The sequence below is a fragment of the Bufo gargarizans genome, chromosome 2, assembly GCF_014858855.1.
Source record: "Bufo gargarizans isolate SCDJY-AF-19 chromosome 2, ASM1485885v1, whole genome shotgun sequence".
NCBI classification, from domain to species: domain Eukaryota; kingdom Metazoa; phylum Chordata; class Amphibia; order Anura; family Bufonidae; genus Bufo; species Bufo gargarizans.
Window position 1 is genome coordinate 51,981,307 of NC_058081.1, and position 72,089 is coordinate 52,053,395.

General features: G+C 43.3%; 3 protein-coding genes and 1 pseudogene across 4 annotated transcripts in view; 2 read left to right on the plus strand and 2 right to left on the minus strand.

The window, feature by feature from the left end:
* Window positions 1–15,368: 15,368 nt before the first annotated feature.
* On the minus strand, window positions 15,369–34,159 carry LOC122925602 (platelet glycoprotein Ib alpha chain-like). Its single transcript, XM_044276958.1, has 3 exons — window positions 34,003–34,159; window positions 31,437–31,846; window positions 15,369–16,847 (listed from the first exon to the last, which is right to left on the minus strand). The coding sequence occupies exons 1-3, from the start codon at window positions 34,157–34,159 to the stop codon at window positions 15,501–15,503; spliced, it is 1,914 nt and encodes a 637-aa protein (XP_044132893.1). The 3' UTR covers window positions 15,369–15,500.
* A 5,163-nt stretch (window positions 34,160–39,322) lies between these two features.
* LOC122929358 lies at window positions 39,323–53,612 on the plus strand (annotated as a pseudogene).
* An 812-nt stretch (window positions 53,613–54,424) lies between these two features.
* On the plus strand, window positions 54,425–70,103 carry LOC122929359 (acetylcholine receptor subunit epsilon-like). Of its 2 annotated transcripts, none has more exons than XM_044282900.1 (12): window positions 54,425–54,575; window positions 58,155–58,291; window positions 60,511–60,555; window positions 61,016–61,125; window positions 61,336–61,491; window positions 62,568–62,668; window positions 62,887–63,087; window positions 65,546–65,660; window positions 66,025–66,139; window positions 66,335–66,593; window positions 67,935–68,068; window positions 69,877–70,103. In XM_044282900.1, exons 1-12 carry the CDS (start codon window positions 54,527–54,529, stop codon window positions 70,057–70,059), a joined length of 1,605 nt encoding a protein of 534 aa, XP_044138835.1. In that variant the 5' UTR covers window positions 54,425–54,526; the 3' UTR covers window positions 70,060–70,103. The 2 variants fall into 2 exon arrangements, with proteins under 2 accessions (XP_044138835.1, XP_044138836.1); XM_044282901.1 differs by having other exon boundaries at window positions 66,335–66,542.
* Window positions 70,096–72,089, minus strand: part of LOC122925603 (eukaryotic translation initiation factor 4E type 2-like) — a 3,170-nt gene continuing 1,176 nt past the window's right edge. Inside the window, exons 2-6 of the mRNA XM_044276959.1 lie at window positions 71,664–71,815; window positions 71,483–71,587; window positions 71,250–71,402; window positions 70,995–71,131; window positions 70,096–70,451 (exon numbers count right to left, since the gene is read on the minus strand). Coding sequence (XP_044132894.1) covers window positions 70,412–70,451; window positions 70,995–71,131; window positions 71,250–71,402; window positions 71,483–71,587; window positions 71,664–71,815 — 587 coding nt within the window. The 3' untranslated portion in view covers window positions 70,096–70,411. The remainder of the gene's footprint in view (window positions 70,452–70,994; window positions 71,132–71,249; window positions 71,403–71,482; window positions 71,588–71,663; window positions 71,816–72,089) is intronic.

Here is a 72,089-nt window from a genome sequence, read left to right on the forward strand (position 1 = left end):
CTCCGAGGGAAAGTCCCAGAACCCAAAATGGTAAACTCTGGGACCCACCATCGGAGACGGAACCCCCACCTTATAGGAAGCCGAAAATCTCCAGATCCGAATTCAGACCTGCCGGTAAAAGGCAGCCAAACTCATAGATAAGTTTAGATTCGGCTCTGGACATCCTCTTTATATAGTCCCCACCTCTCCAGTGTTTGTTGACTTTCTCTAACGCTGTAAAGAATAATTTAGACGGGTCCCTATTATGTACCTCATCATAATGTTTCGAAACAGAATGTTTTGCATAACCCTTTTTGATGTTGGCAATGTGTTCACTGATTCTAATCTTTAGTGTTCTTTTGGTTCTACCAATATACTGGCGTTTACACGGACACTGTAGTAGATATATAACTCCAGATGTGTTGCATGTGAGACAATCATTTATCTCCCATGTAAATGTATTGTGTGTCGAGTGTACAGTATCTGTCTTTCTTTCCTGAAGGCTCATTTTACATCCTATACACCTCCCACATTTGAAGAACCCCTTTAGATTTAGAAAAGAACCCATAATGGATGTAGATTTTTTCTCTTTTACTGATGGGGCAATTTTAAGTTTTAAATTCGTGGCCTTTGTATATACTATTACCGGTGTATTTGGTAACTGTGGGCCAATCACCCTATCACTCAATATGTGATGCCAATATTTTGTTATGATACTCTTGATCTTCTTGTAATTACTACTAAACGGTAGAATCATCTTGATGTCAATCTTGGGATCCCCAGATGTTACTGTAGGCCCTTTTATTTCAAAAAATGACTTTCTTTCAAGAGTTCTCACTTTCATCAGAGATTCATCCAAGATAGAGGTTGGATATTTCTTCTCTAAAAATTGGAGTCTCATTTTAACGGCTTCTTCCTCAAAACTAGCTTCTTCTGTGCAATTCCTTTTGAGCCTTCGAAATTGACCTAGAGGAACATTCAGTAGCCACCGTGGTAGGTGGCAACTGCTAAAGAGGATGAAGCCGTTCTTGGCCGTTGGTTTTTGGTATGTACTACACACATAACGATCATCCACTTTCTTAATTAACAGGTCTAGAAACTCCGTTTCTTCCTTAATGCTTGGTGTGAACACCAGATTACGATCATTGTTATTAATGGTTTCCAAAAATTCAGATAATCCAGTCTCTCCCTTCTTCCAGATAAAAATTATATCATCAATGTAGCGCCGCCATAGGACCAGATCCACCCCAAGTCTGGGCTCAATGTTGGTGTGTTCCCATTCTGCCAAGAATAAATTAGCATAACTTGGGGCGAATCTGGTCCCCATGGCGGTGCCACATTTCTGCAAGAAGTATTCCCCCTCAAAATAAAAATAATTGTGCTCCAAAATATATTGGATACCTTCCAATATGAGTTGGATTTGGGGATCCTTAAATGTACCATTTTTAATCAGTTGTTGCTCAATTGCATCCAACCCCTGCTGGTGGTCGATGACCGTATACAGGGATTGGATATCCAGGGTCCCCATTAACCAACCAGGCTCAATATTCAATCCTTCCAAAATTTGTATGACCTGAGTTGTATCCTTCAGGTAGGATTTTATGTTCTTCACTAGTGGTTGGAGCTGAGTGTCTATATATTTAGACAAATTGGAGGTAATAGATCCTATTCCGGACACTATGGGGCGTCCCGGGGGATTAATTAAGCTTTTGTGTACCTTGGGCAGACAGTAGAAGGTGGGTAGCCTTCCCTCTGTGCCCAAGATAAACTCCGACTCTTGTTTAAGGAGAACACCCTGTTCCAAGCCTTTGTTCTCCTTAAACAAGAGTCGGAGTTTATCTTGGGCACAGAGGGAAGGCTACCCACCTTCTACTGTCTGCCCAAGGTACACAAAAGCTTAATTAATCCCCCGGGACGCCCCATAGTGTCCGGAATAGGATCTATTACCTCCAATTTGTCTAAATATATAGACACTCAGCTCCAACCACTAGTGAAGAACATAAAATCCTACCTGAAGGATACAACTCAGGTCATACAAATTTTGGAAGGATTGAATATTGAGCCTGGTTGGTTAATGGGGACCCTGGATATCCAATCCCTGTATACGGTCATCGACCACCAGCAGGGGTTGGATGCAATTGAGCAACAACTGATTAAAAATGGTACATTTAAGGATCCCCAAATCCAACTCATATTGGAAGGTATCCAATATATTTTGGAGCACAATTATTTTTATTTTGAGGGGGAATACTTCTTGCAGAAATGTGGCACCGCCATGGGGACCAGATTCGCCCCAAGTTATGCTAATTTATTCTTGGCAGAATGGGAACACACCAACATTGAGCCCAGACTTGGGGTGGATCTGGTCCTATGGCGGCGCTACATTGATGATATAATTTTTATCTGGAAGAAGGGAGAGACTGGATTATCTGAATTTTTGGAAACCATTAATAACAATGATCGTAATCTGGTGTTCACACCAAGCATTAAGGAAGAAACGGAGTTTCTAGACCTGTTAATTAAGAAAGTGGATGATCGTTATGTGTGTAGTACATACCAAAAACCAACGGCCAAGAACGGCTTCATCCTCTTTAGCAGTTGCCACCTACCACGGTGGCTACTGAATGTTCCTCTAGGTCAATTTCGAAGGCTCAAAAGGAATTGCACAGAAGAAGCTAGTTTTGAGGAAGAAGCCGTTAAAATGAGACTCCAATTTTTAGAGAAGAAATATCCAACCTCTATCTTGGATGAATCTCTGATGAAAGTGAGAACTCTTGAAAGAAAGTCATTTTTTGAAATAAAAGGGCCTACAGTAACATCTGGGGATCCCAAGATTGACATCAAGATGATTCTACCGTTTAGTAGTAATTACAAGAAGATCAAGAGTATCATAACAAAATATTGGCATCACATATTGAGTGATAGGGTGATTGGCCCACAGTTACCAAATACACCGGTAATAGTATATACAAAGGCCACGAATTTAAAACTTAAAATTGCCCCATCAGTAAAAGAGAAAAAATCTACATCCATTATGGGTTCTTTTCTAAATCTAAAGGGGTTCTTCAAATGTGGGAGGTGTATAGGATGTAAAATGAGCCTTCAGGAAAGAAAGACAGATACTGTACACTCGACACACAATACATTTACATGGGAGATAAATGATTGTCTCACATGCAACACATCTGGAGTTATATATCTACTACAGTGTCCGTGTAAACGCCAGTATATTGGTAGAACCAAAAGAACACTAAAGATTAGAATCAGTGAACACATTGCCAACATCAAAAAGGGTTATGCAAAACATTCTGTTTCGAAACATTATGATGAGGTACATAATAGGGACCCGTCTAAATTATTCTTTACAGCGTTAGAGAAAGTCAACAAACACTGGAGAGGTGGGGACTATATAAAGAGGATGTCCAGAGCCGAATCTAAACTTATCTATGAGTTTGGCTGCCTTTTACCGGCAGGTCTGAATTCGGATCTGGAGATTTTCGGCTTCCTATAAGGTGGGGGTTCCGTCTCCGATGGTGGGTCCCAGAGTTTACCATTTTGGGTTCTGGGACTTTCCCTCGGAGTTGGGGCTCCCACATTAAACACGTCCGGTTTGATCTTCCCATGCTGCTATCAGTTTCTCCATGAAAACGCATACATATGATCTTGTACTATGGAGTTCCCAGCTTAGTATATATGGATGAATCTGTATGATTAGGGACTTATTTATATTTTTAGTGTTTTAGGTATATTAATGTTACCAATGGTTTTATTTTATTTCATATTTTCTTATTTCATAATTTTTATTGATAATATTATGTTATTCTGATTTTTGAATGGGGTATATATCAATTTTAACATGTTTGTAACTGGATTGGTGATAAAACGCAATGAGGTTATGAAAAACCGCAACATTACCGGATTGAAACCGCAATGGAATACATTTGTTCCAAATCCGGATTTTTGTGAGTACCGAGTGGACTATAAAGGGTGGAGTGGGAGGTCTTGCGCTCTTACCACTGAGGAAGGGGTGTAGAACGCCCCGAAACACGTCTGGTGACTGGAAGAAGCGCCCACCCAATCTACTGGATTCTGATAAAATATATTGCATGGCCATGCGATAAGGAATCCTACTAATACTCCACTAAGACATAGGAGCTGAATACAGGTCTGCATAATCGCCTACCATCCATACCAGCCAAATTCTGTGTTCCCGCGATACTGTGACGTCAGCGGCTTGAGATCTGTGACGTGAGACGCCGAAGCGGCCGGTACACTTGCTGCTTGTGGCAGGACGGCCAAGCGGAGAACAGCTGGTAAAACTTTGGACTAAGGTAGGAACCTGAATTGGGCATACAATACCTATAGCCCCTTGCGGACATACTGTACCAGTTGTGGAGAGTCTGTTTATGTGAGAGACATTTTCATACACGTGGACACTTTAATCCGGAGCCACACGAATCTAAATTGGGACATTGCATTTACGGTCTGCGGTTTCATTGCCACCATTTAATCCCAGTTGGTGGCAATTGTGAATTCAATATATAAGGCTTGTGCAACTATCACCCGCCAGTGTGATTTTGTGTTGGTACCACCTATTATATTATTGTATGTTATTTTATGTGATTTTATCGTATTTGAGTGGTGTTATTAATTAAGAATTAAATAATATTTATTCCCCATGGTCCAGATAGTGTGAGTGCTCACTCCTTTCTCTTTTATCATATTGTTTGTCAATTTTTGGGTTCGGGCACCCAATTTGTGAGTTTGCAGCACCCGCCCGTAATTATCTAAGTGTGAGCCAACCACCAATTCATTCTATTTTTAGGCATCAGAATAACTCCCTGGATCAGCGACCCCTCTCTAGTAGCTATAGCCTGTAATATTATTACGCTCCAGAAATACATCCAGGCCCCTCTTGAATTCCGTTATTGTACTCACCATCACCACCTCCTCAGGCAGAGAGCTCCATAGTCTCACTGCTCTTACCGTAAAGAATCCTCTTCTATGTTTGTGTACAAACCTTCTTTCCTCCAGACGCAGAGGATGTCCCCTCGTCACAGTCACCGTCCTGGGGATAAATAGATGATGGGAGTGATCTCTGTACTGACCCCTGATATATTTATACATAGTAATTAGATCTCCCCTCAGTCGTCTTTTTTCTAAAGTGAATAACCCTAATGCTGATAATCTTTCAGGGTACTGTAGTTGCCCCATTCCAGTTATTACTTTAGTTGCCCTCCTCTGTACCCTCTCCAGCTCTGCTATGTCTGCCTTGTTCACAGGAGCCCAGAACTGTACACAGTACTCCATGTGTGGTCTGACTAATGATGTGTAAAGTGGTAGGACTATGTTCTCATCACGGGAATCTATGCCCCTTCTGATGCAACCCATTATCTTATTGTCCTTGGCAGCAGCTGCCTGACACTGGTTTTTGCAGCTTAGTTTGCTGTTTATTAAAATTCCTAGATCCTTTTCCATGTCAGTGTTACCCAGTGTTTTACCATTTAGTATGTACTGGTGACTTGCATTATTCCTTCCCATGTGCATAACTTTACATTTGTCAGTGTTAAACCTCATCTGCCACTTATCTGCCCAAGCCTCCAGTCTATCCAGATCCCTCTGTAGTAGTATATTGTCCTCTGTAGTATATATATACAGTATATTGTCCTCTGTAGTATATATACAGTATACTGTCTTCTGTAGTATATACAGGTCCTTCTCAAAAGATTAGCATATTGTGATAAAGTTCATTATTTTCTGTAATGTACTGATAAACATTAGACTTTCATATATTTTAGATTCATTACACACAACTGAAGTAGTTCAAGCCTTTTATTGTTTTAATATTGATGATTTTGGCCACAGCTCATGAAAACCCAAATTTCCTATCTCAAAAAATTAGCATATTTCATCCGACCAATAAAAGAAAAGTGTTTTTAATACAAAAAAAGTCAACCTTCAAATAATTATGTTCAGTTCTGCACTCAATACTTGGTCGGGAATCCTTTTGCAGAAATGACTGCTTCAATGCGGCGTGGCATGGAGGCAATCAGCCTGTGGCACTGCTGAGGTGTTATGGAGGCCCAGGATGCTTCACTGCGGCGTGGCATGGAGGCAATCAGCCTGTGGCACTGCTGAGGTGTTATGGAGGCCCAGGATGCTTCAGTGCAGCGTGGCATGGAGGCAATCAGCCTGTGGCACTGCTGAGGTGTTATGGAGGCCCAGGATGCTTCACTGCGGCGTGGCATGGAGGCAATCAGCCTGTGGCACTGCTGAGGTGTTATGGAGGCCCAGGATGCTTCAGTGCAGCGTGGCATGGAGGCAATCAGCCTGTGGCACTGCTGAGGTGTTATGGAGGCCCAGGATGCTTCGATAGCGGCGTGGCATGGAGGCAATCAGCCTGTGGCACTGCTGAGGTGTTATGGATGCCCAGGATGCTTCAGTGCAGCGTGGCATGGGGGCAATCAGCCTGTGGCACTGCTGAGGTGTTATGGAGGACCAGGATGCTTCGATAGCGGCCTTAAGCTCATCCAGAGTGTTGGGTCTTGCGTCTCTCAACTTTCTCTTCCCAATATCCCACAGATTCTCTATGGGGTTCAGGTCAGGAGAGTTGGCAGGCCAATTGAGCCCAGTAATACCATGGTCAGTAAACCATTTACCAGTGGTGTTGGCGTTGTGAGCAGGTGCCAGGTCGTGCTGAAAAATGAAATCTTCATATCCATAAAGCTTTTCAGCAGATGGAAGCATGAAGTGCTCCAAAATCTTCTGATAGCGGCTGCATTGACCCTGCTCTTGATAAAACACAGTGGACCAACACCAGCAGCTGACATGGCACCCAGACCATCACTGACTGTGGGGACTTGACACTGGACTTCAGGCATTTTGGCATTTCCCTCTCCCCAGTCTTCCTCCAGACTCTGGCACCTTGATTTCCGAATGACATGCAACAGTCCAGTGCTGCTTCTCTGTAGCCCAGGTCAGGCGCTTCTGCCGCTGTTTCTGGGGAATGCGGCACCTGTAGCCCATTTCCTGCACACGCCTGTACACGGTGGCTCTGGATGTTTCTACTCCAGACTCAGTCCACTGCTTCCGCAGGTCCCCCAAGGTCTGGAATCGGTCCTTCTCCACACTCTTCCTCAGGGTCCGGTCACCTCTTCTCGTTGTGCAGCGTTTTCTGCCACACTTTTTCCTTCCCACAGACTTCCCACTGAGGTGCCTTGATACAGCACTCTGGGAACAGCCTATTAGTTCAGAAATTTCTTTCTGTGTCTTACCCTCTTGCTTGAGGGGTCAATGATGGCCTTCTGGACAGCAGTCAGGTCGGCAGTCTTACCCATGATTGCGGTTTTGAGTAATGAACCAGGCTGGGAGTTTTTAAAAGCCTCAGGAATCTTTTGCAGGTGTTTAGAGTTAATTAGTTGATTCAGATGATTAGGTTAATAGCTCGTTTAGAGAACCTTTTCATGATATGCTAATTTTTTGAGATAGGAATTTTGGGTTTTCATGAGCTGTATGCCAAAATCATCAATATTAAAACAATAAAAGGCTTGAACTACTTCAGTTGGTGTGTAATGAATCTAAAATATATGAAAGTCTAATGTTTATCAGTACATTACAGAAAATAATGAACTTTATCACAATATGCTAATTTTTTTAGAAGGACCTGTATACAGTATACTGTCCTCTGTAGTGTGTATATACAGTATACTGTCCTCTGTAGTATATACACAGTATACTGTCCTCTGTAGTGTATATACAGTATACTGTCCTCTGTAGTATATATACAATATACTGTCCTCTTCAGTGTTAATTACTTTACACAGTTTAGTGTCATCTGCGAAAATTGATACTTTACTATGCAAACCTTCTACAAGATCATTAATAAATATATTGAAGAGAATAGGGCCCAATACTGACCCCTGAGGCACTCCACTAGTGACAGTGACCCAATCTGAGTGTGTACCGTTAATAACCACCCTCTGTTTTCTATCACTGAGACAGTTACTTCCCCACATACAGACGTTTTCTCCCAGTCCGAGCATTCTCATTTTATATACTAACCTTTTATGTGGTCCAGTGTCAAATGCTTTGGAGAAGTCCAGATACACGACATCCATTGATTCGCCGCTGTCAAGTCTAGAACTTATCTCCTCATAGAAACTGATTAAATTAGTTTGGCATGCCCGATCCCTCACGAAGCCATGCTGATATGGCGTTATTTGCTTATTTCCGTTGAGATGCTCTAACGTAGCATCTCTCAGAAAACCTTCAAACAGTTTACCCACAACAGGTGTTATACTTACCGGCCTATAGTTTACAGGCTCTGTTTTTGGAGTTCATTACACAGTGTATAGTCTTTTATAGTATCCGCCGCACGTATTTCAGGGAAAAAGTGTAAGTGCAACAGAGTTAGCTTTATTTAAGGTATAAATAGGCGGAGTTATTAACAGACGACTCGCGCCTATTTATGAATGTTAGTGGGAGTAGTAGTGCCTTCTGGGAGTAGTAGTACTTTTCCTACCTCTGTAAAAAAAAATATGCTTTCCCACCTCTGTAAATCTGGGAGTAGTAAATAAAAATAAAAATTCTAATTCACATGCCTGTCTCCAATTAATAACCACATTTTTGAGTTTCTGGTAGATCATTTCAGGTTCTTGGAAGATGGATCATCTCGGATAGGAGATGCTTTTCATACTTAATCAGATGTTGTCAAGAAAGAACCACTCCCTCCAGCAATGTTAGTGCAGGAGACAGAGCTGAAGACACTTGCTGAGGTTTGTAAGATGGCTGAGGGTAAGACTGCGAACATCCAGGTATGCCTTCGATATCCCTCATTATTATGGTCTAATCTGGTGAAGCAGAGGTTTTGTTTGATCCATGGGTAAGCCCATCAATAATGAATGCTGAGTGTATGAAAGATGTTTGACGCCCTGATGCTGCCTGAGAAGGTAGAGGCTAAACTATTACCTGAAGTCTACGCTAAGTGGAAGTCTGTGTGATACAGGATGGCTTAGGGCCAGTGGACTTCCAAAAAGTTTGCCTTTTTCAGATACAGGCTACAGAGGCTGAAAGGAAACATCAGAGGATAAAGGTAGAAGTGATGATAGGACTCTGGAGAGTTGGTAAGAAACTCTTCCTTCAGAGGGCACTCTACCTAAAGAGGATGGATTTAGAACATGGGCAAATCAAGTGAGAGAAGGTGTGATTGGGTTCTGTGGTGGATGGCTCCTGGGTTCAACAACGCTGCCACTAGGTTAGTTGAAGGTGAATGCTGTAATATTGATGGGAGAACTATGGGAGTTCCAGGCAGGCATATGCCAAGGTCATCTTACTGTCACCGCCAGACATCTGAGAAGCTCTGACAGACGTTCTTCAGAACCTCCTGCTTGAGGTTCTTTTGTTTTGCTTTCATTTTGTCATCTCGTTTCCCTCTCTCAGCTGTCATCTAGTTGCACTGATTGCATCCCTTTAAATCCCCTCCCATACTGCATCACTTTGCGGTTTATACAACTTCCTGGAGTGTGTGCATGCTGGATGCTACAACTGATGCTTCTACAGATAAGTCTGTTCATTTATTTGTGTTTTCCTGTTTGCTTGATCCTAGGTGACCCTGACTCCCTCCGTATTAAGTGTAGGGAGCCGGTGGTCGTGTCCCCTCACTATTATAGGGTGTTCAGGTGTCATACAGTCGATGAACGAGGGTATGCAATTTTCTACCATTGAGATTTTTGCATAGGCTGAGCAGTAAGGGAGAGAGCTAGGACTGTTACAGGGCTTACCCTCTGGTTCCTTAGTTTTGCATCAAGTCAGTCGGATCTTCATTTGTGTCTTCTAGTTTTCTGTAACACCATCCGTGACACCCATTTCAGAGACTGCGGATTGACTACATTCAGAACAAAGGTGGAACAGTGTGAATATGTCTGTATTGATCTCTTTCCAGGATATTCGGAGATTTGGCCTGTAGCAAAGGCTACAGCTAAAAGATACTGACTAAGGTGAGAGTACCTACCCCTGGGGTTTTTCTCCATCCGGTATACATCTAACCGGAAGATAGGCCTAAGTCCTTATGAAGTACTCTTTGGGAATGCCCCTAGATTAGGTCTCTATTTCCCCAATAGCTCCAGATGCAGCATAGTAGTTTTCCAAAATTACGTTGTCTGGTGCACAAGTTAATTGTCTAATGTGTATTTCCAAGTTTTAGTTGTTTCTTAGAATCCAGACTGTATAGAAGCAATTCATTCAGGAGATTGGGTACTGGTGAAACGAGAGACGTGTGGAAAGTCCTAGAGCTACGGTTCGAAGATCTACATCAAGTTCTGATAACCACCGCCACTGCTGTCGAATTGGAAGGAGAAACTGATCGTATTGCAATCAAGTGCCAGGACTATAAGAGCCATAATGTTGTTTCATGTCGTATTGTTTGTTCCATATTGTACAATCACAGTCAAATCAAATTCCAACAGTGTTATATTATCAAGATGAGTCAGGGACAACTAAGTTGACTTTTGCAGTATAGTGGACTGTAAGACAGATGACAGGTAGGACACTTGGGTTTGGTCTGATAAGTACATCTGTGTGACTGGAACTGACCCAGTCTATGGTAATTGTGTTTAGATATGACCATACCAACTGTGGATATTGGAGATTAACAGAATGGAGCACTAGTCTGAAGTGTTGGGAATATAAACCAGTGGAAACTACCTCTAGAGTCAGTAAAGGTGAAGGTTTGTCCCAAAGGATGACTGTCCTGAAGGGAACACCACCAAACAGTTGTAAACATGATGAGTGTAATCCTCTGTTCCTGTCCATTAGAAATCCTATCCAACAGGATTCGGGGATATATGTGTTAGGATCCTGTGTAAGTGACAAACATCCCCTAGGCGAATTTAGAATGTTGGTAAGAGAGAAACCTCAAAGTTCAGTTGCATCTGTGGCTCCTACATCCTTACCTATAGTTGGCATTAAATATTTGGCCAATTTAAAAATAATATGACAAACTGGCCTCAGAGACAGGATTATATACAGGAAAGCCCTTTGGTGTTCTTACATAATTCAGCTGAAGAAGACAAGTAGTTGCTGACAGTTGGTTCATCAACCAAAATTATCAAAACGCAGATATCTGGTGACTGTGTGGAGATTTGAAACTCCGACCCAGGATGCAGGTGGAATGAAGTGGCCAATGTACCCTGATCAAGTCCTGATGCCATTTGTTCTATTCTTACCTCCTGAGTGAGATCAAATCAGTAGACCAAAACAATGTCCGGTCAAGACAAAGAAGGTCGCTCCCTACATCCTTTGACTCACGTGTATACATGGATGCCATAGGAGTCTGTAGTAGAGTTTCTGACAAATTTAAAGCAAAAAGTCAGATAGTTGCAGGATTTGAGTCATTAACTCCCATGATTAATAAAAAAATGTGATTGGATTAACATCTCTATTGTCATCAACAGAGATTTGTGAATTACACCTGTGATGCTGCGAAGGGAATGGTGGAACAACGGAGCTCTTTTCCAGTGACAGGACTGTGACTGTGACGAGGGGACATCCTCTGCGTCTGGAGGAAAGAAGGTTTGTACACAAACATAGAAGAGGATTCTTTACGGTAAGAGCAGTGAGACTATGGAGCTCTCTGCCTGAGGAGGTGGTGATGGTGAGGACAATAAAGGAGTTCAAGAGGGGCCTGGATGTATTTCTGGAGCGTAATAATATTACAGGCTATAGCTACTAGAGAGGGGTCGTTGATCCAGGGAGTTATTCTGATGCCTGATTGGAGTCGGGAAGGAATTTTTCCCCTAAAGTGAGGAAAATTGGCTTCTACCTCACAGTTTTTTTTTGCCTTCCTCTGGATCACCTTGCAGGATAACAGCCGAACTGGACGGACAGAGGGCTTTTTTCGGCCTTATGTACTATGTACTATGTTACTATGAATAGTCACCTCTATAGCTGGTTCTTGAATATAAGAGCTGTGTATCTGTACAATAGTGACCTCAGGAGCCAGTTCTTTACTGTAAAAGATATGTGTCTGTGGAATAGTCGCCTCAATAGCTGGTTCTTTACTGTAAGAGCTGTGTATCTGTGGAATAGTGACCTCAGGAGATGGTTCTTTAATGTAAGAGCTGTTTATCTGGGGAATATTCACTTCAGGAGCAGGTTCTTTACTCTAAGAGCTGTGTATCTGTGGAATATTCCCCTCAGTAGCTAGTTCTTTACTGTAAGAGCTGTGTATCTGTGGAATAGTGACCGCAATAGCTAGTTCTTTACTGTAAGAGCTGTGTATCTGTGGAATATTCCCCTCAGTAGCTGGTTCTTTACTGTAAGAGCTGTGTATCTGTGGAATATTCCCCTCAGTAGCTGGTTCTTTACTGTAAGAGCTGTGTATCTGTGGAATATTCCCCTCAGTAGCTAGTTCTTTACTGTAAGAGCTGTGTATCTGTGGAATATTCCCCTCAGTAGCTGGTTCTTTACTGTAAGAGCTGTGTATCTGTGGAATAGTGACCTCAGGAGATGGTTCTTTACTGTAAGAGCTGTGTATCTGTGGAATATTCCCCTCAGTAGCTGGTTCTTTACTGTAAGAGCTGTGTATCTGTGGAATAGTGACCTCAGGAGCTGTTTTTTTACTGTAGGAGCTGTGTATCAGTGGAATAGTCACCTCAATGGATGTGTTTCAACTATAAGAGCTGTGTATCTATGGAATGGTTACTTTAGTAGCTGGTTATTGTCACCACCAGTTCTGTGAGAAGATCTGGCAGACGTCCTTCTCTATCTCTTGCATGATGTTCTTTGTTTTGGTTTCACTTTGTCATCTCCTTTCCTTCCCCAGCTGTCACCTATTTAGACTAATCGTCTCCCTTTATATTCCCTCCCATACTGCCTCACTTTGCAGTTTATACTACTTCCTGGATAAAGTGTTTACTGCTGGAGGTTGCTGCTGCTGTTTACTCAGATAAGTCTTTTCATGTATTGTGTTTCCTTGCTGGCTTGATTCTAGGTGACCCTGACTCCGTCCGTATTTAGTGCAGGGAGCCGGTGGTCGTATCACCTCACTATTATAGGGTTTTCAGGTGTCACACAGCCTTAGGTACGTGGGCATGCAATCGTCTACCATTGAGACCCTTGCAAGGGCATAGCAGTCAGGGAGAGCTTTTAGGGTTTTATAGGGCTCATCTATATGCTCCTTAGTTTGGGATCAAGCCAATCGGACGTTTATTCATAAGTTCCAGCTATCTGCAACACCATCCATGACAGTTATTTACTGTAAGAGATGTGTGTCTGTGGAATAGTCACTTCAGGAGCTAGTTCTTTACTGTAAGAGCTCTAAATCTGTAGACATCATCTCAATAGCTGGTTCTTTATTGCAAGAGCAGTGTATCTATGAAATAGTCATGTCAGGAGCTGGCTCTTTACTGTAAGAGCTGTGTATCTGTGGAATAGTCACTTCAATAGCTGGTTCTTTACTGTAAGAGCTGTGTATCTGGGAAATAGTCAACTCAGGAGCTGGTTCTTTACTGTAAGAGCTGTGTATCTGTGGAATAGTGACCTCAATAGCTGGTCTGTTACTATAAGAGCTGTGTATCTGTGGAATAGTTACTTCAATAGCTGGTTCTTTAATGTAAGAGCTGTGTATTTGGGGAATAGTCACCTCCGGAACTGGTTCTTTACTGTAAAAGCTGTGTATCTGTGGAATAGTGACCTCAGGAGCTGGTTGTTTACTGCAAGAGCTGTGTATCTGTTTAATTTTGAGTTTAATAGCTGGTTCTTTACTGTAAGAGCTGTGTATATGGGAAATATTCACCTCAGGAGCTGGTTCTTTACTGTAAGAGCTGTGTATCTGTGGAATAATAACCAAAATAGCTGATTATTTACTGTAAAAGCTGTGTATCTGTGAAATATTCACTTCAGAAGCTGGTTCTTTACTGTAAGAGTATTGTATCTGTGGAGTAGTGACCTCAATAGCTGGTTCTTTACTGTAAGAGCGGTGTATCTGTGGAATAGTGAACTCAGGAACTGGTTCTTTACCGTCAGAGCTGTGTATCAATGGAATAGTCACCCCAATGGCTGTGTTTTTACTATAAGAGCTGTGTATGTGTTGAATGGTCACTTCAATAGCTGGTTATTTACTGTAAGAGCTGTTTATCTGGGAAATGGCCACCTCAGTAGCTGGTTCTTTACTGTAAGAGCTGTGTATTTGTGGAATAGTGACCTTGATAGCTGGTTCTTTACTGTAAGAGCTGTTTATCTGGGAAATGGCCACCTCAGTAGCTGGTTCTTTACTGTAAGAGCTGTGTATTTGTGGAATAGTGACCTCGATAGCTGGTTCTTTACTGTAAGAGCTGTGTATCTGGGAAATATTCACCTCGGGAGCTGGTTCTTTACTGTAAGAGCTGTGTATCTGTGGAATAGTCACCTCATTAGGTGGTTCTTTACTGTACGAGCTGTGTATCTGTCAAATAGTTACTTCAGGTGCTAGTCACAGTAATGATTTCTTTGAACAAAATAGCAGTAATGCTTATGTAAATGTGCAGAATTCTTGTTTGAATGTTGAATTTAGACGGATTGGCTCATGACTTGTGTCTTTCTCTGGATCAATAGTTGCAAAATTTAGGCCTCATGCACACGACTGTATTTTGCGGTCGTCTGCATGTTGCATTTTTCACTGGCCCAAAAGTAGAAATGCCTATTGTTGTCCGCAAAATGGACAAGAATAGAACATATTCTATAATTTGTGGGACAGATACATGGATACAGACAGCAAACGGATGACATCTGTGTCCAGTCCGCATTTTTCGCGGTCCCATAGAAATAAATGGGTCCGTGTACAAACCATAAAAAATGGGACTCGGGCACGGAACAAAAATACGGTGGTGTGCCTTACCAATACCAATTCTCTCCACCCCGATCTCTCTCATCTTGGTGAACAGTTTTCTATTCTAACCGTGGGGATGAAGCAGAGTATTGTCTCCCTCTCCCAGCAGGAAATTGCAGCAGGAGGTCAAGCACCTCAGGTTTTGGACCAGCCGTGGTCTGATCATGATCTGCTGTTTCCTAGTATGATCGCTTGATACCGGATTGATTAATTTTCTGGATTATCGGTATTTGGCTATAATGGAACTAATAGACAAAGAAGTCTACCCCGTTCACCATCTGCATAGTTCATAGAACAGCCTGGTGTAAGAGATGGTAGGGTGCAAGAATTTGGAAACCCTCCAGGAGATAACTTTATCATAGGGAGGTGTTTTCTGTGCCCTTTAACATCTTATACTATCCAGGCTGTATTGTACATGATGAGACAGATACTATATGCCTAGCTGTATACTGAAAAGTAATAGCACCCCCTAGTGGACACATTATCAGGAATTATGACATTGAAGTGAAAACAACTTTTGTCACTTGTGTTACTTTTTATTCAATATAGTCGAAAATTGTCACCTGGGGGTCAAACAAACAAAACCAGGGCTGTAACCTATCAAATTGAGAGTCATCCATATCGCTGTTAATCATCACATCACCCACCCTCTTTTATATTACAGAATAGCTGAGGTGTATCTTATCTCCTGTTGTTGAGGGTCAGACTCTAGAACCAACATCTTAGTGACACCGGCCAAAGACTGGTCTCTGAAGTGGGATTCAATGGCACCATTGTTCACGAGTAAGATATCTTCATCGCTCATGGGAACCCTAATACTGTATCGGATGAGCCTTATTCCTGGAGGCCATTGGTGGAAGTCCTGATTACAGCAGTAGATCCACAGCAAACACATCGTTGTGATGATGATCCCCACTAGGAGGAGGAAAATACACAAACCATAGATAATCACATGGAGAAGACAACAGTGCTTAAGGATTACCATCACCAACCAATCCATGCCAAAAGCTGCCGGCCGTAAACTTCTGGCTGGAAGCATTGTGTTGATTGGGATTTCGGTGGGTTCCTCGGTAGTACTCACTGTAGACACTTTCACACTCTCTTCACTTGTGGGCTCTTTGCTCGTGCTTGCAATATCGGTGGTAATCTCAACCTTGGTAGTGACCATCATCAATGTTATTGGGTAAGGTGTTGAGGTTGACTTTACTCTGGTTTTTGGGCTTGACTTAAAATACCTGGTTGTGCTTGTGGATATGAAGGTGATTGGATTTGTAGTTGGTGTTGTGGTTCTTAACGTGGTGGTTTCTTTTGTAGTTGGTGTTGTGGTTCTTAATGTGGTGGTTGCTTCTGTAGTTGGTGTTGTGGTTCTTAATGTGGTGGCTGCTTCTGTTGTTGGTATTGTGGTTCTTAACGTGGTGGTTTCTTTTGTAGTTGGTTTTGTGGTTCTTAATGTGGTGGTTGCTTCTGTAACTGGCAATGAATCAATACCAACTTCAGTAGGTGTTGATGTTGGCCACCATTTTGTAACTCTTAGCTCTGTTGTTGGCTTATCGCTAAGCAAATGCTTGGTGGTTAGCAATGGTGTGTTTGTCCATATGGTGACAGAACTCTGTGTATATATAGGAACTGAGTTGATGTCCACATCTCCTTTCACATTACAATGGTTCATGTCGTAATCGATCAGTGGGGGCCCATGAGAGCAGATCACGCTTTTTGGATTCATTGTTGGACCAGCTTTGGAGGCTTTGTAGACTATGTCTTCATTATCCTTCAACCAAATCTTAAAGTAATTAAGTGCACAGTTACAATTCCAGGGATTATTATCCAGATACACGTATTCCAGTCCCACATCCGTAAAGAAGTCATTAGGAATATGTGTAAGACGGTTCCACGATAAGTAAAGCTTTCCTAGATTCTCAAGTCCAGCTAGAAGACGATCAGGAAGAAGCAACAACTGATTGTATGACAAATCCAGATGCTTAAGTGACTGCAAACCTTCAAATACCTGCAGAACAGTAGAGACGTAAAAGTGAATAATTCAATCTAAACATATTCCTGTACATATGAGGCAGTATTATAGTAGTTATATTCCTGTACATAGGAGCAGTATTATAGTAGTTATATTCTTGTACATAGGAGCAGTATTATAGTAGTGATATTCTTGTACATAGGAGCAGTATTATAGTAGTGATATTCTTGTACATAGGAGGCAGTATTATAGTAGTTATATTATTGTACCTAGGAGGCAGTATTATAGTAGTTATATTCTTGTACATAGGAGGCAGTATTATAGTAGTTATATTCTTGTACATAGGAGGCAGTATTATAGTAGTTATATTCTTGTACATAGGAGCAGTATTATAGTAGATATATTCTTGCACATAGGAGGCAGTATTATAGTAGTTATATTCTTGTACATAGGAGCAGTATTATAGTAGTTATATTCTTGTACATAGGAGCAGTATTATAGTAGTTATAGTCTTGTACATAGGAGCAGTATTATAGTAGTTATATTCTTGTACATAGGGGGTAGTATTATAGTAGATATATTCTTGTACATAGGAGGTAGTATTATAGTAGTTATATTCTTGTACATAGGAGCAGTATTATAGTAGTTATATTCTTGTACATAGGAGCAGTATTATAGTAGTTATATTCTTGTACATAGGAGCAGTATTATAGTAGTTATATTCTTGTACATAGGAGCAGTATTATAGTAGTTATATTCTTGTACATAGGAGCAGTATTATAGTAGTTATATTCTTGTGCATAGGAGCAGTATTATAGTAGTTATATTCTTGTACATAGGAAGCAGTATTATAGTAGTTATATTCTTTTACATAGAAGGCAGTATTATAGTAGTTATATTCTTGTACATAGGAGGCAGTATTATAGTAGTTATATTCTTGTACATAGGAGCAGTATTATAGTAGTTATATTCTTGTACATAGGAGCAGTATTATAGTAGTTATATTCTTGTACATAGGAGCAGTATTATAGTAGTTATATTCTTGTACATAGGAGGCAGTATTATAGTAGTTATATTCTTGTACATAGGAGGGCAGTATTATAGTAGTTATATTCTTGTACATAGGGGGTAGTATTATAGTAGATATATTCTTGTACATAGGAGGTAGTATTATAGTAGTTATATTCTTGTACATAGGAGCAGTATTATAGTAGTTATATTCTTGTACATAGGAGCAGTATTATAGTAGTTATATTCTTGTACATAGGAGCAGTATTATAGTAGTTATATTCTTGTACATAGGGGCAGTATTATAGTAGTTATATTCTTGTACATAGGAGCAGTATTATAGTAGTTATATTCTTGTACATAGGAGCAGTATTATAGTAGTTATATTCTTGTGCATAGGAGCATTATTATAGTAGTTATATTCTTGTACATAGGAGGCAGTATTATAGTAGTTATATTCTTGTACATAGGAGGCAGTATTATAGTAGTTATATTCTTGTACATAGGAGCAGTATTATAGTAGATATATTCTTGCACATAGGAGGCAGTATTATAGTAGTTATATTCTTGTACATAGGAGCAGTATTATAGTAGTTATATTCTTGTACATAGGAGCAGTATTATAGTAGTTATAGTCTTGTACATAGGAGCAGTATTATAGTAGTTATATTCTTGTACATAGGGGGTAGTATTATAGTAGATATATTCTTGTACATAGGAGGTAGTATTATAGTAGTTATATTCTTGTACATAGGAGCAGTATTATAGTAGTTATATTCTTGTACATAGGAGCAGTATTATAGTAGTTATATTCTTGTACATAGGAGCAGTATTATAGTAGTTATATTCTTGTACATAGGAGCAGTATTATAGTAGTTATATTCTTGTGCATAGGAGCATTATTATAGTAGTTATATTCTTGTACATAGGAGGGCAGTATTATAGTAGTTATATTCTTGTACATAGGAGCAGTATTATAGTAGTTATATTCTTGTACATAGGAGCAGTATTATAGTAGTTATATTCTTGTACATAGGAGCAGTATTATAGTAGTTATATTCTTGTACATAGGGGCAGTATTATAGTAGTTATATTCTTGTACATAGGAGCAGTATTATAGTAGTTATATTCTTGTACATAGGAGCAGTATTATAGTAGTTATATTCTTGTGCATAGGAGCAGTATTATAGTAGTTATATTCTTGTACATAGGAGGGCAGTATTATAGTAGTTATATTCTTGTACATAGGAGCAGTATTATAGTAGTTATATTCTTGTACATAGGAGCAGTATTATAGTAGTTAAATTCTTGTACATAGGAGCAGTATTATAGTAGTTATATTTTTGTACACAGGTGCAGTATTATAGTAATTATATCCTTGTACGTAGGAGCAGTATTATAGTAGTAATATTCTAGTACATAGAAGCAGTATTATAGTAGTTATATTCTTGTACATAGGAGCAGTATTATAGTAGTTATATTCTTGTACATAGGAGGGCAGTATTATAGTAGTTATATTCTTGTACATAGGAGCAGTATTATAGTAGTTATATTCTTGTACATAGGAGCAGTATTATAGTAGTTAAATTCTTGTACATAGGAGCAGTATTATAGTAGTTATATTTTTGTACACAGGTGCAGTATTATAGTAATTATATCCTTGTACGTAGGAGCAGTATTATAGTAGTAATATTCTAGTACATAGAAGCAGTATTATAGTAGTTATATTCTTGTACATAGGAGCAGTATTATAGTAGTTTTATTCTTGTACATAGGAGGCAGTATTATAGTAGTTATATTCTTGTACATAGGAGGCAGTATTATAGTAGTTATATTCTTGTACATAGGAGGCAGTATTATAGTAGTAATATTCTAGTACATAGAAGCAGTATTATAGTAGTTATATTCTTGTACATAGGAGCAGTATTATAGTAGTTATATTATTGTACATAGGAGCAGTATTATAGTAGTTTTATTCTTGTACATAGGAGGCAGTATTATAGTAGTTATATTCTTGTACATAGGAGGCAGTATTATAGTAGTTATATTCTTGTACATAGGAGGCAGTATTATAGTAGTAATATTCTAGTACATAGAAGCAGTATTATAGTAGTTATATTCTTGTACATAGGAGCAGTATTATAGTAGTTATATTATTGTACATAGGAGCAGTATTATAGTAGTTATATTCTTGTACATAGGAGCAGTATTATAGTAGTTATATTCTAGTACATAGAAGCAGTATTATAGTAGTTATATTCTTGTACATAGGAGCAGTATTATAGTAGTTATATTATTGTACATAGGAGCAGTATTATAGTAGTTATATTCCTGTACATAGGAGGCAGTATTATAGTAGTTTTATTCTTGTACATAGGAGGCAGTATTATAGTAGTTATATTCTTGTACATAGGAGGCAGTATTATAGTAGTTATATTCTTGTACATAGGAGGCAATTTTTATTGTGAAAACAAACAAACAAAAAAAAATACAATAAAAATACATTCTTACAATACAAAACCCAAACCCAAAAAATAACAGGCATTGTACACACAATGACTACTCGGCTAGAATGCCTATAGAATTATATTAAACTGATAAAGTCCACATTTGCTGGGGAGGAAAAAGAAGAGGGGGGGAAACAAAAAACAAAACAAACACAAAATAACATATTTTCTGTTTTAAACCAAAGACACATTCCTCCATAATTTCCTATTATTTGGGTTACTCCTTGTCTCTAATGACTTAACCCACTGGAGCTCAGACATTATTTGGTTTACGGCTGTGGTGTGGTGGAATGGCTCATTGTGTATACAGTCGTGGCCAAAAGTTTTGAGAATTACATAAATATTGGAAATTGGAAAAGTTGCTGCTTAAGTTTTTATAATAGCAATTTGTATATACTCCAGAATGTTATGAAGAGTGATCAGATGAATTGCATAGTCCTTCTTTGCCATGAAAATTAACTTAATCCCAATAAAACCTTTCCACTGCATTTCATTGCTGTCATTAAAGGACCTGCTGAGATCATTTCAGTAATCGTCTTGTTAACTCAGGTGAGAATGTTGACGAGCACAAGGCTGGAGATCATTATGTCAGGCTGATTGAGTTAAAATGGCAGACTTGACCTGTTAAAAGGAGGGTGATGCTTGAAATCATTGTTCTTCCATTGTTAACCATGGTGACCTGCAAAGAAACGCGTGCAGCCATCATTGCGTTGCATAAAAATGGCTTCACAGGCAAGGATATTGTGGCTACTAAGATTGCACCTCAATCAACAATTTATAGGATCATCAAGAACTTCAAGGAAAGAGGTTCAATTCTTGTTAAGAAGGCTTCAGGGCGTCAAAGAAAGTCTAGCAAGCGCCAGGATCGTCTCCTAAAGAGGATTCAGCTGCAGAGTCGGAGTGCCACCAGTGCAGAGCTTGCTCAGGAATGGCAGCAGGCAGGTGTGAGCGCATCTGCACGCACAGTGAGGAGAAGACTTTTGGAAGATGGCCTGGTGTCAAGAAGGGCAGCAAAGAAGCCACTTCTCTCCCAAAAAAACTGATTGATCTTCTGCAGAAAATATGGTGAATGGACTGCTGAGGACTGGGGAAAAGTCATATTGTCCGATGAAGCCTCTTTCCGATTGTTTGGGGCATCAGGAAAAAGGCTTGTCCGGAGAAGAATAGGTGAGCGCTACCATCAGTCCTGTGTCATGCCAACAGTAAAGCATCCTGAGACCATTCATGTGTGGGGTTGCTTCTCATCCAAGGGAGTGGGCTCACTCACAATTTTTCCCAAAAACACAGCCATGAATAAAGAATGGTACCAAAACACCCTCCAACAGCAACTTCTTCCAACAATCCAACAACAGTTTGGTGAAGAACAATGCATTTTCCAGCACGATGGAGCACCGTGCCATAAGGCAAAAGTGATAACTAAGTGGCTCGGGGACCAAAACTTTGACATTTTGGGTCCATGGCCTGGAAACTCCCCAGATCTTAATCCAATTGAGAACTTGTGGTCAATCCTCAAGAGGCGGGTGAACAAACAAAAACCCACTACTTCTGACAAACTCCAAGAAGTGATTATGAAAGAATGGGTTGCTATCAGTCAGGAATTGGCCCAGAAGTTGATTCAGAGCATGCGCAGTCGAATTGCAGAGGTCCTGAAAAAGAAGGTCCAACACTGCAAATACTGACTCTTTGCATAAATGTCATGTAATTGTCGATAAAAGCCTTTGAAACGTATGAAGTGCGAGTAATTATATTTCACTACATCATAGAAACAACTGAAACATAGATCTAAAAGCAGTTTAGCAGCAAACTTTGTGAAAACTAATATTTGTGTCATTCTCAAAACTTTTGGCCACGACTGTAGACACGCGGGTTCTCATGTGCCAATGGTAATATTTTATGACAGAAATGATCAGGTACATTGTCCCCCTGTCTACATTACTATTTCTGGATGGAACAGCATAGATGATGTCAGGATAAGTCAGGGACTGCAGTAATGGGATGTTTAGCTTTTGTGACACCTCTTCCCATATTCTCCTCCCACCCCTGCAGTCAGATATGAAGTGCGCCATCATCTCCTCCTGCTGACAACCGAGAGGACAGTTCCTATCTGAAACACTTAAAAATTTTAGGTTACCCCTAACTAATAGCTTTCCATGTAATGACAACCAAGCTATGTCAAAGAATTTGGTGGGGAGACGTTTCCCATTGAGGAGCTTCAGACTTTCTTGTAAAGTGCTAATCACACAATCCCTCAAGACAAGGGGAGAACAAAAGAAAGCCCTGCAGATCCTCACATATAGATCTTTCCTTGGCTTACCCTCAATGTAGGACTTCTCTATCTTCCACCTTCTCACACACTTCAGCCCATAGTCCAGGTACTGGGGGAGGTAGTCACTCGTCCATCGACCCCTCTTGAGACTGCCGCCTCGCACCCAAGATTCTGCAAAAGGCAATATCCAGTCCCTGACACTGTTCACCCACAGGGAGCTGTTCTCTGAGTCCAGGCAACCAAAATAAACTTTTAGAAACATGGAGTCAAAGAACACCCTTGGATTCAGCATATCCAACCCACCCTCTCTCCTCTGTAGGTAGGTGATCCCTCTTTTTATCAGGTTCAACCTGTTCCCCCACAACAGTTGGAAGAACAGGCTAAAGAGTAGTGATGAGCGGCAGGGGTCATATTCGAATTCGCGATATTTCTTTTTTCTTGAAAAAAATCGGCAAGGTAATGATTGTGTAATATGCGAATTTTCGGAATTTGAATTTTCGGATTCGAATTTTTATTGCGAATTTTTCAATTTACAACTATTAGACAAAGAAGATTATAGCTCTATATTCGATTTTTTGAATATTCGCTATATTGCTATAACAGTTTTTTCGAATATTCGTAATATATAGCAATATAGCGAATATTCGAAAAAAACGAATATAGAGCAATTTAGCTAATATAGTGCTATAATCTTTTTTTTATAGTTGTAATTTTTTTCCAATCTGAACTTCAGATGAGAAAAAAATTACAACTATTAGACAAAGAAGATTATAGCACTATATTAGCTAAATTGCTCTATATTCGTTTTTTTCGAATATTCGCTATATTGCTATAACTTCGTTTTTTCGAATATTTGTAATTTCTAAAACAAGAATATATAGCAATATCGCGAATATTCGAAAAAACGAATATAGAGCAATTTAGCTAATATAGTGCTATAATCTTCTTTGTCTAAAAGTTGAAAAATTCGCAATAAAATTCGAATCCGAAAATTCGAATTACGAAAATTCGCATATTACACAATCATTACCTTGCCGATTTTTTTCAAGAAAAAAAAATCGGGCATTTTCGAATATGACCCCTGACGCTCATCACTACTCCTAAAGTCAAGTATATTGCAGCCTTCTTATTGGCTCACAAGCTAGAAGCAGGAAGGGATCATGTGTACTGATTAAAAAAAATAATAATAATTCAGAAAAAAAATCGGGGGAAAAAAAAAATCTGAAAAATATTCGAATATTCGAAATTGCGAATATATATAACTATATTCGAAATATTCGCGAATTTTCGAAGTACCTATATTCGCGATAAAAATTCGAAATTCGAATATTCGTGATCAACACTACTAAAGAGCCTAGCGGAGAAAGATTCCGGCAAAGGAAAAACGACAGAGACATACAAGAAGACAGGGACCAGGTAAGTCTTCAACATTTTAACCCTTTCTCTATAGGTCAGCCTCCAGTTCTTCCATCGCTGAACCTTTGCATTTCCGGCTTCCAACTTCTCTTCCCAATTTAGTTTGGCGTTATCATCCCTCCCAAATTTGACCCCTAGGATTTTAATATAGGTGGAGGCTCTCACAAATTGTGGCAGATCAAAATCTGGATCACTGTCTGATATCCAAAGAGGTTGACCAGAGACCCTGAGGCCTCCGAGTAACTTCTGAAGGCTGCAGACAACATCTCCACCTCACGAGGCTCAGATATCACTACAGTCACATCATCCGCATAGGCAACAACACTCAGGGGCAGGCAATGGGGGACCGGCACCCCCTGAAAACCACACTCCTGCAGTGACCTCAGGAATGGGTCTAGGGCAAATACATACAGCAGTGGACTCAGTGGGCAACCTTGTCTCACCCCTGCCTCAACCCTGAAGGTATCACCCTGCCAACCATTGACCAGAGGAAAGCTCTCAGCCTCGCAATACAAAGTCTTCAGCCAATCGATGAATTGCCCCGGAATACCGTACTTTGACAAAGTGGCCCATAGATACTCATGATCTACTCTGTCAAAGGCTTTAGCCTGGTCAAGACTCACGACATATCTCCCACACCTCAGAGCTTTACATCTCTCAAACATCTCCCTTATCGAGAGGACTGCTCCAGAGATGTTCCGCCCTTTTACTGTGCCAAACTGACAGCCTGACAACAGTGCTGAGGACAGACAAACTAATCTAGAAAACAGAATTTTTGCCAGAATCTTTCTGTCGACATTCAAGAGGGCAATCGGCCTCCAGTTCTTGATGTCGGTCGGCTCTTTACCTTTGGACAGCAGAATCAGCGAGGACACTCTCATGGATGGAGGCATCAGGTGACTTTCTAGACAATTTGTATATACATCCACAAGGATTGGGGCCAAGAGGTCTCTGAATGTCTTATAGAATTCTGCTGTTATCCCATCTGGACCTGGTGCCTTCTTCAGATGCAACTTATCAATGGCCTCTTTAACCTCCGCCACCGTCAAATCTGCTGTCAAAGGAGAAAAGTCCAAATCATTAGTATCAGGGAGCGGAGTTGCCTCCAAGAATTGGGTCATCTTGTCACTATCCAAAACCTTCCTCTGAAACAAGTCAGCATAGTAAGATCTCACCACCCCCAGGATACCCTCCCGAGATTCTTGCAAAACGCCCTGGGGGTCAGTGAGACCGGTGACAGATTTATTTGCCACTCGCTCCCGGCAATTCTCAAAGGGATCAGGAGACCCTAAGGTCCCATAATCCCGTTCAAGAACCAGGGAGGTATACCTGCTGTACTGATACTGCCTAATCACAGATTTCAGCCGGTCAATCCTTTGTTGGTCACCCCCTCCCGCCGAATAGAGTGACTCCAATTCTTTCCGCAGCTTGAGATACTGGCCATACTTACTCTTCCCCTTTATAACTGACAGTCTCTTTAAGAGGGATCTGATCTCATCCTTGACATCCTCCCACCAGTCGGCCATATTGCCATAAAAGTCCACTCTCTCTAGCTGACTCTGTATAAGAGAGTGAACATGACTCTGAACCGAAGGGTCTTCTAATAGACTGGAATTAAGTCTCCATAACCCTCTACCTGTCACAGAACACTTTGTGACACCCAAACAGAAATATAAGGCCAGATGGTCTGAATAAGGGACGATATTCTCATCTTTCTCACCAATGGTCTCTGTAGGACTCACCAGAGCTAAATCTATCCGACTTCTTCTTTCACTACAAGAATAAGTAAATTTTGGTTTCCGACCACCCTGCACAAACACATCTGACAACCCGGCCTTTTGAATGATTCTGTTTAGGACCTTGGAGTCTCTGGTAAGAGGCCTATTAGAGGTCCTGTCACTAGCTGCCCTGGCGGCATTAAAATCTCCAGCCATGATGATAGGGATAGATGTGAAGAGATATGGCTTCACTTCATTATAAAGGTTAATCCTTTCAGTCACTGTCTGCGAACCATAGATATTGATGAGACGGAGCCTCCTACCCCGAATAGTAACTTCCAGAATTAGGCACCTTCCCATCAATACCTCTGTCAACCTATGTATAGTTACATCATTGGTGTTAAAGAGGATAGAGACCCCGGCACTTGGTTCTACAGCCAGTGACCAAAAGGATGGACCAGACCGCCATTCACGCTCGGCTTCCCGTAAGAGTCCTAACGTATTTAAACGTGTCTCTTGTAGGAAGAATATATCAGCATCAAGAGACCTTAGATGTTCATAAACCGCATGCCTGGTCCTCCTCACTCTGACACTGTTCACATTACTGGAGAACACTTTAAGGTTGAAGTCAGCCATCAAAGCAAAGCAAAGCACAAGTAGCAGAGATATTACCCCCATCATCATAGATCCGAGTCTGAGCCCACCTGCCGACCACCTGTCTCCATGTCTGATTCGGACAGACGTTTAGCTCGCGGGGGTTTCCTTTTTGTGGGGGGGTCGCCCTCTTGGTCCTCATTAAATTCATCTACCACTCTCTTTAACTCTCTCTTCATCTCTTCCTCAGCGTCTGACTCTGATAGGACACCGTACCTATTTGTTATGGTCATGACACCTGACCCGGGGTCTACTTTCTTTTTGGAAGGTTTTTGGACAGTGGTCCATTCCCCCTCAGGCTTACGGCTGGTTTTGTCCTTCTTCCGTCTTTTCTGTGGATTTATTGATGCTGGGGCAGAAGACGACGTGCCCACAACCTGCTCAGTGACCTCCCCATTCCCCTCAGAGGCTCCTGGCTGGGACTGGTCAGGCACTATGTCACCTATATTGTCACCCATATTGTGCTGAGGCTCGGGCGGTGTCACTGCTGACCCTGACAACAGCGTCTCCTCCTCTAGGTCATCTGCCCCTTCCAGCAAGTCCTCATCAGGGAAGTCCTTACAAACATTATGCCAGGCGTCTGGACAGTCCCTGTGGGAGTGACCGATCCTACCACAGAGGTTGCACCGGATGTTCTGGCAGGTGGCGCTGACATGGCCGATCTCCCCGCATAAGTTGCATTTTACCAGGGTGCACACACTCGCAATATGACCGGCCTTTCCGCATTTAAAACATTTTCTAGGCTGACCCGCATAGAAGCATACCCCTTTCTCCCGGCCAATAAAGAATGAGTTGGGCAGATGTTGGGTAATGTTGTTAACCTGCCGTAACTTTACCAGGACCTTCCACCCCCCAGTCCATATGCCATCCTCGTCCCTAGTCTTGGTCAGATCTGACATTAGGTCACAGTGTCTTTTTAGCCATACAACAATATCCTGGTAGGGTACCGACTCGTTCCAGAATATTATGGTGACGCTTGCTGTGTCTGATCTAGAGATGGGGATGAGGCTGAACTTATTCCAGCCATCAGCATCTCTCACCCGGGAGAAATGAGCCCAGAAGCGGTCCAGGTCAGACATGAGCTTAAAACTAACGTCATACCCCTGCCTGTCAGGAAGGTTTATCACTGCCAGGATGTTAGATGGCAGGAAACCCATTTGGTGGCACAGAAGTTCACGGACCACAAACCTCCTGTCAGGCAACTCCTCTTTGGCCCCTCTATGTCTGAACCTGACCACGTTCCTCCTCTTAAAAGCCTGACCTGTATAGTTCACATTAGACCTGAAGGATGGTGACCCACGGCTCCAGGCATTGCCAGAGGAGACACCACCAGTTCCACCCTCCTGCTGAACTTGGGGGCGCTGTGGTGGCTGCTGACCGCCTGCACTATGGGGGGTCTGACACTTCTGGTGTAACTAAAGGGGGGAAGTGCTGTGCATCAGACTGTACAGCCCCCTCCCCACCACCATCCTTTATACTCTGCGGGTCACAAGCCTCTGAAGGCTGACCCAATGGTGGACCCGAGTCTAGAGATGACCCCAAATCCCACACAGACTGTGAAGCGCTCCCCTCTGCAGAAACATCATCAGTAACATCACATGCAGTCATATCAATGCAGTCACTGGCAGTATGATCCTGCTCTACAGAGCCCCGACAGTCCTGCTGAGCCATGACCTGTGAGCTCTCTGCTGCACTGCTGCCTTCAGGCAAGAGTCCACAGTCCTGCTGCTCTCTACTGCCCCCCAGGCCTTGTGGTGACTGCACTGCTACGGCAGAGTTACCTTCAGGCGAGAGTCCACAGTCCTGCTGCTCTCTACTGCCCCCCAGGGCTTGTGGTGACTGCACTGCTACTGCAGAGTTACCTTCTGGTTTCAGTCCACAGTCCTGCTGCTCTCTACTGCCCCCCAGGGCTTGAGGTGACTGCACTGCTACTGCAGAGTTACCTTCTGGTTGGAGTCCATAGTCCTGCTTCACAGTACAAACTGCTGGAACTTGTGGTACCTTTTGATGGAGATGGTTCTGGCGCAGGTCTTTCCTCATGTCTTTGCTGGTTCCTGAAGGATTCAGCGACTGGTCCCATCTGCTCCAATACAGCCTCCATGTCCTGCACAGTGTCAGCGAGCTGCACAGCGAGGGAGCTCAGCTTCTTGTCATGGACAGCCTGATTGTTGGGGTTTGCTGCCTTTAGTTTATAGACACAATCTATCTGCTTCTGCAGCTGTAGTTTAGTCTTTTTTAATGTCTCTAGTCTCTTGACCAGAGCTGGGATCCGCTCGGCCAGACTTAGTTCTGGTGCACGCTGAGTATTGGGGGCTGTGTCGGCAGTGTACTCACAGAATGGCTCCTTACAGGCGTCCCTCCGCTTGGTCCTTGCACTGGACTTGGTGCAGCCGTGGTCACTGCTGCGAGGTCACTATCTTCCCAGTGACCGCACTTGTGGCCCCATGAAGCCTTCCTGCAGTACTCCCTCTGGTCTCATCTGTCGTGTTGGCGACTTTTGCGCTGTTCCCACTTCCATAACGTGTGCGGTCAGACCGCATCAGGACAGACTGCTGCAGATTCTCCTGCATGGTCTGCTTCTCCAGGGATGTTCTCCTCTGTCTGACTGCGGGTGGGGTGGATTGCACACCTGCCGCCATGCTCTTACTCAGGGATGTCTCCTTCTTTACTTCCAACACTTTCTTTTCTTCTTTGCTTCCTGCTGCACTGGGACTGGCAACACTCGGAACATTCCTTCCTTCCAAAGAAACTTTTGGATAATTATCCATGGAGTGAGAGGTCTGGGAATTGTTTCCCAGAATAGGCCTTGAAGCCTGGGCCTTGCTTGGGGAGCATTCCCACCCAGAGTGGCCCCGCCCTGGGCTTTCTCCAGACATCCAAAGCCTCAGGAGAGCTACTGACACACGTCCTCACAGCTAGGAGGCAGTATTATAGTAGTTATATCTTGTACATAGGAGGCAGTATTATAGCAGTTATATTCTTGTACATAGGAGGTAGTATTATAGCAGTTACATTCTTGTACATAGTAGCAGTATTATAGTAGTTATATTCTTGTATGTAGAAGGCAGTATTATAGTAGTTTTATTATTGTACATAGGAGGCAGTATTATAGTAGTTATATTCTTGTACATAGGAGCAGTATTATAGTAGTTATATTCTTGTACATAGGAGGCAGTATTATAGTAGTTATATTCTTGTACATAGGAGCAGTATTATAGTAGTTATATTTTTGCACACAGGTGCAGTATTATAGTAGTTATATCCTTGTACGTAAGAGCAGTATTATAGTAGTTATATTCTTGTACATAGGAGGCAGTATTATAGTAGTTATATTCTTGTACATAGGAGGCAGTATTATAGTAGTTATATTTTTGTACACAGGTGCAGTATTATAGTAGTTATATCCTTGTACGTAAGAGCAGTATTATAGTAGTTATATTCTTGTACATAGGATGCAGTATTATAGTAGTTATATTCTTGTACATAGGAGCAGTATTATAGTAGCTATATTCTTGTACATAGTTGCCAGTATTATAGTAGTTATATTCTTATACACAGGTGCAGTATTATAGTAGTTACATTCTTGTACATAGGAGCAGTATTATAGTAGTTACATTCTTGTACATAGTAGCAGTATTATAGTAGTTATATTCTTGTACATAGGAGGCAGTATTATAGTAGTTATATTCTTGTACATAGGAGCAGTATTATAGTAGTTATATTTTTGCACACAGGTGCAGTATTATAGTAGTTATATCCTTGTACGTAAGAGCAGTATTATAGTAGTTATATTCTTGTACCTAGGAGGCAGTATTATAGTAGTTATATTCTTGTACATAGGAGGCAGTATTATAGTAGTTATATTCTTGTACGTAAGAGCAGTATTATAGTAGTTATATTCTTGTACATAGGAGGCAGTATTATAGTAGTTTTATTCTTTTACATAGGGAGCAGTATTATAGTAGTTATATTCTTGTACATAGGAGCAGTATTATAGTAGTTATATTCTTGTACCTAGGAGGCAGTATTATAGTAGTTATATACTTCTACATAGGAGGCAGTATTATAGTAGTGATATTCTTGTACACAGGAGGCAGTATTATAGTAGTTACATTCTTGTACATAGGAGCAGTATTATAGTAGTTACATTCTTGTACATAGTAGCAGTATTATAGTAGTTATATTCTTGTACATAGGAGCAGTATTATAGCAGTTACATTCTTGTACATAGGAGGCAGTATTATAGTAGTTATATTCTTGTACACAGGAGGCAGTATTATAGTAGCTATATTCTTGTATGTAGGAGCAGTATTATAGTAGTTATATTCTTGTATGTAGAAGGCAGTATTATAGTAGCTATATTCTTGTACATAGGAGCAGTATTATAGTAGTTATATTCTTGTACATATGAGGCAGTATTATAGTCGTTATATTCTTGTACATAAGCAGTATTATAGTAGTTATATTCTTGTACACAGGTGTATTATAGTAGTTATATTCTTGTATGTAGAAGGCAGTATTATAGTAGTTATATTCTTATACATAGGAGGAAGTATTATAGTAGTTATATTTTTGTACACATGTGCAGTATTATAGTAGTTATATCCTTGTACGTAAGAGCAGTATAATAGTAGTTATATTCTTGTACATAGGAGGCAGTATTATAGTAGTTATATTCTTGTACATAGGAGCAGTATTATAGTAGTTATATTCTTGTACATAGGAGCAGTATTATAGTAGTTATATACTTGTACATAGGAGCAGTTTTATAGTAGTGATATTCTTGTACATAGGAGCAGTATTATAGTAGTTATATTCTTGTACATAGGAGGCAGTATTATAGTAGTTATATTCTTGTACACAGGAGACAGTACTATAGTATTTTTTTCTTGTATGTAGGGGCGGTATCATAATAATTGTATTCTTGTACATAGAGGACAAATTTATGGTATTTTATTGTTTATACGGGCAGTATTATAGTAATATTCTTGCACATAGGGGCAGTATTATAATACTTTTGTACACTGACACATTGAAAAATTATTATTGACCTCACCTGTTCGTCTAATGAGTCAATGTAGTTGTGCTGAAGCTCCAAACTGTCGAGTTTCTTCAAGCCCATGAAGGCTTTTTCTGGAATAGTGGTGATGTGGTTGTTGGATAGTTGCAACGTAGTTAGTCCTGGTAGCTGAGACACCATTGGTAGCGTCTTCAGTGTATTATTGGCCAGATTAAGTTCTTCTAAGTTCAGTGCTAAGTCTATTTCAAAACTTGTCATCCCATTATCACTTGCATCCAACTGCGTCAGTTTTTTGAGACCATTGAAGCTGGAGGTGGAGAGTGACTTGAAGTTGTTGGAGGACAGGATGAGGATGGCGGTGTTCTTAGGGATGTCATTCAGTGGGAGGATGGACAAGCCAAGATTTATACAAGAAGTTTCTTCTTTGTCTTTAATTAAGTTCTTCTCTGTGGAACAAGAAGGTGCAGAGAAGACTTTACAGACTACAATGACATTGAGAAGACCAAAGTGAAGGAGGAAATTCATGATGATCCTAGATGGGAGTCTTTAACCTGGAAGACAAAGGTGAAGATAATTGGAGAACAACAAATATTATCCATTGACCACAGGTTCTGACATCTCCACATTGTCTTCAGTGTTGGTCTTGCCATCTTTATCTCTTCTGCAGTTATAGTCTTCTTTTCTTCTTCTTCAGAGATAAGTTATGTTATGCAGCATTTTCATCATTGCTCTCCAAATAGAAATTATATTATATAGCAGTGACATCATCACTGTTCAGATAGAAGTTATATAGCACTGACATCACCGCTCGCCAGCTATAGATTATATTATACAATAGTGACATCACCACTCCAGATAGAAGCTATATTATATAGAAGTGACATCACATTTTTCCAGATATAAGTTATATGATGCAGCAGTGAAATCGCTGTTCTCCAGATAGAAGTTATATTTTACAGCAGTGACATCACCACTCTTCAGATATAAGGTATATTGAACAGGAAGTGACATCACTGCTCTCTAGATAGTTCCATTATACAGCATCTGCTACAATAAGATAAATACACACATACAGTTGCAAGAAAATGTAAGTGATTTCTGCAGTTATTACCAATAGAAGGAGGCCTGATTGTTATCTACCTCACAATTACAGACATGTACACTACATAGAGAAAAAGTTAGTGGACCTCTGTGTTAACTTATTTCATTATCAGTAGGTGTTTCAATAAGGAGATGAGATTGGAAGTGTAGGTTTTACTGGCGCCATGTTCATTTAATAAAGGCACACAAAGCCTGGTTACTGACAAATCAGATTGGTTAGAGTAAACCATGCCTCAATGCAAATAACTTTGAGGAGACCTCAGAAGACATGTGTCACCGCCAGGTCTGTGAGAAGGTCTGTTAGACGTTCTTCTCTACCTCTTGCATGACGTTCTTTGTTTTGGTTTCACTTTGTCATCTCCTTTCCTTCTCCCAGCTGTCACCTATTTACACTAATTGTCTCCCTTTATATTCCCTCCTATACTGCCTCACTTTGCGGTTTATACATCTTCCTGGATGAGTTGTTCACTGCTGGAGGCTGCTTCTGCTGATTCCTCAGATAAGTCTGCTTCCTTTATTTGTGTTTCCTTGCTGGCTTGATTCTAGGTGACCCTGACTCCGTCCGTATTCAGTGCAGGGAGCCGGTGGTCGTGTCCCCTCACTATTATAGGGTTTTCAGGTGTCACATAGTATTAGGTACGTGGACATGCAGTCATCTACCAGAAAGACCTTTGCCTGGGCATAGCAGTCAGGGAGAGCTCTAGGGGTTTTATAGGGCTCACCCATATGCGCCTTAGTTTGGGATCAAGCCAGTCAGATGTTTATTTATAAGTTCAAGCTTTCTGCAACACCATCCGTGACAACATGTTACAGACACGCACAAAGCTGGAAAAGCCTATAAAAGCTAAAGACGTGTGTGTGTTCATCAACCCGCAATTCAACAAATTATCTACAAATGGAGAAGATTCAGGACTGTTTCTTTTTCTGTAGAAGTTACATCAACTCAACAGGCAATCCTGAAAGGTCAGACGTGAAACAGCAAGAAGACCTACTGGAGATTCTACAAACTGCAAAACTATTAGAAGAACTCTGAACAAGAATGGTGTTCATGGAAGGACACCAGAAAAAAACATTGCAGCCTGTCTCAAGTTTGTTTGAAATCTCCTAGATGTTCCACAATGCTCTTAGGAAAATGTTTTATAGATAGATGAGATAAAAGTGGAACTTTTTAGCACAACATGAACCCTGTACACCAGGGCTGGCCAACCTGCGGCTCTCCAGCCGTTGTAAAACTACAACTCCCACCATGCCCTGCTGTAGGCTGATAGCTGTAGGCAGACTGGGCATACTAGGAGTTGTAGTTCTGCAACAGTTGGAGAGCCGCAGGTTTGTCATCCCTGCTGTACACCAACACCAAACCGTCATGGATGGAGCACCATGGGTTGGTGGTTTGGGCTGCTTTGCTGTTTCATGGTCTGGACACATGAGGGAACAATGAATTGAGCAACGCAACAAGACAAAGACCCAGACGTTACTGTACCGGATCTGGTCAGGTCCTCACCTCGCACTGAAGCTGCTCTCCTTGATGTCCACCACTGCTCTGTCTTCTTCTGCCACTTTGTGATCTTCACGCGTCTCCGCCTGGAGCTTATCATATGGAGCTGATGTTTCCTGGAGTTAAATTTGTATGTGCTGGAAACTTGTGGTTTGTGTGACATATTGTGCTCTCTCTCTACAGTAATAACTACCGTAATATACTGCATAGTATACTGCATAATATACTTAATAACTATTTGACGTAGCAGAGATGAATACACTTTTTTCAGCATTTATTTAATTTTTGCATAATAGAAGTGATTTCTTACATATTTTTGTGATTAATATTTGATAATAAATGTGTACACTGATGTCTTCTGGTCCATTGTTACACAGCATACATGTACACAGTCACTAGTTATCGGGTGGTATACAGCATAAGTAACACTGCAGAATATGTCAGCGCTATATAAGTAAGTAAAATCAGAGTGCTATGAAGTGTACATATACAGTGGATATAAAAAGTCTACACACCCCTGCTAAAAGTCAGGTTTCTGTGCTGTAAAAAAAATGAAACAAAGATAAATCATTTTTAGAACTTTTTCCACCTTTGCCTGGCCCCTGGTGATCCAGTAGTAGTACACAGTCCTGCATAATATTGCACATCCTGGGATGGAGGCCGAGGGATGTGAGCTGGTACTGATCCATTAACCTCGCTGGCACCACTTCTTTACTTTGGTAAAACCTTCAGCTTGCACCTTTTGAGGTCGTCTATAGTGGATTCTGAGGCGTGTTTAAAATCATTATCCATTTGTAGACCCCCATCCTTTTTTCAGCTTCAGCTTTTTCACAGTTGGTGTTACGTTTGCTTCCAGAATTTGCTAAAATTTCATTGAATTCATTCTCCACTCTACCTGTGAAATGTTCCCCGTGCCATTGGCTGTAACACAACCCCAATAAATGAATGATCCACCCCCATGTTGGAGGGGTGTTTTTTTCATGAAATCCTGTGCCCTTTTTATCTCCATACATACCTTTGCATGTTGTGGCCATATAGTTCTATTGTAACCTCATAGGTCCACAGAACATGTTTACAAAATGCACCCGCTTGTTTAGATGCTCTTTTGCAAACTTCTGACGCTGAATCTTGTGGAGGACACAGGTTGAGGGTGAGGTTTTCTTCTTCTCACTGAAAGGTAGAACAATGTATCCCAACTCCAGAGTCTGCTAAATCTTCCTGAAGGTCTTTTGCACTCAAGCGGGGGTTCTGATTTACCTTTCTAGCAATCCTACGAGCAGCTGTCTCTGAAATTTTTTGGGGTCTTCCAGATTTTCTCTTGACCTTCACTGTTCCTGGTAACTGCCATTTCTTAATTACATTTCTGAGGAGATGGCAACCTGTAAATGGTTTCCTATTTTCTTATAGCCTTCTCCTACTTTGTGGTCCTCAAACCATTTCAGAGTGTTTAGCAGCTGCCTAGAACCACCCATTTTTTTGGAACAAGTTTAGAGGAGTCTGGGTATTTATAAAGCTTTGAAATTTGCATCACCTGGACTTTCCTAACGATGACTGTGAACAAGCCTTAACTCCAAGAGACTATTTAACATCTTAGACCTCAGTCAAATCTCCTTGGGTTTCTATACTTTTACAAGGTACTCTTTTCACTCTAATATTGTACAAACCCAAAATAATACACTTCGATTGCTTAAAATGTTGGAAAGTGTGTTTTCATTTTTAACTTTATGTATTTTGGAGTTCATTTCATCCTCAACTTGCTTACAAGGGTATACCAAGATTTGACCAATGGCTGTCACCTGGGACCCTCACCCATCAGTTGTTTTGAGAAAGCACCACAGCTCCTGGGAGCGCCGTGGCCTTCTCGCAGCACACCAAGCAGCGGCTCTGCTTGGTATCACGCTCAACTCCTAGGCCACGCGACCGATGAACGTGATGTCACCGGCCTAGGAAAAGCTGAGAGAAGGATGCTGTGCTACTGAGAGCACTGCTGCCTTCTCAAACAGCTGATCGGTGGGGGACCAGGTGTCGGACCTCCACCGATCAGATACTGATGACCTATGCAGAGGATAGGTCATCAATAAAAAATGATCTCGGAAAACCCTTTTAACCATTCACAGTAACAGTAACGTTGACCAGGGGGTGCTCAAACTTTTGCATGCCACTGTATATTGAGGAAGATGATTATGATTTCCCATGATGCCATTCCCATGGTGGGCATTCCTCTCCTAGCTATAGCAGAACACATGGGAATGCTCATTGGATGGAGAACCATCATTTCTCATGTATGGCCAAGCCAAACGTAAGTCAGACTGTCATCAGTCCTCTGGACTCTGAGTGTGAACTGGCCTTTATAACTGGCTTATACTACCTGCCAGGAACTAGAAGAAAGACACCCAAAGTGCAAGTGAGGGACCCAAAAATCACATTTCCCACTACCACCAGTGATACGGAAATCAGAAATTCTCCACAAGTCAAGGTTCAACTTTATTATTATTACTTGAAACTTCCAACCGCACATTCTCCCCAGCTCTCCCAGTAATGTGCACAGTATGCTGAAAATACACCATAACAATCAATCCCAGTAATGTGCACAGTATGCTGAAAATACACCATAACAATCAAACACTGTCTGCTCATTGACTTTCCACATAAGACACAAGTTTTGGAGAGAACGTTTTAGTAACAGCTCCCCTTTACTTTGTGGCTGAGGGTGAATCTTACTATGTGTGTGTAATATAATTTCCAAGCTCTTCGGAGAAGATCTTATATCTAATGCTATTTTAAGACTTCATTAACCTTGAAGAAGTCATGACAGAGACTCGATAAGACCCTTGTTTCCTCTCTCTCGTGCATTCCTTCTGCCAAGACAGCATTCCATGGTTCATCTGCCTCGCAAAAACGGGCTTGCTATGTCTACCGGCTGCTGCACATATCCCTGTCAATCATCAGCTGGGTAAAGAAACCCTTCACTTCAGAGTCTGTGGTGTAGTGAATGAGGAAAGAGCCAAAATATAAATGAAGGCGATTACAGAGCTCAAAAACAAACAAGACCAAGTACTACCATAATACTGTCCATATGTTCAAGACTATTACTATTATAAAGCCTCTCTGTACAAGAATATGTCTGCTATAATACTGCTTCCATCTACAAGTATATAACTACTATAATACTGCCTCCTATGTACAAGAATATAACTACTATAATACTGCCTCCTATGTACAAGAATATAGCTACTATAATACTGCTCCTATGTACAAGAATATAACTACTATAATACTGCTCCTATGTACAAGAATATAACTACTATAATACTGCTCCTATGTACAAGAATATAACTACTATAATACTGCTCCTATGTACAAGAATATAACTACTATAATACTGCTTCCATCTACAAGTACTGTATATAACTATTGTAATACTGTTCCTATGTACAAGAATATAACTACTGTAATACTGCTCCTATGTACAAGAATATAACTACTATAATACTGCTCCTATGTACAAGAATATAACTACTATAATACTGCTCCTATGTACAAGAATATAACTACTATAATACTGCTCCTATGTACAGGAATATAACTACTATAATACTGCTCCTATGTACAGGAATATAACTACTATAATACTGCTCCTATGTACAAGAATATAACTGTTATAATACTGCTCCTATGTACAAGAATATAACTACTATAATGCTGCCTACTATGTACAAGAATATAACTACTATAATACTGCTCCTAGGTACAAGAATATGACTACTATAATACTGCCTCCTATGTACAAGAATATAACTACTATAATACTGCTCCTAGGTACAAGAATATAACTACTATAATACTGCTCCTATATACAAGAATATAACTATTATAATACTGCTCCTGTGTACAAGAATATAGCTACTATAATACTGCTCCTATGTACAAGAATATAACTACTATAATACTGCTCCTATATACAAGAATATAACTACTATAATACTGCTCCTGTGTACAAGAATATAGCTACTATAATACTGCTCCTATGTACAAGAATATAACTACTATAATACTGTTCCTATGTACAAGAATATAACTACTATAATACTGTCTCCTATGTACAAGAATATACCTACTATAATACTGCCCCTATGTACAAGAATATAACTACTATAATACTGCTCCTGTGTACAAGAATATAACTACTATAATACTGCTCCTATGTACAAGAATATAACTACTATAATACTGCTCCTATGTACAAGAATATAACTACTATAATACTGTTCCCATGTACAAGAATATAACTACTATAATACTGCCTCCTATGTACAAGAATATAACTACTATAATACTGCCTCCTATGTACAAGAATATATCTACTATAATACTGCTCCTATGTACAAGAATATAACTACTATAATACTGCCTCCCATGTACAAGAATATAACTACTATAATACTGCCTCCTATGTACAAGAATATAACTACTATAATACTGCTCCTATGTACAAGAATATAACTACTATAATACTGCCTTCTATGTACAAGAATATAACTATTATAATACTGCCTCCTATGTACAAGAATATAACTACTATAATACTGCTCCTATGTACAAGAATATAACTACTATAATACTGCTCCTATGTACAAGAATATAACTACTATAATACTGCCTCCTATGTACAAGAATATAACTACTATAATACTGCTCCTTTGTACAAGAATATAACTACTATAATACTGCTCCTATGTACAAGAATATAACTACTATAACACTGCTCCTATGTACAAGAATATAACTACTATAATACTGCTCCTATGTACAAGAATATAACTACTATAATACTGCCTCCTATGTACAAGGATATAACTACTATAATACTGCTCCTATGTACAAGAATATAACTACTATAATACTGCTCCTATGTACAAGAATATAACTACTATAATACTGCTCCCATCTACAAGAATATAACTACTATAATACTGCTCCTATGTACAATAATCTAAGTACTATAAAAGTGCTTTTATGAATAAGAATATAACTACTATAATAGTGCTCTTAGGAATAGGAATATAACTGCTATAATACTGGAATTTTAGGTACATGAATAGAAGTTTGACAATACCTACATTTGTACACAGACATGCGGTATATGTTATGAGTAGTAGGTGTGGTCTGTCAAGAGCAGTGATACTGGTGACAGCTGTGTATGGCACTGAGGGTCAGGGGGCGTCACAGGGAAATGTCTTCGGGAACAGGAGATTCATTTCTTTCTGTTGTGGGAGACACTGTGTCCTGACGTTAGATAACGTACTCCCCTCTCCTGTTCTTGCTCCTTCTCCATGTCCTGTATTACGGTTCTATATTGCTGGATGTGAAACTGACAATCTAGTCATGGGTTGGGGGTTGAGATCCTTCTTCTTGCTTCCACTTCTGATCTGTGAGTCAATCCCTCTGTCTGTCTATGTATAGAGCTGGCAGCGTGCTGTGGTTCTCCTGTGTTTTTCAGTTCGCTGTCTGCTGTGTGCACCACATGTGGTCGGAGGGCGTCCAACTTCTAGTATAGTGCACCATACATGAGGAAATGTTATCTTCAGAGAAGGCCATGCAAAGCAAATAGCTGAATCTAGTTTCTGCCATCATTCATGATCTTCTAGGCATGTACAGTATTATCAGCGCAAGCAATCAGTTGTCCAAACTGTACCACCTGGACCTTGATTCCTGTAGCTATGGGCCATCCCTATGACTAGCTGGTCCAAAAGATACCACATAACCAGCTATTATTGGTGCTATCAGTCTTAGCTTGTTTTCCCTGAAGTATCAGACAAACCCCAGTAGAAGAACCCTATAGAAGATATTGTGACATTGTTTTAGGGTTGTCCTCCTACTTTTAACGTTAATCTTTCTTAATGAAGTGATCCGTTTTAGTCAATGGTCAAATTAGAAATTCTTCCAAGACAAGCTACTGGGATCTCAAATGTCTTGTCTAGTGAAATCAGTGGATCCAACAGCCAAGAATCATGATGGAACTAATAAATCTAATCATTACAGAGGGGTCCCTATGGTGGGATGCTCCAGACTTTTAGTCCATTTTGGACAATAGTCAAAATAAATGTCTACTGAGATCAACCGTATGAGTAAGTATTATGGTCAAGTACCTTAATATCCATGTCCAATAAAAAATAGTGAGTCCAACACAACCAAGAACCACGGCTGATGTTTCAAATCTATCCACTAAAAAGAGCAGATCCTATGGCGGGATACTTTCCATAATGGACCCACCCTATTATAGCTAGTCGTTCAGACATTTACTGGTCAGGATACTGTAAACCCTTGGCCTATTTACGACAGTAGTGAAGGTTCAAGTCCTCAAAGACAAGCTGCTGAGATTTTCGTTCAGTAGCTATTATGATCAGAGGAACCTCAATGCCCATGTTCATTGATTTCATTGGGTCCAACAGGAATCATGATGGAGCTCCCAAATCTGACCATGGTATGATACATTCCATAATGGACAATTCCAGTAGTAGCTACTCATTCAGACATCTAGTTATTCAAATAGTCGGAACCCTATATAAATTTTGCTCAATGATCAAACTTCAGGTCCCTCACAAACAAGCTACTGAGAACTTTGATGAGTATCTACTATGGCAGTAACTCAATGTTCAACCAAGAACCACCCTTGATCCCGAATCTATCCATAAAAGAAGGGTCCCCTATTATGTCCATAATAGACTATTTCTAAAATAGCTAGTCAGGTACATATCTATAATTTAGATAGTCCAAACCCTTGTTCCCTTTTGGACAGTGGTCAATCTTCATGTCTCCCAAGGATCTTTTATGCATAAACTGTAAGACTTATAGGGAACCTATCACCAGGATGTTGTGTATATAGCTGAGGACATGGGCTGCTAGATGGCTGCTAGCACATCCACAATACCCAGTCCCCATAGCTCTGTGTGCTTTTATTGTGTCAAAAAAACGATGCTTGAGAGATGAGTCCAGCGTTCTCTGACTCTGAGTCCAGCCACGCCCACTGTGAAGGAGCCCAGCACCGCCCCGCATCCTCCGAATCTCCTCCTTGCTCCCCGACATCAGAAAGCTAGAGTGCCGTAATCTCGCAATGCGCGAGCTAGCGCATGCGCAGTTTGTTCCCTGAAGCTGATGCCAGCACAGGGAAGGAACACTATGACGACACTGCGCATGCGCTAGCTCGCGCATTGCAAGATTACGGTGCTCTAGCTTTCTGACGTCGGGGAGCAAGGAGGAGAATCTGAGGATGCGGGGCGGTGCTGGGCTCCTTCACGCTGGACTTATCTCAGGGACAGGACTCATCTAAGGTTCATTTGCATATGAATCAAATCGTTTTTTTTACACAATAAAAGCACACAGAGCTATGGGGACTGGATATTGCGGATGTGCTAGCGGCCATCTAGCAACCCATGTCCTCAGCTCTATACACAAAATCCTGGTGACAGGTTCCCTTTAAATAAAAATTAATTTGTATAATGGCTGTGCTTCTTTGTACAATCATAACTGTGAAGAAACAGGTCTTCCCTAATGTCTTTCTCAGCCTAACTATTCCCCTCTTCGGCTGCACAGTTAGATATATTTCTCTCACAAGCACGGGTGCCTCCCTTCTGTGGAATCTGCCAGCTCTGTACTGCTATGGCGTCCTTTTCCTTACTTCCCACTATGTTTTCAGCTCCGTGGCTCACGGGACAGATAAGGAGGGGAAGCCCACTTACAAAAAGGCAGAAGGCTCCTGTGATCTTCAGAAGCAGTTCTTTTATTGGGCTCACAATTTCAGGTAGCTTTGACATGCTCCCACTTTCTCTCTGCCGCCTTCTGTGTCCGTTGCAAGGGATAGACTGCCAATTAGGTGGAACCAGAGTTGCCAACCAGAATTTTTCTTTTTTTCTGGACAACTTATCCCAAAATCACGGACAGCCAACATTTTTTATGGATGAATTGGAAAACCATAATGAATGATAAAGATGATAAGTAATCCAGGACTATAGCTCAATATACTGATAAGAACTCATCACCAGCATTTACTGTGAGCTGAAAAATGATAACTACCACCAAAATTATAGTCAGGTACCACCAGCCTCAACAAAATCACGGACACATCTAATTTTTTCACGGACACAGGTCTCACTAGCGTTCTATACAGCGGTATCACAATCTCTCCCTCTCTACTGGTTATACCTCTAGAGATACAGCCAAGCATCCTACTTGTTTTCCCTGCTGCCTGTCCACACTGTGCACTCATTTGAAGCTGTCTGATATCAGAACACCTAAATCCTTCTCTTCTGAAGTCCTCGATAACAAGGAGCTGCCAATACAATACTCAGACTGTGGGTTCCTTCTCCCCAAGTGCATTATTTTCCATTTGGAAACATTGAACTGCAGTTTCCATTATTTGGACCATTTATCCAGAGAAGCTAAATCTTTTTCTATGTTACTAATGCCTTCAGGAATATCAACCCTATTACACACCTTTGTGTCATCGGCAAACAGGCAAACCTTACCTATCAAACCTTCTCCTAAGTCGCCTACAAAGATAATTTAAAAAATTGGACCCAGGATGGACCCTTGAGGTACACCACGTGTGACTTATCTCTCCTCATTATAGTTACCCATTCAGACATCTAGTAATGTTGATACTCTAAACCCTCTATAAAATTTAGTCAATGGTTAAACTTCAGGTCTGTAAAAGACAGGGTGCCAAGTTCTTTGATGAGTAGCTAATATGATGGTAACTCAGTGTCCATGTCCTTTCAAATCACTGGGTCCAACATAACCAAGAATCATAATGGAGCTCAAAGAGGGGTCCTTATGGTGGGATCCATTCAATAAGAGCTACTCATTCAGATGTCCTATAATTGGGATGCTCTGAACCTTCAATCTAGTTTCAACAATAGTTATACATCAAGTCTCCCAAGGTTAGGCTACTGAGAGTTAGTTACTAGTGGTTACTGGATCTGGGGGACAATCAATACCCATGATCCAACACAGCCAAGAACCATGATGAAGCTGCCAAATCTAACCATCAAAGAGGGGTCCCTATGGTGGTATTCTCTCCATGATAGACAACCCCTATAATAACTACTTACATCCAGTAACTGGGATACTGCAATGCACCATGTTGAACAGTAGAGAATCTCCATCTAAACATAGAAGAAGGACAATTCAAGAATACAAGTTCCTTGTAGTATATTTCTACCAGTTGTCTTTTCTGCTTTTCCCAGGTTCATTGGCCAGCGAGGAGGCTAAGCTTATAGGAGACCTCTTCTCTAACTATGATAAACAAACCCGTCCAGTGAAGTCTATCAATGACATTGTTCAAGTGAATCTGAAACTCACGTTGACCAACTTAATCTCCCTGGTAAGTGTTCTTCATGAGTCAATCCATGCCCTGACCAGTTCTGTGTGGTAACACATAGTCCCCATTCATTCATTTATTTTGGCAGAAAGAACGAGAAGAGACCCTGACGACCAACGTGTGGATATTAATCGTGAGTAACATAATGCATCTGGTGAAAGGAGAACTCTGATAATCTGACAAAGTGGAGTTCAATGAGACTGTTGGCAGAACATTTTATGTTGGGCTTTTTTACTACTTCTTGGTCCTAAAAAGTTAACATCTTCCTGTGCCATCCTAGTATCCAGAATATCTGATAATCCAGCACTTATGCCATTTGAAAGGAATTTTACTGTATATAATTTAGTGTTACTTCTTAGCTCAAGAGATGTTCTCTTGGTTTGTTGAAGATGTGCTCGGTCAATGTGTTGAGTTTTTAACATACTAGTCGAAACCCATAAATGGTTACCAGATAGAGCACCATACCCATGCACCTTGCCTAGCACTGCAACTCAGACTTATTCACAAGAGATGCAGTACCTGGCACAGCCAAGTGTATGGAGCTGTGCCTGATAACAATTGAAAGGGAGTCTATGGTCCTTTTATTCAACTCATTGACAAGGTTGCCAGGAGTCAGACCCTTGCCAATTAGCCCATTGTAAGGACAGGCCATCAATATTATAGTCCAGAAAACTAAGTTACATGAACTTTAGTGCCTTAAGCTTTATGGCATATCAGCAATTATGATTCCAGAGAATGCGATAGCCCATTTCCGGTTCCCATCATTTCCCTAAATAAAGAGTGACTGGACATGTATGGCCTCCTCTTTGCTGGTAATGGGCAACACAGAGACGTAGATATAGGTGAAGAGGCAGCAGTTGCATCCAAAACCTTTTACCTTAGGATACCTAAAGGCCTCTTTGCCATAAAATACTCATGATTGTCTGATATGGGAAGGGGGAGGGGGGTTGGAATTACAGATTTTGCATTGAGGCCCAGGAGCTTAGTTGAATCAATGGGGTATCTGTGGTTAGACCCCGTTAGATAAAACTTTTAGCCCAGCTTAGTAGCCATAAAAACTCATTGGAAGACAAAGATCTGAATACTTAAAGTGCATCTCCAGTTGTGCTTGAAAGTCCAGCTCCTTAGACATTCAGGCAACTGAGACCTGGGCTCATGTACTGTATGCAGGGTCTTCACAACCATCAGACCTGTCTAATTGTTCTAATCTCTTGAAGACATGGGACGATTACCGGCTGACCTGGAATTAATCTGATTATGGCGGCGTTGGAATTGTGCGCGTTCCATATTACATGGTGTGGCTTCCCGATATAGTCCTGGAGAACAAGTAAGTTAGAAGATAGAAACTTGTCCTCCATCTTACAATTTGTTACTCCCACTACTGGGTAACCCATTCCCACTCCTATGCTGTCTTTTAGTATCGATGGTCAGTTTGATGTGGCGTACTATGCCAATGTGCTCGTGTACAGCACCGGATATATGTATTGGCTTCCACCAGCCATCTTCAGGAGTACATGCAGTGTTGACGTCACTTACTTCCCATTTGATTGGCAGAATTGCTCACTGGTGTTCAGGTGAAGAAATCTATGACTCTTAACTTCCTTGCCACCATAATGATAAGATTACCTACATCTCTACATTTACCACTTCAGCTTGACTTTCCTGTAGGTTAGGTCACTGTCCAAAGTTAGATAGATGGTTCCTGGACCTGCCCTGACCTCCTAACTTAGGAACTCAAGTGTTGATAAGGATGGAAGATTCCTTTAAGAGTGAGGTACAGGAATACCATTGTTTCATGTTTTTTTTTGTTTTTTTCAGGTCTAAAACCTACAATGCGAATGAGGTTGACCTTCAGTTAGCCCTTGATGATGAAACACAGAACATGATAGAATGGGTGGACATTGACCCTGAGGCATTTACAGGTGATTCGAGGTGGATTTGTTGTAACCCCTCCTGGTGACCCTTTAGTTATGTCCTGATGCAATGCCTAAAAGAGACCCCTAGACCCTGGTTCTAGAAGCAGACCTCAATGGTGTACATCCAACAAGTTTGCTCTTTGTAGATGTCCTTCTACACGTACAATAGAGTCTCAGAAAGTTTTTTTTATTTTTTATAAAACCTCAAGATGTGACTACCTCACAGAAGACTGTGGAGAAGTGAGGAACCGCACTCTCGAATTTTGATACCGGTGCCAATCAAGGGCTTATTAGGCCGTATCCAGATAATTAAATATTGAGGCACTCAGTCTGGAACTTATGCAAATAAAGTAATTTTTATTCTTTCATTTTTTCTATGCCATCCATAGGCCCGTTATATGTTAAAGGGTAACAGATTAATTTCTGACCAGACGTTTCGGTCCTGGTAGACCTTCATCAGTGGTCATGTTATCTGTGAAGAGTATGGGTTCTGCCTGGGCGCTGGATGCAACCTTGCGCCCAGGCAGAACCCATACTCTTCACAGATAACATGACCACTGATGAAGGTCTACCAGGACCGAAACGTCTGGTCAGAAATTAATCTGTTACCCTTTAACATATAACGGGCCTATGGATGGCATAGAAAAAATGAAAGAATAAAAATTACTTTATTTGCATAAGTTCCAGACTGAGTGCCTCAATATTTAATTACCTCACAGAAGACGTCTTAGGCCAGGGCTGGTTCCTGTGCATTTAAAACTTGATGACGGACTTTCAGATGATCTCTGCAATGGTTTCCCCCAAAAAGTTGAATCACACTCTAGGTACCAATGCCTTGTTCTCTCACCAACATGCAAAGATATGGACTTTTGCATATTAATGCAAGAACAAGTTTCTTTTTCTACTCCGCATATTCAACAACCATACCAGACCCTGACCAGTATGTTCATTCTCCTTTACCTTCTCTGTTTGTTCTTTCCAGAAAATGGAGAGTGGGCAATTAAGCACCGTCCTGCGAAGAAGGTTATAAATAAGGCGTACACTTCCGAGAACCTGGAGTATCAGGAGATTCGCTTCTTCTTGATTATTCAACGAAAACCTCTGTTCTACATCATCAATGTTATTGTTCCTTGTGTCCTCATTTCATCCCTAGCTGTACTGATCTACTTTCTTCCAGCAAAAGGTGAGGTGGACAAAAAAAAAAAAAAGACTGCAAAGAGCAATTCCACCCATAGATGGTAAAAAAGCCATTGGTTGGGTAACGTTAAATGAAGAAGTCCTAGCCCAGGCAGAGCATCTGAACATTTTCTGAAGTATGATGTTGGTATCTGAATTTTATTAGGGGGTGTTTGTTAGACTATTGCTCATAATATTACTGCCCTCCATACTGGTGGGATTGCCTGCGAATGTCCTTTTGTCTTCACCCCCTTCTGTATCCATCTTCTCTAGCTGGAGGTCAGAAGTGCACAGTGTCCATCTCGGTCCTCCTGGCCCAGACTGTGTTTCTGTTCCTAATTGCTAAGAGTGTTCCGGAGACATCGCTCAGCGTCCCGCTCATCGGAAAGTAGGTGACATTGTCTTCTACCCATGTGTTAGAAACATTCTAATTCTACAGAAATACAATGCTTATCTTTCAGATACCTGATCTTTGTAATGCTCGTATCGACGCTCTCAGCTGCGTCATTGTCCTGAATGTATCACTACGGATGCCAAGTACCCACAACCTGACTGCCAAAGTGAAACGCTTGAGAACCTCAATAATGTATAGTACTGATCCATTACCAGGCCTTGAAATATAACTCCAGTCCATATATCAGAAATAGATCATTAGTAAAGGGGTTGTGCAGGATTAGGAAAGCATCCATATTTTTCTAATCTTGGATCACCCCTTTCATTTTTTTTCCAGTTGCTTCAGTTTATTCCCTGGTCGAAATCAGCTCACCCTAGGCCGTCAATATCAGATCAACAGGGGTCCAAACACCGGGACCCCCACTGATCAGCTGTGGCCTCCTCACAGTTCATGGAGCACAATGTCGTGCACTAGATAGTGCTGTCCTTTGCATTGCAGATCAGTCCTAGTCGCTTAAATGAGACTGACCTGCGCCTCGGCCATGTATGATGAAAGAGAGATCACTGGCCTAGGAACAGTGAGCGCCACAGCCGCCTCCGATCTGATATTGCTGAGCTATTCTGAAGATATTAGAATCTCGGAAAACATCCTTAAAGGGTATCTATCAGCAGTTTTGACTATGCTTAACTGCTGAGAGAACTGTTTAGAGGTTGAGTGGAGTAGTGTATGTATTAAGTTTTATTCTGCCAGGTTCCCGCTCCTGTGGAGCTTCACTGTGACGTGTGCCTTGCAGTGAACAACTTCACAGTCCCTACTCTGTGCTGAGTGACAGCTCTAGCATCCAACCAACTGTCACTCAGAGCAGGGGGAGGGGCTGCCAAGGAGCTTAAAGGGGTTATCCCATCATAATGATCACTGTTAAATCTGTTAATGATTTGACAGTGATCATTTTTGTAAATATACTTTATTAACAAATCCCCACCGATTAGGATAAAATTCATCCCCACTTACCTGATTGTTGTGACTCGGTCTCCCCTGGTTACGACCTCCGCTCTTCTCCAAAAGCCGGAAGGTCGCGCTTGCCCAGAAGACTCCTTCTTTTCTCCCGGCCGGTCCGCTCGCTGTTCTGAACGCGCACGCTGCCGCGCATGCGCGACGGTGACTTCTTCCCGGCCAGAATAGTACAGAGCTGCGAACGCGCACGCCGGCTCTGTAGGAATAAGTCACCATTGCGCATGCGCGGCGGCGTGCGCATTCAGTCCAGCGCGCGGCACGGCCGGGAGAAGACTTCAATCAAGATGAAGCCCGCCCCCAGCCAGAATCCAGGAAGTGAACGCGCGGTGGCAGCAGGTAAGTTTAAAAACGCTAAGTGGGATAACCCCTTTAATGCAAAGCAAGCTTCACAATGAAGCTCCGCCTCCTGGGCCCTTGTGCGAGCAGAACCTGGCAGAATAAAACTTTATATTCACACTACTCACGATAGCTCCATAAAAGATATATCTATTCTGCTCTCCCCAGCTGCTGCCTAGTGCTGTTAGCAGTTTAGCATAGTCAAAACTGCTGACAGCGTCCTTTTTTATGGAGGCAATTCAGATGAATAGGGACGGCTTTTGTCTGCTCTGCTAACACATAGTATTTTTGGGCGGGGATGATATTCTGTGACGTCCATATGTCTTAATAGGGTATTTGGACAGGAGATATCTTCATGAAGCAATCCCTTTAAAGTGGCCAGACTACCGTAGACTCCAACAGACAGCTCAGCTGAGCTGGAGTTACTGAGCAGAGCTAAAGAAGAGCCCATCAGGAAGAGGTGTTACCAAAAACATTGATTTACATGTCATGTTTGAGCCCACACTTGGGCATCTGGGCCCTAGACACAAAAACTTGGATAAGCGGTATAAAGGTATAAACAAATGTACTAATGATCTAGAATTTTCTCACGTCAGATGCTTCTGGAGGTGCTTCCACGTTACTTACTCATGGAGATCGCGCCATGTGAGGAGGCAGAGAAGACCCCGCAAGAGAGGAGGAGAAGCTCGCTGGGGATCATGTTAAAGGCTGAGGAGTATATACTAAAGAAGCCACGAAGCGAACTGATGTTCGAGAGGCAGAGAGACAAGCCCGGGATGAGCAGGGGCCACAAAGGTGAGAAGGAACAGGAAGGAAAGGGCTACGGTGGTGAAGAAACGGTAGGTGAGCAAAGATTATAGATGAGTAGGATCAGCAGTCACCACATGGAAGAAGAGGGTCAGAATGAGCAAAGACCACTGGAATTAAGAGGGTGAGGATGAGCAAGGAACACATGGATCGTCAGGTTGAAGATAAGCAGGACTATAATGATGAGGAGGGTTAGGATGACCACAGTGATAAGGAGGTGCAGAATGAACAAGAAACATAAAGATCAAGGGGCTAAGGATGAAAAAGTACCCCAGCGATCAGGAGGCTTAGGATCAGCAGGTACATAGCGATTAGGAGGATGAGAATGAGCAAGGAACACAGCAATGAGGAGGCTCAGGATAAGCAAGGGCCTCAGTGATCAGGAGGCTCAGGATCAGAAGGAACATAGGGATCAAGAGGATCATGATGAGCAATCAAAGCAGGGATCAGGATGTGCAAGGAACACTGTGATCAGAAGGCTCAGGATAAGCATGAACCACGGTGATGAGGAGCCTCATGATGAGCAGAAAACAGAGGCATCAGTAGGCTCAGGATGAAAAGGGACCACATTGATCAGGAGGTTCAAAATAAACAAGGACCCAAAGGCGGACTAGGAACTTAAAGTGGCCCTGGAAAAATACCTAATAGTGGCCCTGTGTTGGAGATGAGTCCAAATTGACAGAAAGTGGGGCAACACAAGTGCGTAGGGCCTACACAAGCCACAAGTACTCAGGGGCAACAGAAGTAGATGGGCCAGCAATACCATAGCGTAGCACTAAATACTGCCCCAGAAGAACCAAATACCACAGAGCAGGAGGGAGTAAGTACTTGATGCTCATAGCATTGTGAGAGCTTCAGAAGGTTATGTACCTGGGAAGCGGCCATGAAGAGGGCTTGGGAGGCCTCCAGGGCATTCGCCCACCGGGAATTTTCCCTGAAGGGTCTATGGCTAGTCTTCCCATGCAAGGACCATAATGATGAGGAGGTCCAAGCTGAGCAGGAAACACAGTGATCAGAAGGTTCAGGATGAGCAAGAAACGCAGTGACAGGAGCCTCAAGATGACCAAGGACCACAAGTATAAGTAGATAAAATATGAGTAGTGTCCAAACAGTCAAATATAATATCAGCCAATTATATAATAACATAGAAGATGTAATAATAACACAGGATATAAAAACACCAAAACGTATTATATTAACAGTAAAGGTCAGAAGTCCTTCAGGAAGCCTACAACTAATATGACGCTTCCATCCCTCATTCCAGGTAATCTATTCGATGCCGATGTGACTACTTTGTACAGAAGCTTGACCCATTGTGCCCCAGAAATCAAGAACTGTGTGGATGCCTGTAACTTCATCACAGCCAGCACAAAGGAGCAAAACGCATCCGGAGCCGTGAGTGTCCTGTTTACTGAGGAGCCACCTATGAGTCTACCCTGTCCACCGCTGCCCCCAGTTTTCAGAAACCATCTATTTCTCTAACAGGAGAGCACTTGCCTTTGGTTTCATTCTAAATGTCTAAGTCCGCCATGCCTTGTCCCTGGTGGCCTTGTGATTTAGTGGAAGCTCCCCACCCAGTCACCTAGTTGCTTAGAGTCCATGTATGATGGTTCAGTGACATCACGTTCATCTGTCACGTGGCCTAGGAGCAGCTCAGCGAGCACAGCCGCTATATAGTGTACGGCGCTGTGCTAGGTTAGCACTGGTGCCTTCTCAAACAGCTGATCGGCGAGGGTCCCGGGTGTCAGACCCCCACAGATCAGATACTGATGACCTATCCTGAGGATAGGTCATCAATATAAAAACTTCTGAAAACCCTTTTAACACCAGACCTGTTGCTGCTTTCCAAAAAGGAATAATTTTTGGGCCACATTGCTCAGAACAAGCTATTTCATGAACACCGACAAACATCTGCCCAAAACAAGGGATAATTTTCGGAAAGTTTTTTAATAAAAAAAAAACTAACAAATCCAACTGTACAGTGTGATTGAAACCGCCGGCGTCCACATGGCTATGTATGTCTGTGTCCCTATGACATTACTAATGCTGTCTTTGCGTTAAAGAGCCTGAAAGGTGTTGGATACAGTCCTAGGAGACCCCATAGGGTCATACATGACTTTTCAGGGCAATCAGAGCACTTTGGATTCGGATCGAATTTATTCTTACGTGAACAGAATCTGCCAACCGATTTGCTAGAATCTGATCTCAAATTAATTTCGAGAAATTCACTCGTCTCTAATGATGACTCTTGTGGACTAGTGGGTTGCTGTTATAGACCTCAGGCACAATGCTGAAGTTTGGACAGGTAAGTGAGGACTAGAACACTAGAACTATTGCTGACTTACCCACTAGTCCACCAGGGATATCAATACTAGATCATTAGAAAAATTACACATCCCATCAGGAAGATTATGAAATCAGGCCACTAGACTACCAGAGATGATACTGGCTAACCCATAATACCGCCAGATATGATACTGGCTAAACCACAATACCACCAGATATGATACTGGCTAACCCACAATACCGCCAGATATGATACTGGCTAACCCACAAGACCACCAGAGATGATACTGACTAACCCACAAAACCACCAGAGATGATACTGGCTAACCCACAAGACCACCAGAGATGATACTGGCTAACCCACAAGACCACCAGAGATGATACTGACTAACCCACAAAACCACCAGAGATGATACTGGCTAACCCACAATACCGCCAGATATGATACTGGCTAACCCACAAGACCACCAGAGATGATACTGACTAACCCACAAAACCACCAGAGATGATACTGGCTAACCCACAAGACCACCAGAGATGATACTGGCTAACCCACAAGACCACCAGAGATGATACTGACTAACCCACAAGACCACCAGAGATGATACTGACCAACCCACAAGACTGCCAAAGATGATACTGGCTGACCCATAATACCACCAGAGATGATACTGGCTAACCCACAAGACCACCAGAGAAGATCCTGGCTAACCCACAAGACCACCAGAGATGATACTGGCTAACCCATAATACCACCAAAGATGATACTGGCTAACCCACAAGACCACCAGAGATGATACTGACTAACCCACAAGACCACCAGAGATGATACTGGCTAACCCACAAGACCACCAGAGATGATACTGGCTAACCCACAAGACCACCAGAGATGAAACTGGCTAACCCACAAGACCACCAGAGATGGCATTTATATAAAATGCATGCAGAAAGTCTTCAGACCCTGTCACTTTTTCTCATTTTGTCATGATACCAAAATTTTGATTCGATTTCGATACCGTCCGAAAAAATAAAACACCAAAAAGTCTGTGTGCATTCCATATTTTATGGAATGTCCCGCCCGTAATAGAGCAGCCCTATCCTATTTTTTGAGGGGGCAAGGTGACAAAAAAAGGCGAATCGCACGGTTGTTTTTCCGTTACGGCGTTCACCGCATAGGAAATATTTTTTGATATTTTAATAGTTCACACTTTTTTTGGGCATGGCGATATGTAATATGTTTATTTTTTATTGTTTGTAAATTTTATATGTAAAATTGTGAAAGGGAGCGATTTTAACTTTTAGTATTTTTGTGTTTTTTTTTACTTTTTATTTACTATTAGCCCCTTGTCCTATTCACTCTAATAAAGCTCTATTAGGGTGAATGGGACTTTACACTCTCCCTGCTGCCCTGTGCATAGAACACACATCCTGGCTGCCATGGTAACAGATCAGAGCCCAATTACACTGATCAGAACGGCCACCAATGATACTAATACTTGGGTGGGGGGCACTGCGCCACCAATGGTTAGAATTTATAATACCGAGGGGGGGGGGGGGTGCACTGCTCCACCAATGAATGTAATTCACACATTAATATAAGTATAGGAGGCAGCGGGTGACGGCGACGGTATCACATACCCGTCCTCACAAACAGGGCATGTGATCCGCCGAACCAGGGATGCACTGTACCAGGGGGACTATGAATTGAGTAGACCATCAGTTACTAACCTCTTCATACCACCATAAATATTATGAATGATGATGCTAGACTACCACATATAACATTGACTTACATGTTAGTTGACTATGATCAGGTTCCTCACAGGCTGCGCCTCTCACTCCTCATGGGCGGGTATAATATACCATATGTAACCTCCTTTTTTATGTTGCAGGAAATGGAGAACTGGGTGATGATTGGGAAGGTCTTGGACGTTCTGTGTTTCTGGGTGGTCCTCCCACTATTTGTGATGGGGACTCTCGCCATCTTTCTTATGGGACATTTCAATAGCGCACCAGATCGTCCTTTTGCCGGTGACAACTGTCTCTATGAACCATAAACTGTGCCAATGGGAATCCGGATCCTGTGCCTCTAGGTGGAGCGAGTGAACACCAGAACATACGTGATAATGTCAACCTCACCCGTGTGGGTGGCCATCATATTGTATCGTATATGGAACCCATAGGTCCCTACACCAGTCAATTCCTCTTGAATTTCTTGTCCTTGGCTTTGTTGGAAGTTCCTAGATTACTCGATGAGCAACATTTGTGTGTGTCCCTTTAAATTAAATAAATTCGATTGTGAATCTTGCATTTTCAAGTTCTCTGCTTCCTATTGGTGAAAACCTGAAAACTGCTTGCAGCTGAGGGTTTGTTACTATTCCATCCGGTACAAACAAACTATCATGACTGGAGAAAAATCTTGAAAACTATGACAAAATGACGTATAACTATAGAAATGTCTGCCATTTAATTTAGAACCAGTAATTCTCCTCGACCCCTGAGATCGGTCTAGGTAACCTACTATGTTCTCCAAAATCAAAATCTCCACACTCATTATACATGCCTGGCAAAGCCAAAACAATCCACAAAATTGGTGTCAATTAGCTAATATCTCCATCTTGAGAAGGTTCCTGTATACAATTCATGCATTACCTCCAGAGGTTTTCACTTGGACTTTCCTGTCTTGGAACATTTCTTGCCTTGTATCTCATGTCTTAGCCTCCATAGCCCAGACTGGAGATGGAGGATCTAAGATACTTAGATCACATCTCAGATACTTAGACTGAATATGAAACTTCAGCCCCCATGGAAAAAGTGACCAGTGAGTGAGGGGCCCAGGAGGGTCAGACTCTGGTGACGTCCCAGAGGGGCCAAGAAATATACTCACTGAGCAAAGAGGGTTGAGCCTAGCTGGAGGCCACACCTGACACCAAACTCTGGAGGAACCCTTACTAGATACCTTATCATGAACCAACTGGCTTGTGGACAAGAGGAGGTTAAATAAAGGGTCTCGTATTGGCACAGATAAGTGACAGCTGTACATGATCCTATAATATGGGGGGAGGCACTTGGCATAAAACGCAGCAGGGGATGAAGAGGTTTTGGAAGACGATACTCTCCTGCTTTCGGAAATAACATATCCTGTCTTTAAATAACTCCATACGAGCCTTCTACTCAGCTCGTTGTATCGGACAGACCGTCCCAGGAGCTGACCCTCTAAACATGGGCTGCTGGAAGCTCTGCGTCTTGGTCCTGCTGCCCCTTCTCAGCTGTGAGTCTACGTGTGCAGTATATATATATATATAATCTGTGGGTTCCTATAAATCAGGGATGCACAACCTGCGGCCCTCCAGCTGTTGCAAAACTACAACTTCCAGCATGCCCGGAAAGCCTACATCTGAGCATGATGAGAGTTGTAGTTTTACAACAGCTGGAGGGCCGCAGGTTGAGCTTCCCTGCTATAGATAGATGTGTATATGGCAGGGGGCAAATAGGGGCAATAACAACATCTCATTATAAGTTTGGGGGCAAATAATAATGGAAAGTGTGTCCTAAGGAAGAGTGGCCTCTCGGAGAGTATGTCCTGCCTCACATCACCTCATCTGTGGTATATACCCTGCCTCACATCACCTCATCTGTGGTACATATCCTGCCTCACATCACCTCATCTGTGGTATATATCCTGCCTCACAACACCCTCATGTGGTATATACCCTGCCTCACATCACCTCATCTGTGGTACATATCCTGCCTCACATCACCTCATCTGTGGTACATATCCTGCCTCACAACGCCCTCATGTGGTATATACCCTGCCTCACATCACCTCATCTGTGGTACATATCCTGCCTCACATCACCTCATCTGTGGTACATATCCTGCCTCACATCACCTCATCTGTGGTACATATCCTGCCTCACAACGCCCTCATGTGGTATATACCCTGCCTCACATCACCTCATCTGTGGTACATATCCTGCCTCACATCACCTCATCTGTGGTACATATCCTGCCTCACATCACCTCATCTGAGGTACATATCCTGCCTCACATCACCTCATCTGTGGTACATATCCTGCCTCACAACGCCCTCATGTGGTATATACCCTGCCTCACATCACCTCATCTGCAGTATAGGTCCTGCCTCACAGCACCTCATCTGTGGTACATATCCTGCCTCACATCACCTCATCTGTGGTACATACCCTGCCTCACATCACCTCATCTGTGGTATATACCCTGCCTCACATCACCTCATCTGCAGTATAGGTCCTGCCTCACAGCACCTCATCTGTGGTACATATCCTGCCTCACATCACCTCATCTGCAGTATAGGTCCTGCCTCACAGCACCTCATCTGTGGTACATATCCTGCCTCACATCACCTCATCTGTGGTACATACCCTGCCTCACATCACCTCATCTGTGGTACATATCCTGCCTCACATCACCTCATCTGTGGTACATACCCTGCCTCACATCACCTCATCTGTGGTATATACCCTGCCTCACATCACCTCATCTGAGGTACATATCCTGCCTCAAATCACCTCATCTGTGGTACATATCCTGCCTCACATCACCTCCTCTGTGGTACATATCCTGCCTCACATCACATCTGTGGTACATATCTTGCCTCACATCACCTCATCTGTGGTACATATCCTGCCTCACATCACCTCATCTGAGGTACATATCCTGCCTCACATCACCTCATCTGAGGTACATATCCTGCCTCACATCACCTCCTCTATGGTATATACCCTGCCTCACATCACCTCATCTGTGGTACATATCCTGCCTCACATCACCTGATCTGTGGTACATATCCTGCCTCACATCACCTCATCTGTGGTATATATCCTGCCTCACATCACCTCATCTGAGGTACATATCCTGCCTCACATCACCTCATCTGTGGTACATATCCTGCCTCACATCACCTCATCTGTGGTACATATCCTGCCTCACATCACCTCCTCTGTGGTACATATCCTGCCTCACATCACCTCATCTGTGGTATATATCCTGCCTCACATCACCTCATCTGTGGTACATATCCTGCCTCACATCACCTCCTCTGAGGTACATATCCTGCCTCGCATCACCTCATCTGTGGTACATATCCTGCCTCACATCACCTCATCTGAGGTACATATCCTGCCTCACATCACCTCATCTGTGGTATATATCCTGCCTCACATCACCTCATCTGTGGTATATATCCTGCCTCACATCACCTCATCTGAGGTACATATCCTGCCTCACATCACCTCATCTGTGGTACATATCCTGCCTCACATCACCTCATCTGTGGTACATATACTGCCTCACATCACCTCATCTGTGGTACATATCCTGCCTCACGTCACCTCATCTGTGGTACATATCCTGCCTCACATCACCTCATCTGTGGTACATATCCTGCCTCACATCACCTCATCTGAGGTACATATCCTGCCTCAAATCACCTCATCTGTGGTACATATCCTGCCTCACATCACCTCCTCTGTGGTACATATCCTGCCTCAAATCACCTCATCTGTGGTACATACCCTGCCTCACATCACCTCATCTGTGGTACATATCCTGCCTCACATCACCTCATCTGAGGTACATATCCTGCCTCACATCACCTCATCTGTGGTACATATCCTGCCTCAAATCACCTCATCTGTGGTACATACCCTGCCTCACATCACCTCATCTGTGGTACATATCCTGCCTCACATCACCTCATCTGAGGTACATATCCTGCCTCACATCACCTCATCTGAGGTACATATCCTGCCTCACATCACCTCATCTGTGGTACATATCCTGCCTCACATCACCTCATCTGTGGTACATATCCTGCCTCACATCACCTCATCTGAGGTATATATCCTGCCTCACATCACCTCATCTGTGGTACATATCCTGCCTCACATCACCTCATCTGTGGTACATATCCTGCCTCACATCACCTCATCTGTGGTATATATCCTGCCTCACATCACCTCATCTGTGGTATATATCCTGCCTCACATCACCTCATCTGTGGTACATATCCTGCCTCACATCACCTCATCTGTGGTACATATCCTGCCTCACATCACCTCATCTGTGGTACATATCCTGCCTCACATCACCTCATCTGAGGTACATATCCTGCCTCACATCACCTGATCTGTGGTATATATCCTGCCTCACATCACCTCATCTGTGGTATATATCCTGCCTCACATCACCTCATCTGTGGTATATATCCTGCCTCACATCACCTGATCTGTGGTACATATCCTGCCTCACATCACCTCATCTGTGGTACATATCCTGCCTCACATCACCTCATCTGTGGTACATATCCTGCCTCACATCACCTCATCTGAGGTATATATCCTGCCTCACATCACCTGATCTGTGGTACATATCCTGCCTCACATCACCTCATCTGTGGTACATATCCTGCCTCACAACGCCCTCATGTGGTATCTTTACCTCATTTTAACCAACACCCTTTCCCACCATTATTAACCAGTGATGTCCAGCAGTCCTGTATACATACCGTACGTATCCCATATCCTCCACCCATTTACTAGGCTGCTAGGGCTGTGCGGTGGTCATAATACTCAGTACTAGTAAGCTGATTCCACAGCCTCAGACCCCATCCATATAGTGGTACTTTTCCTGGTCACATCTGGTCAGGACCCCAGCACATGAACAAGCAGCACCCCAACACGGGTCCCAGAGGAGGGGGTGCAGAGGTCGATATAAAGTAATGGTACGTGACAGGTGGGGGCCCAGGATGCTCCTCTGCTGGACAGGTGGACGCTGACATCTGATTGGTTGTCTCCTTCTTCTGGTTCAGGTGCTTTGGCCAATGAGGAAGCCGAATTGATTAAAAAGATATTCTCTAATTACGATGAAAAGACGCGACCCGTCAGATCCATCAAAGACATCATCAAAGTCCAACTCAAGCTCACCCTGACCAATCTCATCTCCCTGGTAACAGTCCTCACAGCAGCACAGAGTATTTCCAGAGAGTGCTGATCTGGTGGGAAATCACACCCTGAAAGTTACACAGTAGAAGGAGCAGCTTCCTCAGCAGCACAGAGTATTTCAGGAGAGGAGTGTGCTGATCTAGTGGGAGATCACAGCCTGTAGGTTACATAGTGGAAGAAGCAGCTCCACCAGCAGCACAGAGTATTTCAGGAGAGGAGTGTGCTGATCTGGTGGGAGATCACAGCCTGAAGGTTACATAGTGGAAGGAGCAGCTTCCCCAGCAGCACAGAGTATTTCAGGAGAGGAGTGTACTGATCTGGTGCCAGATCACAGCCTGAAAGTTACATACTGGAAGGAGCAGCTTCCCCAGCAGCACAGAGTATTTCAGGAGAGGAGTGTGCTAATCTGGTGGCAGATCACAGCCTGAAAGTTACATAGTAGAAGGAGCAGCATCCTCAGCAGCACAGAGTATTTCAGGAGAGGAGTCTGCTGATCTGGTGGGAGATCACAGCCTGAAAGTTACATAGTGGAAGGAGCAGCTCCACCAGCAGCACAGAGTATTTCAGGAGAGGAGTGTGCTGATCTGGTGGGAGATTATAGCCTGAAAGTTACATAGTGGAAGGAGCAGCTTCCCCAGCAGCACAGAGTATTTCAGGAGAGGAGTGTGCTGATCTGGTGGGAGATTATAGCCTGAAAGTTACATAGTGGAAGGAGCAGCTCCACCAGCAGCACAGAGTATTTCAGGAGAGGAGTGTGCTGATCTGGTGGGAGATTATAGCCTGAAAGTTACATAGTGGAAGGAGCAGCTTCCCCAGCAGCACAGAGTATTTCAGGAGAGGAGTGTGCTGATCTGGTGGGAGATCACAGTCTGAAGGTTACATAGTGGAAGGAGCAGCTCTACCCGCAGCACAGAGTATTTCAGGAGAGGAGTGTGCTGATCTGGTGGGAGATCACAGCCTGAAAGTTACATACTGGAAGGAGCAGCTTCCCCAGCAGCACAGAGTATTTCAGGAGAGGAGTGTGCTGATCTGGTGGGAGATCACAGCCTGAAAGTTACATAGTGGAAGGAGCAGCTTCCCCAGCAGCACAGAGTATTTCAGGAGAGGAGTGTGCTGATCTGGTGGGAGATCACAGCCTGAAAGTTACATAGTGGAAGGAGCAGCTTCCCCAGCAGCACAGAGTAATTCAGGAGAGGAGTGTACTGATATGGTGGGAGATCACAGCCTGAAAGGTACATAGTGGAAGGAGCAGCTCCACCAGCAGCACAGAGTATTTCAGGAGAGGAGTGTACTGATCTGGTGGGAGATCACAGCCTGAAAGGTACATAGTGGAAGGAGCAGCTCCACCAGCAGCACAGAGTATTTCAGGAGAGGAGTATGCTGATCTGGTGGGAGATCACAGCCTGAAAGTTACATAGTGGAAGGAGCAGCTCCACCAGCAGCACAGAGTATTTCAGGAGAGGAGTGTGCTGATCTGCTGGGAGATCACAGCCTAAAAGTTACATAGTGGAAAGAGCAGCTTCCCCAGCAGCACAGAGTATTTCAGGAGAGGAGTGTGCTGATCTGCTGGGAGATCACAGCCTGAAAGTTATATAGTGGAAGGAGCAGCTCCACCAGCAGCACAGAGTATTTCAGGAGAGGAGTGTGCTGATCTGGTGGGAGATCACAGCCTGAAAGTTACATAGTGGAAAGAGCAGCTTCCCCAGCAGCACAGAGTATTTCAGGAGAGGAGTGTGCTGATCTGGTGGGAGATCACAGCCTGAAAGTTACATAGTGGAAAGAGCAGCTTCCCCAGCAGCACAGAGTATTTCAGGAGAGGAGTGTGCTGATCTGGTGGGAGATCACAGCCTGAAGGTTACATAGTAGAAGGAGCAGCATCCTCAGCAGCACAGAGTATTTCAGGAGAGGAGTGTGCTAATCTGCTGGGAGATCACAGCCTGAAAGGTACATAGTGGAACGAGCAGCTTCACCAGCAGCACAGAGTATTTCAGGAGAGGAGTGTGCTGATCTGGTGGGAGATCACAGCCTGAAGGTTACATAGTAGAAGGAGCAGCATCCTCAGCAGCACAGAGTATTTCAGGAGAGGAGTGTGCTGATCTGGTGGGAGATCACAGCTGAAGGAGCAAAACAAAAATAAATAAAAAATGCCAGCAGCACAGAGTATTTCAGCATAAGATGTATTAACATTTGCTTTCTCTGTCATTCTACTTCTTTTCTTGCTAGAATGAGAAGGAAGAGATGATGACGACCAATGTGTGGCTGCAGCTGGTAAGAGACCTGCTCGCTATATACTGTACGTGGAGACATCAGGCCCCTCTGACTGTGTAATGATAGGATTCTGGATTCCCCAGCGCCTCATCATTATTATATCCAGGATTTCTTTACATTTGAAGGGTCGGAGCTTTGTTTTTCTGACACAGAGCTCCAAATTCCATGTATAGACCTAGAAATGGATGCTAAGACTATGCTGCCTGCAGCCGCCACTAGAGGGAGCTCAGTAACTTACTGCATACTGTGTTATTAGTGAGTTCATTGTGTGAACAGTGTATAGCTCCCCCTAGTGAAGACTGCAGGCAGCACAGTTTTATCGTACAGTCCAAGCTCTTACAGAGGATCTGGAACTTTGTGTCAGAAAACCAGAGCACTGACTACAATGCACAGAATTCTGGACCTAAAACGACTTGATGGTAACAGGCAGAGATTTAAGGTGGAATCTCCTCTCTGTCAGGTATGGGATGACTATCGCCTGACGTGGAACAGTTCAGAATATGGTGGCATCGAGGTGTTACGAGTCCGACCTGACATGGTGTGGCTGCCTGAAATCGTAATGGAGAACAAGTGAGTGACCTGAGACTCTCCTCATTAGAAGTGCCAACATTCACGAACCTATGATAGGTCAAGAAGAACTATCTTCTGCCTAACACAAAAAGACAGAGTCAACCATAATGGATGGTGCTCATGTCTCAGGTGCTGGGGTAGATGACATATCTGGAGGTCTATGACCACCCTCCGTGGAGAGTAAGTCACTTGTGTTGTATTCTCTTCCAGCATTGATGGGCAGTTTGAAGTTGCGTACTACGCCAATGTTCTAGTCAAATACGATGGGTCTATGTCCTGGCTGCCCCCAGCCATTTTCAGGAGCACGTGTAGCATTGAGGTCACCTACTTCCCCTTCGACTGGCAGAACTGCACCCTGGTGTTCAGGTGAGGACACAACTTCACTTGTGTGCCATCAAGTTGACTTTGACCCCTGGTGACTACACAAGGAGCATCATCTCCGGATGGTCCAAATCATCCAGCTTGCTGGATTTCAAAAACTGCACCAAAGCATCAACACAAGAACTGTGTATCAGGAGTTTTGTAAAAAGGGTGGAACAGCTGTACGCAAGGCTAGGATGACCATGCACTGCAGCGGTGTACCCACGATCATTTTGGCAATAGATCTATTCTGAAATCTCTCTCCAGTAGGCATGTGATATCGCAATTCACCAACTGTCTCTACTTCTTACAGTCTAGTTTGCCACTCTCTACACAGGCATTTCTCAGGTATCAAGATGGCTGGTCTGTTCCTCCTGACCTGGCCTTTATCACAGGTCCTTGCAAGTTCGAGAGTTAAGGATACGGTTGTTAGCCCCTACTCAATGCTGCCCTCTGTTGTAGGTGACACTGCTCCAACCTCTAGCTAGGTTACTAGGGTGGAGAACCAATTAGTAAGTGTCACTCACCACCACTAGCTAGCTAACTACCATGCAGTGTGACTGGTCCTCACTATCCCAACAGTTGTATGCTCTGAAAACTTGCTAATTTGAGTGCTAGGATTTGGTCGTCAGCCTCTGCCCTCTGCTGTGGTTAACGCTGCTCCAACCTCTAGCTAGGCAACTAGAGTGGTGAACCAAGTAGTGTCACTCACCCCCACCTGCTAGCTAACTACCATGCAGTGTAACTGGTCCTCACTATCCCAGCGGCTGCACTCTCCGACCATGAGGTCCTCCTCGGAACCTCTATTTATGAGCTCTAGGAACGTTCTACACAGTGTGGAACGTCTTAGGCAAAAACCTTTGACTCAGCCCAGCATCATAGCCTGCATGGCAATTAACCCCTTACTGTTAGGCACACACCAACCATCCACAATGTGTTCTTTAAACACAGTGCAGTGAATATCAATCACGGTGTAAAGGTCCAACATGCTTATGTAGATGTGATGGTCAGGATTTCACATATTTTTAGGCATGTTACCGACGTATATCTCAAGGAGTTCTGAATACTCTGTCTCACTTTAGGTCTCAAACTTACAACGCCAAAGAGGTGGACCTGCAGCTGGCGGATGGCGACGGTGGGAAACCACTGGAGCGGGTCGATATAGATCCTGAGGCCTTCACAGGTACAGTTAGGTACAGCCAGACTGGCCAAAGACACCGGGGGTCTTATCTGGTCTGACATTGGTCAGGGTTTCTCAGCGGAGTGCTAGTCAATGGGGATGGGGCATCAGAAGTGTTGACTGCTGGGTAAATAATTTTTGGCTAAACCTGTAAAGTTCTTGAGGCATCTCATCTCTGTCCACAATGACTCCGCGCTGTACCATGTTCTCCTCGATTCCAGAAAACGGGGAATGGGCAATCAAACATTGTCCAGCCTGGAAGTATGTAAACCCCAGCTACACAGAAGATGACCTCCAGTACCAGCAGATCATCTTTGGTCTGATCATCCAGAGGAAGCCTCTTTTTTACATCGTCAACATCATTGTGCCATGTGTCCTCATCTCCTCCCTCGTGGTGCTCGTCTACTTTTTGCCGGCCAAAGGTGAGGAACCCATCAGCGATGGTCAGTGGTCACCTTAATTTACTTTGTAGCCTGGGTCCGAGGGAAAGGGGTTGTCTACAATAGACGGTTACAGCTCTGTCTGTGACCACAGTATAAGACCTAATGCTGCATATGATGTAACAGCAGAATGATGAATGCAGCTCTGGGTGTGACTGCAGCACTAGATATGATGTAACAGAAGAATGATGAATGCAGCTGTGAGTGTGACTGCAGCACTAGATATGATGTAACAGAAGAATGATGAATGCAGCTCTGGGTGTGACTGCAGCACTAGATATGATGTAACAGAAGAATGATGAATGCAGCTCTGGGTGTGACTGCAGCACTAGATATGATGTAACAGCAGAATGATGAATGCAGCTCTGGGTGCGACTGCAGCACTAGATATGATGTAACAGCAGAATGATGAATGCAGCTCTGGGTGCGACTGCAGCACTAGATATGATGTAACAGCAGAATGATGAATGCAGCTCTGGGTGTGACTGCAGCACTAGATATGATGTAACAGCAGAATGATGAATGCAGCTCTGGGTGTGACTGCAGCATTTGATAGGATGTAACAGCAGAATGATGAATGCAGCTCTGGGTGTGACTGCAGCATTAGATATGATGTAACAGCAGAAAGCAGATCTGGGTGTAACTGCAGCATTAGATATGATCTAACAGCAAAATGATGAATTGAGCTCTGGGTGTGACTGCAGCATGAGATATGATCTAACAGCAGAATGATGAATGCAGCTTTGGGTGTGACTGCAGCATTAGATGTGATCTAACAGCAGAATGATGAATGCAGCTCTGGATGTGACAGGAGCTTGACACACATGACACAACAACAGAAGGATGACTGCAGCTCTGGATGTGACTGGAGCCCCAGTCATGATGTAACAGCAGAATGATGAATGCAGCTTTGGATGTGACTGAAGTATTAGGCCCCTTTCCGGGCGAGTATTCCGCGCGGATGCGGTGCGTGAGTTGAACGCATTGCACCCGCACGGAATCCCCACCCATTCATTTCTATGGGGCTGTGCACACGAGCGGTGATTTTCACGCATCTCTTATGCGTTGTGTGAAAATCGCAGCATGCTCTATTTTGTGCGTTTTTCACGTAACGCAGGCCCTATAGAAGTGAATGGGGCTGCGTGAAAATCGCAAGCATCCGCAAACAAGTGCGGATGCGGTGCGATTTTCACGCATGGTTGCTAGGAGACGATCGGGATGGAGACCCGATCATTATTATTTTCCCTTATAACATAGTTATAAGGGGAAATAATAGCATTCTGAATACAGAATGCATAGTATAATGGGGCTGGAGGGGTTAAAAAAACAAACAAACAAAAAAAAATTAACTCCCCTTATTCCACTTGATCGCGTAGCCCAGCATCTCGTCTGTCTCCTTTGCTGAACAGGACCTGTGGTGACGTCACTCCGGTCATCACATGATCCATCACGTGATCTTTTACCATGGTGATGGACCATGTGATGACCGGAGTGACGTCACCACAGGTCCTGTTCAGCAAAGGAGACAGACGAGATGCTGGGCTACGCGATCAAGTGGAATAAGGGGAGTTAAATTATTATTATTATTTTTAACCCCTCCAGCGCTATTGTACTATGCATTCTGTATTTAGAATGCTATTATTTTCCCTTATAACCATGTGATAAGGGGAAATAATACAATCTACAGTACACCGCGATTTTTCTCACGCGAGTGCAAAACGCATTACAATGATTTGCACTCGCGTGGAAAATTTGCGGGTGTTCCCGCAACGCACCCGTGTGAAAGAGGCCTAAGACTCTCGTTAATAACAGAATGGTGAAAGCAACTTTGGAAGTAACTGGAGAATAGTGAATGCTGCTCTGGATGAGACTGTAACAGCAGACTGGCGTACAAGTCGATACAACAGCGGAATTAGGAATGCAGCTCTAGATGTAAATGGAGTGTTAGACATGAGTTAATAGGGTGGTGAAGGCATATGATATAATGTAATAAGAGCATGGCTGAATACAGCTCTGGATGCAACTAGAGTGCTAGATATTACAGCAAAATGGTGCAGCTCTGGATGTGCCTAAGGTACGACAATATAAAAACAGAATAGTGAATGCAGCTCTTGATGTGACTAAAGCACAAGACAATGTAACACCAGAATAATGAACGTAGCTCTGGATGTGACTGGAGTATATCACATAATGAAGGATAATAGTGCTGATGATTGTCGGTTTGGATGTGACTGGAGTACAAGACAATGTAACAGCCGCATTTTGAAAGAAGTTTTGGAGGTGCAGAATAGTGACTGCAGCTCCGGATGTGTTCTATCCCAGCATAGACTGGTTCTTGCCACTACCGGGATACTGGTTCTACTGGTGACCAATCGCAGAGTCATAGCCCCATGACATCCTGGACGAGCCCTTTAATTCCTCTTTGCCTGTCCTTCTCCAGCTGGAGGTCAGAAGTGCACACTGTCCATCAACGTCCTCCTGGCCCAGACCGTCTTTCTGTTCCTCATCGCTCAGAAGGTCCCGGAAACTTCCCTGAGTGTCCCACTGATCGGAAAGTAAGTGAGCCCACACTTCATCCAGCTCTAGCACGCTCTAGTCACAGCCAGAGCTGCATTCACAACTCTACTGACTACCTCACCCCCAGGCTGCAGGAGATCACAACTCGCTTCTATCCCCTGCATCCTAAATGACTACACATCCCCCACAATGCAGCATTGTATGTGAGCAGAGTAGAACACGTGGATCTTGGAGCATTAAATCACATGTTATACTCCAATCACATCCAAAGCCACATACACAATTCTGTTAGTTGCTACTTGAAATCAGTCAGCACTTTGCTGACAGACACGCCCCTAGCCCGTCAGCCGAGCAGCGCCCTCTCCTGGTGATGAGGGGAATGACATCTGGCTTTTCTCGCAGGTACTTGATCTTTGTGATGACTGTGTCCACCATCATCGTCCTCAGCTGCGTCATTGTCCTCAACGTATCGCTACGGACGCCGAGCACCCACAACCTGACCGTGGCCATGAAACACGTAAGTCTTAAAGAAGCTCCTAACATTGTGTGGAACATAGCTCTATAGTGCCACCTAGTGGTAGAAATATGTAATACAGCAGATTACTTACAATGGAGCGGAGCTGCAGTACCGCACACAGCCCACAGGCAGGTGTGGCGCTGTTTCAGAATGGAAGCCGCCATGTTTTCCTAACCTTGTACGACTCCCTTGCAGAGGCTCCTGGAGGTGTTACCTCGCTACCTGCAGATGAAGATCGAGCCCTGCGAGGGAGAGGAGGAGACCCCGCGGGAGAGGAGGAAGAGCTCCCTGGGCATAATGCTGAAGGCTGAGGAGTATGTCCTGAGGAAGCCGCGGAGCGAGCTGATGTTTGAGCGGCAGAGGGAGCGGCACGGGATGAGCCGGGACGACCGGGGCCACAGAGGTGAAGAGAAGGGATCCAAAGCCAGGAGGGGGCAGTGGAGGTGGCAGATAGGTAAGGAGAGGGGGGCAGGAAGCTGCAGGAGGTCTATGCCACAGCTCCACCCACATCCAGGGCTGCATTCACTGAGCGTCGGCTGGGTGGTAGGGCTGGAGTCAACAGTCAGCATGGACGAAGCAGAGGCGAGGTAAGAGCTAGCAAATGAAGAAAAAGTACATTTTAAAGGCAGCTCTGGATGTAACTAGAGCAGAAGCCATAATAATGAATGGTAAATGCAGCTCTGGATGTGACGAGAGACATTCCAAATGTAGCAGCAGAATGGTGAGTGCAACTGGAGCAGAAGACATAGTGGGACAGGATCGATGACTGCAGCTCTGGATGTGACTGAAGTGTTGGGCAGTCTCATAAAGAATGAATAGTGAGGCAGTGTAAACGCTCAATGGCCGCTCCATCAATTTGGGGGACTTGAGACCCCTGGGATCGGACCCTTGGCTTCCCGATACTTTACTTTTATCCTGTGGCTGGGGTGTAGACATGATTTAGGAAGAATGTGCAGAATGCAGCTCTGAATGTGACTGGAGTACAAGACATGATGCAGCAGGAGTGTGGAGAATGCAGCTCTGGATGTGACTGGAGTACAAGACATAATGTAGCAGGAGTGTGGAGAATGCAGCTCTGGATGTGACGACAGAATAAACAACAGCAGAATGTGGAATGCAACTGGAGCATTAGACATAATGTAAGAGTGCAACACTGAATGGAGCTTTGGATGCGACTGTAGTATAAGACATAAGGTAGCATGAGTGTAGAGAATGCAGCTCTGGATGTGACTGGAGTACAAGACAATGTAGCAGACGAGTGTGGAGAATGCAGCTCTGGATGTGACTGGAGTACAAGACAATGTAGCAGACGAGTGTGGAGAATGCAGCTCTGGATGTGACTGGAGTACAAGACATGATGCAGCAGGAGTGTGGAGAATGCAGCTCTGGATGTGACTGGAGTACAAGACATAATGTAGCAGGAGTGTGGAGAATGCAGCTCTGGATGTGACGACAGAATAAGCAACAGCAGAATGTGGAGTGCAACTGGAGCATTAGACATAATGTAAGAGTGCAACACTGAATGGAGCTTTGGATGCGACTGTAGTATAAGACATAAGGTAGCATGAGTGTAGAGAATGCAGCTCTGGATGTGACTGGAGTACAATAAATAATATAGCAGGAGTGTGGAGAATGCAGCTCTGGATGTGACTGGAGTACATAGCTGGCCCAGTATTAGACACTGATGTTCAGCGCTGGCGCAGGAGGAGGTCCCGGAGACAAGTAATTACTGAGGCAGACGCTGGGGGCGTGGCCTAACACTCCAGCGCAGTTTACACATCTCCCTGTGTTACAGTGGGCGGCTTTGATGTTGGCGTAACCACCCCGCTGTTCAAGAACCTGGCGCACTGCGCCCCGGAGATAAAGGAGTGTGTGGAGGCGTGCAACTTCATCGCCACAAGCACCAAAGACCAGAACAAGAGCGGAGCGGTGAGTGTGACAGAGCCATACCGGCAGCGTAGACGGCCTGTGCCCATCATACAGTTACCAGAAAAAGTATGTGAACCCTTTGGAATGATATGGATTTCTGCACAAATTGGTCATAAAATGTGATCTGATCTTCATCTTAGTCACAACAATAGACAATCACAGTCTGCTTAACCTAATAACACACAAAGAGTTAAATGTTACCATGTTTTTATTGAACACACCATGTAAACATTCACAGTGCAGGTGGAAAAAGTATGTGAACCCCTCGACTAATGACATCTCCAAGAGCTAATTGGAGTGAGGTGTCAGCCAACTGGAGTCCAATCAATGAGATGAGATTGGAGGTGTTGGTTACAGCTGCCCTATAACAAACACACACCAGTTCTGGGTTTGCTTTTCACACGAAGCATTGCCTGATGGGAATGATGCCTCGCACAAAAGAGCTCTCAGAAGACCTACGATTAAGAATTGTTGACTTGCATAAAGCTGGAAAGGGTTATAAAAGTATCTCCAAAAGCCTTGCTGTTCATCAGTCCACGGTAAGACAAATTGTCTATAAATGGAGACAGTTCAGCACTGCTGCTACTCTCCCTAGGAGTGGCCGTCCTGTAAAGATGACTGCAAGAGCCTAGCGCAGAGTGCTCAATGAGGTGAAGAAGAATCCTAGAGTGTCAGCTAAAAACATACAAAAGTCTCTGGCATATGCTAACATCCCTGTTAGCGAATCTACGATACATAAAACACTAAACAAGAATGGATTTCATGGGAGGACACCACAGAGGAAGCCACTGCTGTCCAAGAAAAACATTGCTGCACGTTTACAGTTTGCACAAGAGCACCTGGATGTTCCACAGCAGTACTGGCAAAATGTTCTGTGGACAGATGAAACCAAAGGTGAGTTGTTTGGAAGAAACACACAACACTATGTGTGGAGAAAAAGAGGCACAGCACACCAACATCAAAACCTCATCCCAACTGTGAGGTATGGTGGTGGGGGCATCATGGTTTGGGGCTGCTTTGCTGCGTCAGGGCCTGGACGGATTGCTATCATCGAAGGAAAAATGAATTCCCAAGTTTATCAAGACATTTTGCAGGAGAACTTAAGGCCATCTGTCCACCAGCTGAAGCTCAACAGAAGATGGGTGCTGCAACAGGACAATGACCCAAAGCATAGAAGTAAATCAACAACAGAATGGCTTAAACAGAAGAAAATACGCCTTCTGGAGTGGCCCAGTCAGAGTCCTGACCTCAACCCGATTGAGATGCTGTGGCAGGACCTCAAGAAAGCGATTCACACCAGACATCCCAAGAATATTGCTGAACTGAAACAGTTCTGTAAAGAGGAATGGTCAAGAATTACTCCTGACCGTTGTGCACGTCTGATCTGCACCTACAGGAAACGTTTGGTTGAAGTTATTGCTGCCAAAGGAGGTTCAACCAGTTATTAAATCCAAGGGTTCACATACTTTTTCCGCCTGCACTGTGAATGTTTACATGGTGTGTTCAATAAAAACATGGTAACATTTAACTCTTTGTGTGTTATTAGTTAAGCAGACTGTGATTGTCTATTGTTGTGACTTAGAGGAAGATCAGATCACATTTTATGACCAATTTGTGCAGAAATCCATATCATTCCAAAGGGTTCACATACTTTTTCTTGCAACTGTATAAAGGCCAGGCCTAAACAATCCAGCTCGGAGTGCAGCTCTGGAGCACTAGAAGAACACCCTGCCAACCAGCTGAACCCTATAGATCACGCCCCTCGGCTCTATAAACTCACGGCTCTTGTCCCTCTCTCCCCCCTCCAGGAGATGGAGAACTGGGTGATGATCGGGAAGGTGCTGGACGTCCTGTGCTTCTGGGGGGCGCTCCCCCTCTTTGGGGTGGGGACCTTGGCCATCTTTTTCATGGGACATTTCAACAGTGCTCCGGAGCATCCCTTCCTGAGTGGAGATCACGTCTTCCCCCCGTGCTCCACCACCGCAGGCTGACGACGGTTCCATCCCTGGTCCAGTAATAAACCAGAATCTGGCAGAAAATACTTTATTGTCCTAATTCGTATTGATTACATAAAAAATAGTGAAGAACAGGACGGTCAGGAGGACTGCAGTGCGGCGTCCGAAAAGCCGTGTCCAGGCCCTACCTCCCTCAGGACTGTCCGCAGAGATCGGGCGGGGCAGTCAGGGGGACTGCAGCACGGTGTCCCGAGAGCCGTGTCCAGGCCCTACCTCCCTCAGGACTGTCAGCAGAGATGGGACGGTCAGGAGGACTGCAGCGCGGCGTCCCGAGAGCCGTGGCCAGGCCCTACCTCCCTCAGGACGCTCCGCAGAGATGGGGCGGTCGCTAGAGCAAGAGCTTTGTGTTCCTGAAGCTTGAGTTGTCTCTGCAGGGGAACATGAGGGGGTCACATATTATTGTACAGGGGAGACATACAGGGGAGACATATAGGGGGTCCAAGAAACTGGGATGTGGGACCCTCAAATCAGGGTGACCCCGCATACAGCGCCCCAGACCCACATAAGCAAGTGTGTACACACACACACTTCTGAGGGCTTGTAACAATGTATCAGCACAGAAACAGCAGCACAAGTCTCTATTTCCTTGACTCCAAAGTGGATGCTTTTACCTGCACTGGTACATTGTAACGAGCCGCCCAGCTGTGTGAGGGGACGAGCCCAGTACAGGTTTTCAACTGTGAGACGTGAACAAGAACCTTCTCTTCTTGCTGTCAGCGAACGGAGGCATGCTAGGTTACGTTCAGTCCGGATGAGGACCTGTTCGCTGTTACAATGTATCAGGGCAGCAAACCATCAGCAGTGAGAGAAGGAGAAGAACTGAATGGAAACAAGAAAGCATCTACCAGGTGACAGCAAGCAGAGATCTTGTGAAGGGTGGGATGGGCGTGAGCAGAGGAGGGGACACTCACTTGAGGCTGTCGTTGTGGGTCTTGTACTCCATGATGGTGTTGGGCGGGAGGTTGAGGACCCTCCTGAGGGTGTCCCGGATGCGGATGGTGCTGATTTGGTCGTTGGCCGTCTTGTTCCAGATGGAGAGGATGTCTTCCTGCAGGGGGCAGTACAAACACATGGGAGAGGAGGAGCCGGATGTGTCATGCCCCGCCCCATTCACTACAACATGGGCGAGGCATGACACAAGTGACTACACGTGACCTGGAACCTACCTGAAAGCGTATGGACACGACCACCCCGCAGATCTCCTCTCCCACCATAAACTGCTCGCCCAGCATGGCCAGGATGATGTTCTCCCAGAACCTGGACGCCAGGCCCTTCCGCAGGCGGATGATCCACTTCCCGCCATTTCTATTTGCATCGTCCTGTGGGGGCAGTCCGTAAATGATTACAGTCAAGAAGACGCCGGATGTAGCAGAGCCGGAGGGCTACTAACGACACTCACCTCCCACATGGGTTTGATGCCTTCCTTGAAGAGATGGAAGTCGCTGTATCCTGAGAGGTCTCCGGGCCGTACTAAGTGGCTGTAGACTCGCCAGAACTGCTCCACCTAACATACAGCAGACAAGAGGTGAGAGGAGGAGGTACCGCCACGCCGAGCACTGGGGGCCGGGGGGGATACTCACCGTCGCCACTGTGCCGAACTGCCGGATGTTCTGCTCATAGTTGTGAGTGCTGGCGGGCCGGGAGGGCGTTCTCCGGGAATACCAGAAGGTGTAGCGGTACTGCAGCGGGTGCTCCCCGTGGGGGGCTACCACCTCCTGCGGACACAAGGACCCTCAGTTCAAGTGGTCAGATTAGGGGATGCCGAAGAGCAGACGGATAGGGCGCAAATACGGATACTGGGGGAGACTTATCAACCCTGGTGTAAAGTAGAACTGGCTTAGTCGCCCATAGCAAACCGATCAGATTCCAACTTTCATTTTCCAAAGCAGCTGTCAAAAATTAAAGGCGGCACCTGATTGGTTGCTGTGAATAAGCCGCTTTTCCTGTCCACTAGCGTTGATAAACCCCCCCCCCCCCTCCCCGGTCGTGTGCGCTGGACGCGTTCT

Coding starts and splice junctions, on each gene's coding strand:
- LOC122925602 (XM_044276958.1), bottom strand. CDS start 34,159: ATGTCACACAAACCACAAGTTTCCAGCACATACAAATTTAACTCCAGG. Junction 31,847..34,002: donor GAGAGCAGCTTCAGTGCGAG/GTGAGGACCTGA, acceptor CTTGTTCCACAG/AGAAGAACTTAATTAAAGAC. Junction 16,848..31,436: donor TTGACTCATTAGACGAACAG/GTGAGGTCAATA, acceptor ACTGTTCTGCAG/GTATTTGAAGGTTTGCAGTC.
- LOC122929359 (XM_044282900.1), top strand. CDS start 54,527: ATGGGCTGCTGGAAGCTCTGCGTCTTGGTCCTGCTGCCCCTTCTCAGC. Junction 54,576..58,154: donor CCTGCTGCCCCTTCTCAGCT/GTGAGTCTACGT, acceptor CTTCTGGTTCAG/GTGCTTTGGCCAATGAGGAA. Junction 58,292..60,510: donor TGACCAATCTCATCTCCCTG/GTAACAGTCCTC, acceptor TTTTCTTGCTAG/AATGAGAAGGAAGAGATGAT.